Source organism: Thalia democratica, chromosome 8, assembly GCF_965202585.1.
Source record: "Thalia democratica chromosome 8, ktThaDemo2.hap1.1, whole genome shotgun sequence".
NCBI classification, from domain to species: domain Eukaryota; kingdom Metazoa; phylum Chordata; class Thaliacea; order Salpida; family Salpidae; genus Thalia; species Thalia democratica.
Genome location: NC_139172.1, coordinates 23,314,345 through 23,386,433, shown reverse-complemented (window position 1 = coordinate 23,386,433; position 72,089 = coordinate 23,314,345). Strand labels below are relative to the sequence as shown.

The 72,089-nt window shown below is 26.7% G+C and overlaps 4 protein-coding genes across 4 annotated transcripts; 3 read left to right on the top strand and 1 right to left on the bottom strand.

The window, feature by feature from the left end:
* The first annotated feature begins 14,467 nt into the window (after nt 1-14,467).
* On the top strand, nt 14,468-17,811 carry LOC145843036 (dehydrogenase/reductase SDR family member 11-like). Its single transcript, XM_082950506.1, has 5 exons — nt 14,468-14,599; nt 14,829-15,014; nt 16,027-16,161; nt 17,133-17,281; nt 17,658-17,811. The coding sequence occupies exons 1-5, from the start codon at nt 14,468-14,470 to the stop codon at nt 17,809-17,811; spliced, it is 756 nt and encodes a 251-aa protein (XP_082806632.1).
* Nucleotides 17,812-23,142: 5,331 nt separating this feature from the next.
* Nucleotides 23,143-24,099, top strand: LOC145843035 (kelch-like protein 26). Its single transcript, XM_082950505.1, has one exon. It carries the CDS (start codon nt 23,143-23,145, stop codon nt 24,097-24,099), a length of 957 nt encoding a protein of 318 aa, XP_082806631.1.
* A 6,131-nt stretch (nt 24,100-30,230) lies between these two features.
* LOC145843034 (uncharacterized) lies at nt 30,231-31,187 on the top strand. The gene has a single exon (XM_082950504.1). The coding sequence runs from the start codon at nt 30,231-30,233 to the stop codon at nt 31,185-31,187; it is 957 nt and encodes a 318-aa protein (XP_082806630.1).
* Nucleotides 31,188-38,921: 7,734 nt separating this feature from the next.
* Nucleotides 38,922-71,479, bottom strand: LOC145843033 (uncharacterized). Its single transcript, XM_082950502.1, has 16 exons — nt 71,454-71,479; nt 69,937-70,038; nt 66,301-66,423; nt 65,226-65,444; nt 64,639-64,764; nt 63,342-63,641; nt 63,044-63,152; nt 60,786-61,005; nt 54,659-54,747; nt 53,506-53,583; nt 52,707-52,823; nt 51,466-51,792; nt 49,369-49,513; nt 41,356-41,599; nt 39,830-41,018; nt 38,922-39,507 (listed from the first exon to the last, which is right to left on the bottom strand). Exons 1-16 carry the CDS (start codon nt 71,477-71,479, stop codon nt 39,049-39,051), a joined length of 3,873 nt encoding a protein of 1,290 aa, XP_082806628.1. The 3' UTR covers nt 38,922-39,048.
* Nucleotides 71,480-72,089: the final 610 nt, after the last annotated feature.

Here is a 72,089-nt window from a genome sequence, read left to right as displayed (position 1 = left end):
TATTAAAATAACAAACAACATAAGGCGCATTGTTTTAATTAAGTTTAGGCACGGAACTAATAAAAATGTCACATGTTTTGACAAGTTACGACAATCGTACTGAATCTAAGCCGCTTTTAATGAATTATCAAATAAAATTTTTTAGTAGTATTGTTCGTGATGCTTACAGACCACAATTTAATTTTTTGATAAAATTCCATTTATTTAAATACATCATTATGTACGCTAAAATAGCTTTAAATATTACTCAAAAAAATTGCAGCTATCTTAGTCTTGTCAATCTTAACCACGTTTTTTAAAAATACTTTTCATAACACTTGTAAGCTAAAAGTTAGAAATAATTTCAAAAGTAGTACAAAGCTACTTAGTCTTTAAAGTACTGTATGCTATATAGTGTGTTGTTAGTTTAATTTGAAATATTTTTTCGTATTAAAACTTGGTAGTGTTAAAAATGGTTTAAATTCTGAAATTGTAGACTATCTGTTTGTTATAATAAAGTATCTTTATATACCATCATTTAGGTTTATTTCAAAAAATTTGAAAGCTAAATGAAGTTTTATAAAATTTATCTAACATAAAAATTTACAATTACAAAAACGAAACAAAAAAATTGACTTTTGAACTCAAGAAAATAAAAATCTCTCGGTACTTTATTTTTATAGCTTTGATATTTACAAGTTCATTATACTTAGTTTTTCCTGAATCGTACCTTAACTTTAGTTATAGATACTTTATAAAATAAAATTTACATAATTTTATTATAAATTACGCATTAAATAATTTTTTAGTCTTAAAGAAGAGAGCTAGAAGTAACAGCTTATGTTGTAAAATAGGTTTTAGATGAAATACTTTTACAGAAAACAAGCACAACTGTAATTTAAGCTGATGAGTTTAGGTAATTACTTTGTAGATTTTTCCAGGCTTTTCTAAAAATCTTTGAAGTTTAAGTGCAGAATGCAAATCATCAGTAGTATTTTAAAATTTTGTGGTAGTTTAAATTACCCTTTCTTTAATTTCAGTATTTTGCTATTTATAAAGTCTTTTTGTAATGTTTCAAGTTTTTCAGTATTCATGTTTAATTCTGAAAGTATGTAATTTGTTTTACTAGTTTATTGAACGATGAAAAATACGCTCAAAGTATTTGGTCCTTGGACCTGGTGTACAAAGGAACCTTTCGGTTATCGAGTCGCACACTACTTGGATACCTTTTAACGTCTTGTCTAGGACACTTGTTTTATGGACTATGTTACTTAAAAAAGCTTAGTTTTTTGTTTTAAAAATAGTAACTTTAGTTTAGTACGAAAAAAAAACTTGATAAGTATTACTTAGTGGTTTTAATTATACTTATTAAAACTAATTAGAAACTTTAAACAGAAATATTTTGAAAATGAAACTTTTATTTAGCAAAAGGTAGTCAATAGTATCATAAATAGTAAGGAGAGCTATAAGTAACAGCTTAGATTGTAAAACTGATAAAGATACAAACAATTTTCTACAAACTTATCATACTTCTAGCTCCTAAACCATTGAAATTTTTATTTGTTAGTGTTTTGAACTATTTTTGGTTATTTATGAAACATTATCTATAACCAAAATTCAACCGTTTTAGTTTTGCAAAATATTATGCTAGTTTTATGACTCTTTTTACTATATTTTTTTGCTATAAATAAAGTTTTTTTGTTTATGCATTTTTAGTTTTCATTTTTTAACAGCAATTCACTTGTTTTGTGACATTTACTAAATTAATTTAAAACGTTTAGGCTGAGTCTGGCGGATTTTTATTTTTCAAATAAGAAACAACTTTGATTTAGTTTTATAAAAAGCATAAAAATACTACCTACTATCAAGTAGTTTTAGCAACTCATCAAATAAATCTGTTTTAAAGCTTTAGTAAGTAACATTTATGAACTAATCTATAATTGAGTTGTATATAAATGTTTCTTATTTTAAAATTTTTCAAAACACCACAATAAATTTTATCAACTTATTTAAAGTTACTGATTAAACAACGTTTTTCTTTGAAAAATCAATTTTTTTTGCAATCTGAACAAGTTAGATATTATAAGTTTTTCGATTTAATAACATAGTTTCAATTTTCGGCAAATAAATTTCATTAGTGTAAGAAGGGAGCCCTAAGGAAAAATTTTAGGTGTAAATCTCAAAAACTATGAATGTTTAATTAATAAAGTTCATTTAATGCTAGTTTGTAGGAACTTACACTAGCTAATAGTTTTATAATCCACAAAAAATTTCAATCAATAAAAGTTTTAGTTATTTTAAAGTTTATATACTAAAGTTTAGTATTATCTTTAAACAGAATTATAGTGTTTACAAAACAAGCTTTAATACTAAACTACTATCATAAAACAGATAAAAATTCTTATATATTTGTTGCTATTATAATTTAACTACTAATATTCTTAGTGCAGATTCTATAGTAATTAAGAACAGCTCACAGTGAAAACTCAAGTAAAACATCATACAAAACAGCTACCCGTAGTGGAAATACAACCAATTTGGATTGTATAAAAAGAATCCTAGACATTCACGTACCGACCGAGAGGCTGTAACGTATGAAAAACTTTTGATAATAAAAACACTCAATAAAATTGTCTTTCTAAGAAAAATAAACTCGTTGAAAATTTTTACGCCACTGAGTACTTTGAAAATCCTAGACGCTCACGTAACACTAAAGAAGCTGCATTTGAAAAAAAAAGTTGATATTGTCAAAAGCATTGAAACTTTTCTTGAAAATAGATACGATGAAATTTATAACGCAAGTAGATACTTTGAAAAAAAAATCCTAGATATTCACGTAATTACAAAAAAAGCGGATCAAGCACCAGAAAAAAAATTAATATTCTAAATAGTCTTTTTTGTGAAAAAAGTTACGATAAAATTCTAATGCAATCGAGTACTATGAAAATCCTAGACGTCCACGTAAAAACAAAGAAACTGTAAGAGGATTTGAGAAAAAGTCTGATAATGTCAAAAGTAAAGATGAAGTTATTAAACTAGCTGTTTTCGATAATTCCGACTATAATTGTATAGTATGTAGTGTTGAAGTACAGCAGTATGCTATCTCTAAATGCAATCACACAATGAAGCTCAATGAAGCTCAATGTTATTTCTAAAAATTATATTCAACCGACATGTAGAGCAAAGTTCGATCGAGTTATGATATCTGGAGAACCGCTATCTTTTTCTTGCTTCAAGTTTTCCCATCTGTATTTACAGACCTATAACAAAAAAGTGGAAGAAACAAACCAACACATGAAAGAATATCACAACTTACATTACTGTGACTTGTGTCTGACCCATGATCACAAGTTCTTAAGCGAGTTCAGTTACTAGATGAAATAGTTAAATATACTCGAATGCGTGGGCGAAGGTAAAAAAAAATGTTTCACAATGGACACCCTCATAACTCGCTTTGTACGCAACATTTTTACAACAGAGACCATCTGTACACGCACATGCGCAAAGATCACTTGTTTTGTCACTTCTGCGACAGACGCGCTGAAGTTGAAGCTGCCAAAAGGAGCAGATATTATTTCAGATGCTACAAGACGCTACGTAGACACTTTAAAGACAACCATTTTGTGAGCCAACGAGATAGTTGTTGGGGTGACAAGTTCACTGATGATTTTGCGACACGAATTGGCTTGCAAGCTCAAAACTTGAAGCACCATAATAAAAGTATGAGTAAAGAGGAGAAGTGGGAAGCAAGACCAGTTCGAACTCAACAATAGCCTCTCAGATGACGCAATACGAGATATGAACAACCAGAACGTGATGTCACCGAAACACTTCCTGAAATTGTTAGTTAAAAATTTTTCCTGGTTTAAGTAAAGAAGCACTAACTCCTGAGCCGTTAATGATTAACACATGGATGGTAAAAAAATCAATCCCTAAACCTTGTCCTTAAAAAAACCAAATCATTTTACAGCTTTTCCAGGCACAAAACCTTTATTTAGTAACCAGTTTGGTCAAAAAAATAAAATACTAGCTTCTAATATACAATAGAAGTAGCAGCTTTTAAGGTCTATCAAATAAAACTAGTTACAGAACCTAAGTATCCAGCAATAGAAGCAGAACCTTTGTACAAAATCCCTTATATAAATGTGGTAAAATGATAATTCCTAAACGGAGAAGGCCGCAAACCGGAATATCAAAAACTTCCGATTCTACAAACTTAATACTTCAATGTCACTACCCAGGGCTAAAAATACTTATTTTAAAAAAATAAAAGAGTTGTATTTATACCACAATGCAAGGTTGCTAGAATTTTAGAAAGAAAAAGTTCTGAGTATCGTATAAAAATTTGTTGTTATTTTAACAAAAATATCTTTCTCGAACTATTGTGTAGCTATTTTCTCTTAAAAATTTGGTAACTCTGCCATAATATTACGATTTACTCGTTAGTTGCTCACTACAAAAAATATATTCTGTACTTTAAGTAACACACAAAGTCCTTGTAGCCAAACAAACTAGCAAAGTAGGAGGCGAAAGATTTGAAGACAACCGCTAGAAGAAAACCAAGTATTAGAGTTTTGTTCGGTTAATGTTTAGCGCCAAGCCTGACGTTGACGTCATACAGGTCCTCGAGCAGCGGACAATTGGAAAACCAGGCAAGAAGTATTTCCGTGCTTTGAAATTGTTACAAGATCAACAGATTTATTTTTTTGTTAAATGTATGTTTATAATTAGTTTATTATGTTAAATCTAACTTTTTTTTATTTGAGTGATTAAAGTTAAATTAGAGTTATTAAAGTATTTTGTTTTGTTAGCGATTTTTTTTGTTGTAAAATAGTTTACTTATAATGTCGCTCAGACTTAGACTCAAATTTAAAGTTTTAATTTATCCACGCTATTTTTAAAAACTTAATAAACTGTTTTCAACAAACTAAAGATCTAAAGTAAAACAGATTATGCTATTATCCATATATGACAAACCACAAAATTTTACTAATACTTGTGTTTATAATTTTGATTTAAACAGGGGAAAGAACGTCATTTGCAACCGTCGCGGTTATTTATATAGAAGCGGTAGGACTTTTTATGGGTAGTTTTAAATATTGGGTACTTTTAATTGCAGCAATTTTGCAAAAAAAGTACCCAATATTTTGATGACGTCATTAACTTTACTTTGGGTAGTTTTGAAGCTTAAACTTTGTAAACAAAGCAAAATTGCTGTCCAGGCCTATGACAAATTCACATTGTTTATTTTTTTAAATATGAAAATGCATAAATATGAATAAAAACAATTAAATAGTACAAATTATTTCCCTTTGTTATTAAAGTTATAGAAATATAATTTCTAACTCTGATATTTTTTGTGTAAGTTACAATTTCAAACTAAAAACAAATAAAGCTATTATTTTTTTAATTTTTCCTTTATAGTTTATTATTGATGAATTTAAGTCATTAAAAATTTGAACAAGTTATACATAAGTTTTGTAGTTCAATAAAACCTAGCTTTTTTTAGTTTGAAATAAAGCTAAAGTGATGGTCATCAAACCTAGATGTTTATTTGAATCTTGGAATGTTGTATAAAATCCTAGAATAACTTAAAATTCTGATCTTTTTTTTTTATAGATAAATAAATAAGACTTGTAATTAAAAAAGTATGTTAAATTTGGAAAAAATTGAACAAAATTTCAATAAAAAACTTAGTGTAGTTACAGGAAGGGTGTAGATCAGCTTTATTACAACTTGATGTTATTTTACAGATTTTTAAGTAAACCACAAGTAGCCTTATACAGATTTTTAATACTAAAACAAATTTTTAAGATAAAAAATTATATTAGTGAGTACAATAGGTTTTTGTTGTCATCTTTTATTTTGTTTTCTTTCTTTTTATAAATATTCAAAGATATATTTCCTTAAGATTTGACAGGGTTGCCAAAACACCTGGAATCCAGGAACTTGACAGTTTAAACAAAAACTGAAAACACCTTGAGTCTGTGGAATAAAAAAAAAAAAAATTTGGTATTTCAATCAAAAATCACCAAAAAATATATGATTTTTAAACTATTTCTGCATGTAAAATAATAAAGTTTTAATTAGATATAATAAGTCTATCATGTATATGAGTTTTTATTTCTATCAATAAAATTATTTAACTATAAACACATTTTAAGTATTTTTACAATATCACTTTAGTGTTGTTATACTATTTAAGATAGTTATTTACCTTAAATTTATTAGTTTATGCTATAGATAGATCAATATACTTGTTGCCTTAAAAACTTAGAAGAAACTCTAAAAACATGAAGAAAGTTTAAAAAAAATCTGTTTATGGTATTGATCTCAAAAACGTAGGAGTAGAAAGATTTTTAGTAGTAGTTAACCCCTATCATAAGCAACCTATTGTATTCTCCAACTTAAACAGGCTATTTCTCACAAAACTATTTTAATAAAAAAATTCTGTAAAAAGTAACTCAAAGCTTAGTTAAAATTCAACAAAGTAAGATCAAGTTATACAAAAAAGACTAACCCCACCCTCCCCAAGCCCTAAGTATTTTTTTTTATTAAACTAAATTTAATGTTTTACTAACAGGTATATTTGTAGTGTTAAGTTACTAAAATGGCAAAAGAAGCATTTAATTTCATTCGAAAGTGGAAACACTTAGGTGAAAAAGATTTTACAGAGATTTTTTTGAAAGAACTTCCTAAGTTTGGTTTAGGGCCACTTGACCCATATCGAGAAAATGTACACTTTGAACCACCTCAAAAGGTTGATGATGTTGCAGTCAAACTACAATTAGGGTTACCCACAGACTGCATACCAATCCAAAACTCAGGGGCTGGGGATTGTTTGTTTGAAGCTATTTCCCAGTCCCTGTATGGTATTGAAGACCATCATAAAGAAATTAGGTTAAAAGTATTTATTTGGATGGTTAAAAATAAAGATGCAGTTGTACAAATAAGAGAAAAGTACAAACACTTTACATTTGACTCTGTATTTTCTTTAACAATGCAAGTGAGAACACCACAAACGTGGATGGGAGTTGCCCACATTGCATGCAGTGCAATGGCACTTAATATACATATAAATACATTCTACCCATATGTAAATGGTCTAGAAAATACTATAGCCAAATTGCTTAACACAATTTTTAATTGTAAAGTTTATGGAAATGAAGTAAGTATAATAATTCAATGGTCTTCCATAATTTTTGATACTAGTAAACATTGGCAGCCAAACCATTTTGTTAGTTTGGTAAGTAAAGTTAAGCAAAACAGTAAATTTAAAATAAGTAAAAGAAGAATTATAATTGTTGACAGCGATGATAAAGACAGTGATGATTTTTCAAATGCTAGTGTTAATGTTGATTCAAGTTTAAGTGAGAATTTGTTTAAAACAGTTAAAAACAATAAACAAAATGAGCCTCAAAAAACTTATTCCAGTGATAGTTCAGATGATTTTGTAGATAACTTTAATGCTAAAAACAGAACTATTATTTCTGAAAGTTACTTTTTTGTTTTTGAAAGTAATAGCTGTCAAGAAATATGTACCCAGATTAAAAGTTCTGTCTACACTTAAAACTGAACCTAGTTGAGCATAACCTGTGACCATGTCAACAAACTGATCCTCTGTGAAAAGAATCAATGAAGGTAAGTTTTTATGGACGTTAGTAAGTATAGGATTATTAAGAATTTTAGTAGATTGAATGAATCACCTATTTTCTTCAAACTATTCTCTAGATCGTTTGCAATATTTTTATCCTTATGCTTGGTGTTAATTCTATACTTCACATTTTTAATTGACTTGGTATTTAAATTTGGATCATCAATTATACTCTGATTTTTTTTTACTTTTAAGAGTATTAACTTTTACTTTTATGGTGGATTTTCTTACAAAACATTGGTTGGGTACCTTTGTACTGAAACAGAAATCTTTTAAATTCTTTAGATAAAACAACATTGACCACCCTGATAAAGTTTTTATCTAAAGAATGTTTTATTGTATACCAAACTATTTTAATCGAATCATATTCTTTGAGTTGTTTAAATAAGTTTTATAGTAACTCAACAGAACATGTTTTTGAAAAATAATCTTTTTTTTCCAAATACAGCTTTTTGATAAAAAGTTACCTTATACAACAAAATAACAAAATAATTTGGCTGCCAATATTTGTTAGTATCAAAAGTTTTGAAGAACATTGAATTGTTATACTTACTTCGTTTCCAAGAGCTTTAAAATTAAAAACTGTGTTTAGAAATTTGGCTGTAATTTCTTCTAGACCATTTACATGTGGATAGAATGTATTAATATATATATATCAATTGTCAAATTTAGTGTCAACTGCGTGCATTGTGGTCTACTCCCATCCACATTTGTGGTGCTCACACTTACATTGTTTTAGAAAGTACTGAGTCTATTGTAAAGTATATGTATCTTTTATTTTACAACTGCATCTTTGTTCTTGACAATCCAAGCAAATACTTTTAGACAATTCATTTAGTTTAAGATTGGAATACTATCTATGGGTGATCCCAATTGTAATTTGACTGCAACTCTATCCACCTCATATGTGTCAAAGTGTACACTTTGTCAAGTGTTAAGTGGCCCTAAACAAACTTATGAACTTCACTTAGATAAACTTCTTTGAACTCTTTTTCACATACTTTTATTGTGATTGAACTAAAGTACTATATTTGCCTCTATAAATTATTAGTGCACAAGTAGTTACCTAGGACTAATGATACTTCATTTTTTTGTTATACTAAAAATTGTATGTTTTAGTATTTCTTTTTAGTTTCTTTATTTGTTAGATTTAACTTTGTTTTTGTTAAGTGCTGTTTTAGTTCAATTGTAAAAATAAATTTTTATCTGAGTTAGTCTGTTTCAATTTTTGACCATGTAATTAAAAGTAAATCATGGTTACATACTTAACTGTTTATTTTATAAAATCAGAATTGTTGTTTTCAATGATCTATAACTGTCAGTAAACATTTAAACTAGATTTTTGTTGTGTTAATTTTCTGTAGTATTAATATTAATAACCGAAAATTGCTTATTTTAAACAATATTACCTAGGACTAATGATATTTCATTTTTTGTTATACTAAAGATTGTATGTTTTAGATTTATATACCTGTTTTTAATTTTTCAACACATTTAGTTTTAGTATTAAAGATAGATGTTTTGTTTTCTGCTTTTAAAAAACAATTTTTTCAAAATATGTTTGGATTATTTTGAATACTTAAGATAAGTGAATTTTTTATTGTGTTCTATAATAAAATATGAATCTTATACATTTAGATAAATATAACGTTTTTTTTAAGTTGTTGTGTGTGTGAAAAAATTAATATAGTTTAAAATAATAAATTTTTAACAAATGCGAAAATGTTTCATTTCTTTATTTATTAATTAAAATTACAGATGATACTTATTTTTGTATACAACTAAAGTTAACTTTGAATTCGATTTAAAGTTTATAGTATAATAAAATGTTATAGTTATAATTGAATAATTTTACAGTTTTAACTTAAGCTTTAACTAGAAATAAGAGCAAGTAATAAAATTTGTTAAAAATAAATTTTAGAACCCTTATGGCTTGTTTAAAGAATTATTTAAATAATTATGATAAACAGCTTACAATAAATTAAAACTTTACTAGGTTTTTGTTTCTAAACAAAATTAGAGTAGTCTCTTTAGATTTAATTAAAACTAAATTGGTTATTTATGCCTTATTTTAGTTTATCTATACACATCACATTACCGGCTTTAATCATTATATTAACTGGTCAAGTATGTGTTTTACGAAAATCATAACATAGAAGAAGTCTTATTGTATCATGTTAAATAAGTTTCAAATGTATAATTTCAAAATTACTAGTAATTACAGTTTAATTAATGTTCTTCTGTAGTTATAACTTAGTAAATAAGTTTAAAAATTACACATGACTCAAAGAAAATTACACATAAATTAAAAACAACCCACTTTATAATTGTCATTACATTTCATTTAAACTTAGTAAATAATTAAAATAGTTTTTTTATTTTATTTCTATAGACGTGGTTGAATTTGTTTACAATTAAAATTTACATAGAAAGCGTATTTTTTATAAACAGAGACGCTTGTTCTTGTGTTTACAAAAATAAAGCTCCAAAAACTAGCAGTACGGCTTTTAATGAAGCCATTTATATAGAATTTTTAAATGTAAAATTGTTCAATTTACTTTTCAGCGCGACGTATTTTTACAACTTTTTTGTATAATTTTAAAATCAAAACTACCCAAAATATGCTATGACGTCATGAAAATATTGGAGCCTTTTTTGCAAAATTGCTGAAATTATACTCATGAAAAGTACCCAATATTGCTCGAAAAAAAACTACCCATAAAAAGTCCTACCCATATAGAAGTGGTGTTACGATCTTCGTCACAATCAGATACGACGCTATGACCTTCATAAAACTGGCTCAAATTTCAAAAAGGGAAAAAAAAACTCAAAATAACTGGCAACCGGTCTAGCAAACGCGTTTCTATGGTGGTAAGCTTTTTTAGTTAAATATTTAAATTAGTAATAATATAACTTTTTTTTACTACATATATTAAACAGAAGTTTAAGTCATGATTCATTCAAAAACATTTTTATTTAGCAAACAAATAAAATCGATTTCAGCTAACACTTACCAATTACTTTTGTTAGCAACTAATTTTAAAACTAAAACTTGAGTAAGTAAACAGTTAGAGGTTTCATCAAAAAACATTAACTATTATTAATTAGCGTAACTAACCAAAATTAGTTAGAGATAGATTAACAGTTTATAATTACGTATCTATAAATAAATGAATCATAATTTAATTAAGATAAGCGAACATATAAATAAATAAATGAATAAAACAAACAATAGTAAAAAATATCGACAAACAACATTTATAAGAACTTATAAATATTTGATTGATAAACGTACTGTTGCTTGCATAAATTAGGTTTAAACGTCTTTATAAAAAAGATTCTAAAGCATTTAGATGATAATCATTGCGTATGAACTAATACTTGCTTTTTGTGTTAAAATAACTAGATTAAGCAGAAGTTAATTGAAAATTTTGTACTTAAGTTTACTTCTTGATTTAAAAGTACAGAGCTCAACTAGTTTATTTACTTTGAAAAGTAAAACAAAAAGTATAAAAATTTACATGATGGTCTGCTTATATAAAAATTAAAAACACCATCTGAACAGCTCAAAAAAGTTTTTCAGTAGTGGATATGTTTACTTTGTTATCTTAATCAAACTTGCTTTTAATAGAAAAATAAAGTTAAATATCCCCTTAAAACTATATATGATAATAAGCTAAAGATAACTGTTTTTAGAATATCTTGCTTAAAATTTCTAAGTTTATCTATCGTTGGATTTGAATGTAAATTTTTTAATTAAAACTAAAAAAAACAGAATTTTTTTTTGTATATGTATTAGTAATGATGTATGACCTCCAGAATAATCTGAATTGTATTAATTGAACTGTTGAAGTTGTCTATATAAATCAAAATATTTTCTGTTGTTTATACAATTTTTATGTACTGTATACACTTCTTCTGAGATGAACTCAGAGAAAAACAATGCTCCCAATCAAAGAGAAAATAAATAATTTTATGTTATTCATTGTTTTTTTAATTAAGAAATCGGCGAAAGTCTACAGAGCCTACGCCCGAACTTTTGTATGCTGTGAGACAAGCTCAAGTTAACATAAAAGCTTGATCATACCATCGATTATTATACTACAAGCTTTCGGTAGACTGAGACCTTGGTTTCGTTCTTATTGAAACTCGTCAGTCAGCCGCAGCCGAAAAAAACCAACAATCTTAGAAAGAACTTCATGGCAAAACATGATAAGTTGTTTGTAGATTGAAGATTGCAGATTTTTTCGGTTGAGACTGACGAATTTCAATAAAATGAAACCAGTCTACTGAGACCTGGGGTATTAGAAATTGTACAAAGTAAATCTTAAATTTAGAAATCGTGGCGACATATGGCTTTTTTCACATTGCTAATCATAAATACTTGTTTCTGTAACAGTTTATTGAATAACATTTTATGTAATAAAATAAAAAAAGTTTACATAATATAACGAAGCTTTCTCAAAACTGGGTTTTGCTTTTTCAAATGAAAACTTAAATCATGAATCAGCGAAATCTGCGCTTATGGTGTACTTCTAATCTAAAAACGTACTAAAAACAGTTTTTGATTTGTACTTCAAAAACTAGTAATCACTGTGCTAGTGCATATTTTATCCTAAAAATGGACATAAATGATATTATTTTATTCATCATTACAACTGTATCAAATAAATGCGGCACGCAAAAGACTTTTTCTATGTGGATGGCGAGACAATTGATTCAAAAAAAAGTAGCCCTTTTCTTACAAAAGACTGCCGATGCCTAACCAAAATCGTTTACAGATTTTTTATTACAACTTAGCTTTGTAAAAATTTTCCACTCATAAAAATTCAAATGAGTTTTAAATAACGAGTAAACATAGTTGGTATAAGCCTTTTTATAGTTTTATTAAATTTTAATTCTAAATACTAAACTAAATGTTTTCTGTTTATTACAATTTGTTTATGTTTTAAACTTTCTTATACAATAATGTTTGGATGTTTATGCTTTTTTATTTGTAGATTAGTTTTAATGTACAAATAAAGGTTTTTACTGCTCTAGTACTGTTATTAAACCTGTTGTGTTTTTTTAGTTTTTTGTATAAAAACACTTTGTTTGATTACTATAACATTAAAATATTTTTTACAATATTTTTTTAACTACTTTGCTTTCTTTTAGTTTTGAATTAAGTTTTATAGTTAATGATTATGTATAAAGTTTCAGTATAAATCTTTATTTACATAAGGGACAAATTTATTTATACTTAATGTTTTATGTTTATTGCAAACAAATATTTTTATAGATATAGGGAACAAATAACACTTGTAAACAAATAAGTAAAGACATTTTACGTTATATAAGCACAGCCACACGTAGAGAAAATTTATTCAAAGTTTTTTTTAAATCTTATAAAGAGGCTTTATTAAATGGTTAGTTTTAATATTTAGACAACATACTATACAGAAGTTACATTTTGTTTCAAAATACCAACTATTTCCTTTAAGTTTATACTTTATATAAACTAAAAAAAAAAAAACAATAAGAATTTTTTTGTGTAATCTCAAAATTTTATGCACTCCTAAATGACTTTTGTGTACCCTAAAAGTTTCGTGTACCCCAAAAAAAAATTTTGTTTCAAAATTTCTTGTACACTAGTGTGCACCAGTATCACCTTGAAGACCACTGCTTTATAGGACTGTTGTGTAAAAATGAGTTATAGATTTAGTGTATCAAGATTTAACAAAACAATTTAAAAAAAAAAAACTGTTCTGAACAAAACATTACAATAAAAATTAACGACATTGATAGGTGGATTGAGTTTATTTATTTTGCTACACAAACTTAGTTAAATAATCAGCCTTGATTAAAGCAAAAATTCATCACATTCTAGCGCAAAGTACAAGTTTACAAAGGCAAACAAAGTTAAGTATAAAACCTCATCTGACTTAAAGTAAACAACTGTTAGTTTAAAGAGCCTGGTGGTGTGATGTTTAAATTAAACTCTCCTAGAACGCGTAAAGAAGCGTTCTGTCAAATCATAAATAATGCTTTGGTTGTAAAATAAAATATTTACTCTTCTTTTTTAGTAAAAACTAGAACGAAGGGCAATAAAACAATGTTGTAAATTTAAAATTTTAAATGCGAGTGTTGCTTATTATTAATAATTGAAGCCTATCTTTTAGTTTTAAGCCTTTTATTAAACTGTAAAAGTTTAGTAGTATTAAGTTTAAATTATTAAACAGGATATTTTAAACTAACTCAATTAATTAACAATTTTTACTAACTAGATTAGACTTTTCAGTGTATTTTTCAGCCTTGTTGCGATTATTGAAGAAATTTATTTATTTTTTAGAAAAACTTTCTAAAAATTTAAACTTTTTTAAATTTGAAAAAAAATATTAAAACTAAGTTTAAAATAAGATTTGGACTTATAACCCTTTTTATTTCACAATCAAAAAAATTGAAAAATACTAAATTTAAGTAATAATATATAGATAACGTTGGTTTCAAAGACCAGTATAAAGAATTGTATGACAAACTGTATAACTATTTAGTTTGACTTTTGATATCAGAAACTATAAAAAATATTTAGTGGTACACTCTCAATCTAAAAAAACATCGACGAAACTCGATAGAAATAATCATATATAAAACTTCAAGTTTTTTTCTTACAGTGCTTTGTTTTTAAATAAAGCATTTTCAAAGAAATATAAATAATAAAAAGTTGCAGATGACTAAAACTTAGTAAAACTTTTAAAATTTAAAAAAATAAAATTCTTAGTGTTGTTTTATACTTAAATGTAAACAAAAAACAGAGCACAATAAAACTTTAAATGTTACAAAAATTCATCAAACATGACCGACTTGAAAGGCAAAATAGCTGTAGTGACGGGTGCGAACAGCGGTCTTGGCGAAGAAATTGCAAAACAACTCGTCGAAGCCGGAATGAAGGTGGTAGGGTGCGCAAGAAATGAAGAAAAATTAAAAGTTTTTAAATTGTTTTTTATTTACTTCTACTCTAAAATAAATTATAAAGTTAGTCTAAGGTGTGTTTCTGCTTTTGAACTTTTTCTTAAACTAATTTTTTAGGCAAAGAAAAACTAACGAAAATTAAAAGTTTTAAGTATTTTTTTTCATTTATATTATGATTATTTATTATACTATTCTTTTAGTCTACGTTTTTCTAATTTTTTGCTAAAAACAATTAACTACTCAGGCGGTCGCGGAGAGGCTGAACAAGAAGGAGCCGGGCAGGATGTTCGCGAGGCAGTGTGACGTCAGCAACGAGGATGACGTCAAGAAGCTGTTCCAGTTTGTCAAGGACAAGTTCACCACTATGCACGTCATGGTCAACAACGCGGGTTTGGCGCACAACGCCTCGTTGCTCACCGGTGACGTAAAGGTAAGTAGTTATTGTTGTAACAATAAAGATTTTATAGTTAAATAAATATATGTATATATATATATATATATACTATATGTTTTGGTTTTTAATTTAATTTAATTGTTTAAATGCTGTTTTCCATGACTGTTACATATCTTTTTAGATATATTTAGGCACTGACGAGGTCTTTGACCAAAACTTAGTTTGTAAAATTAATTCTTGAAAAAATAAATTCATTAAATATATATATGTTATTGTTTAAACGAAAATAAAGTATTTCTGAAATCGAGCTAAATCCGATGACGTCAAGGTTCGTGGATTACTGCAGTTGAAAAATATTCAGTATACGTTGTGTTTACAAAAAATTTAAAGTTGAACATTATTGTGTTTAATTAAAGTAAAGTAAAAACGTTGTTTTAAGAATTATTTGATTTGCTGCAATAAACACAAATATATCTAGACTATAGCTAAAGCAGTTTTTCTCAGAGTAGGTTTTTACAAACACTAAACTAATAAAGAGTTAAGAGTTCGACTTTTATCAAACAATTCGTATTTCTAACATTATGTTTGGTACTTTAAAAGATATATTAAAAAGGATTTAAGTTGAAACACAGTATTTACAGAGTTACCAAAAAAAAACTTCAAACATCATTAAGATGAGACACTTTATTACTTTATTAAATTATCTTAAAATTTTTGAAACGTTTTAGATAAATCATTGTTAAAAAAATTATAATGTTTTAAACCTTTGTTTTTTTAACTTGTACAATGCTAAAAAATTTTTGAATGACAATAAACAATAAGTTTATTAGATAAAATTAAAAGTTTTATAGTCTATTTAAATTTATTATCATACTTATAACAAATATAGATACTTTTTATGCAGTTTTGCATATCCCTTAAAATGTTACAAAATTTATTTATGTCATTTAACTTGGTCTTGTACAGATTTATGATACTCATCAAAAATAAACTGTAGTTGATAAAACCTAAATAAGTTAGACCATAAAAATTAGCCAACTTATTTAAGGATTGGAGGAACATGTACGAGGTGAACGTGTTGGGATTGTGCATGTGCACACAACAAGCCTGTCAACTCATGAAATCAGCCAATAAGAAGGACGCTGGTCACATCGTCATGATTAACAGTGTTGCCGGTCATGAGGTAGGTATTGTTTATTTTTAATGTAAAAATGTATGAAGGCTACGTTTGATTTTTTTTGTAATTATAAGGTCAAGCAAATGGTATAGCTAAAACTGTCAACGTCAACAAGTTAAAAGCTGAGATAATTAATAAAGGAATTGAAAAATAGTATTTGTGCTTTTGTTAATTTTTTTTAAACGCTAAGCGTTATTTTAAAGCTAAAACGGCAAATCAATAAGTTTTATTAGCAACTTGCATAAAACTTATAATATAAATTTTTATAATTGTTTAGTTTTTTTGAGTTTTTATACAAAACGTTACTGAAAGTTAACAAAACCTGAAATAGATAAATATTACTATAAATATGTTTGTTGCATATGACGATTTGGTGGATATATAGCAAAGTTGGACTTGTAAAAAAATTCCATTTAAAATGTAATTAACATTAAAAAATGAACTATACCACACGACTATCAACAACAGTATCCGAGACAACCTACGACCGGTTTCGTCGTGATTAGGACTCATGAGGCAGGCATCGTCGCGAGACACAGCTGTTGAGATCTTACCAAGCCGGCTCAAGTACAAAGTACTAAAGCAACTGTTTGTTTGTAAAGTTGAAACAGTTCATTATTTATTGTTGACGGCACGAACATCTCAATTTTGTTGATGATGGCCGAAATAAATATTGGGTAAACACTTAATATAAACAGAGCTTATATGTCTTGGAAAAGACATTGTACTGTATCTATAGTGTATGACTCGATAACCAAAAATTTTTTTCTTAGACCAAGTTAATTGAGCGCTTTTCTTTTAAAGTTCAATAGACAATACACCAATGTTGTAAGTTAAATAACCTAAAAACATATAAGTATATGTACAACGAAAAATATATTTATAGGTGATCCACAATCGAATATTTAATTTAAAAGTATTTTACATAATACTTGAGCTCTTTTGTAGTAAAGTAATTACACTCAGTTTTTGATCAGATTCAATGCGCAGCAGTATTGTACTCATCGACAAAGTTCGCAGTCACCGCTCTCACAGAAGGTTTGAGACAGGAGCTTCGAGCGGAGAAGAACAGAATTCGGGTCACTTCAATCTCGCCTGGAGTCATCAAAACACCTTTCATTCCGAAGTTAGTTAAATAAAGTTCAAACTTTCAGCATTTCTAGAAGCTTTTATGTAGTTTTTGTGAAAGCAGTATTTAAACAAAAATTTCTAAAACTTAGTATAAATAATAAAATAAGGGAACACTGTTTATTATAATAGATAATATTCCACCAAAGGTCTTGTAAGTTTTTTATGTCGCTTGTTGGGCAAATTTTTATTAACATTTGAAAGGTTTACAGTAGTTATATTAGGAGTTTTTTTTTATAAACTAGATTATTTTTAAATGATCAAAAAGTATTTTTGTCAAAATTGTAAGTATGTAATCTAAATAATCTTTCACGAAAAACGAGCAACCAAGTTTTTCTCAAAATTTCTTCAAACTTACGTGTAAAATACTTTAGGTTTCTTAAGGGTGACGACAAGACAGCTGATGAAAGTTTTTATCAGACGATGGGATGGCTGAAGTCGGAAGACGTGGCTGCTTCGGTCGTGTACGCTCTCAAGACTCCGCTGCAGATGGATGTGCATGACATTAACATTAAGCCTAATAATTAAAAAAATGTCTATATTACGGCTGTTATTCTTAATTTTTGTTTTTTTACTCAAAACTGTTTTTTTGTTGTTGGTCTACCTATGTATTGGCAATCGTAAAAATAAAATGTTTCTATTGTAACCTTGCATAAAAACAGTACTAGTGTTAATTCCAATAAGAGCTAACTCAATTTTTTTTTTCATTGAAATTGAATTTGTTTTGTTTCCAACACCTTCTGATCCGTGGACGGTCCGTGGATATCTACGATTTTTTTTTAAAGTCCCCAATTTCATAGAATTATCACCGTATTCTATTTTACTGGTTGTATTTCCACTACGGGAAGCTGTTTTGTCTGATGCTTTTCTTGATTTTTTTTGTGATCCATTTTAATTACCATATAATCTGCACGTGGACTGTTATAGTTAATAGTCATTATATAACACAATTAAAAGATTTTCAAGTTTAATAAGATTTAAATGTTTTAAATAAGTTTAAATAAGATTGAAAAAATTTTTGCTTAACTGTTACAATTGATCACATTTGTTGAGTCGATCCCTATTTTTTTAAATGTAACAATCATCAACTATTTTTAGTATAAATATTTGAACAAGGTTTAGAATCTTTAATTTATATATGGAAGTAATTTTTAATGTCTTATATTCTCTACACCAGTGCTTCTGAACCTTTTTCTAGTGGCGGAACCCTTTTCCAAAGTTCAACTTTTCCGCGGAACCCCTAATTTTAATTTTACATAAAATGTAAACAATTTTTACATCAATTTTAAAATTTCGAAACGCTTCGTGGAACCTCTGAGAGGCGTCGCGGAACCCTGAGTTCTGCGGAACCCCATTTCAGAAGCACTGCTCTACACTATAACTTTACATAATTGTAATACAGTAACTTAATGTAAACTATGTTTGCTAAAAATAAATACAAAATTTAATATTTGAATTTTTTTGGATTACAAAACTTTTAGTTAGTGTGCATTTTTACAAACTAGCATTTATTCTATCTGCTAAATAGAAAAATTCTTAATTTTTGGTATTCAAATCTAAAGTTTTTTACTTTAGGCTCCTTAGATAAACTTATGAAATGTTAACGTCGAAAACCAAGACTACTTAATTAAATTATAAAAACTTCTAGTTAAAAAAATTATCAAGATTGAAGCAGTTTTTAAATTTTTTTAAAGGCCTCAATTGTTGTTAATTGTGTCTTTATGTGTTTATTGCCAAACTTATTTGTCAACACAACAGGGGCTTACTTCAATTAGTTGCTGTTAAATTAAGCATGAAAACTGAAAAAGCATAAACAAAAAAATTGATTTATTTATAGCAAAAAAACAAGTTGAAGAAAAAGTTATTAAAACTAGCACCGGATTTAGACTTTGAACTTGAATAAATGCTTCATAAATAGCTTGTAACAGTTCGTAATATTAAAAAAAAAGCGTCAACATATTTAAGACCTAGAAGTATGATATTTTTGTATACAATTTCTTTTATTTCAATTCTGTTTTACGTCCTAATCTGTAACACTTATAGCCATAACTGATATTATTGACAGTTATTTGATAAACTAAAATTTAATTTTAAACTGAAAGTATTACTATAACAAAATAATAAAAACATTGCAAAAATATTTAAATTAAAGAAAAAGTCATTTAAATTAACACAAGACTTTAAAAACACTAAATATGCCTTGTATTTAAATAATGCTTAACCTTGCTTAACCTTCAAATATTCTATATAACTTAAATAAATCTAATAGTTATTTTAACTCATCAACTTATTTCGAAACTACAGCTATACTTGATTTATGTGAAGATAACTTTATCTTAAACCTAGTTTACATCCAAAACTGTTACTCGTAGTTCTCTAAGCTAAAAATGATTTTTTTGAATGTGTTCTGCTAAAAAACAGCTTAATTTCAAAAATTCCTAGTTTATGAATAATTTAAACCACTAATAATATTTTGTACTTAAGTTTTTTTCGTACTACAAAATTACCATTATTTGAAATAAAAAAGTGTGCCCGACTTAGCCTAAGACTTTTTAAATGACGTAATAAATTCCACAAGATGAAAAAAATACTGTTGAAAACAAGCTTTAATAATAAAACCTCGTTAAAAAAAAAAAAAGAATTTATGTTTGGCAAAAAATATAAATTGAACATAAATTAAAGAATAAACAATAGCTTTTACTTGGCATTTAATATATCTTTAAAAATATTATAAAAAAATCATAACATCAATACCTAGATTCATCAGAACAACTTTTTTAGAAACTAGAACTACACTTAATTGTATGGAAATTCTTGATCCTGAATAAGTTTTACATCCTAAGCTGTTACTTCTTGCTTCTATAAGCTACTACTAATTTATTAAATGCTGTCTATTAAACTACAGTTTCATTTTCAAAACATTTCATTTTCTAATTAGAAGCGGCTGATAGTTATTTAAAACCATTTAAGTGTACTTTAAAGTTTTTTTTATTCTTCATAAAATTTGCGGATATTTCTAAAAAAAAGTCAGCCCGACTTGTCAGCTAAAGGTTTTTTTTAATTGATGTAGTAATTGTCACAAAACGAGTAAAATACTGTTAAAATAAAACATAAATACTGAAAAAACATAAAGAAAGCAAAAAAAAAAGCTTATACGTGGGAAAAATTAAAGTTTAAGAAAAAATAACAAAAACAAGCACAAGACTTAGAAAATATTTAGTAACGTTTGCATTTTTTCACTTAAATGAAAGCTTTTAAGTCTTGTCTTGTCCTAGACAAGACGTTAAAAGGTATCCAAAAAGTGTGAGACTCGATAACCGAAAGGTTTTTTTGTGCACTAAGTCCAGAAACAAAATATTTTGAGCGCTTTTTGTTGTCGTTTAATAAGAAATAAATTTTAAACCGGCCTGAAAAACTTTATAACATTAATACCTAAAATGTTTAGAAAAAATTATTAAAAATGGACCACAACTGTTTTAAAAAGTTAATATGTGAATTAAAAAGTATCTAATCATTTATTTACTAAACATTCCTTGAAAACTTTTACAAACTATGTATTCCTTTTTTTTTTGTCTTGTTTGAGTAGTTTTAATTTACTATTTTTAAATAGGGATAGGTAACGTACATCCAGTCAACAAAAACCTATAGCCTTTGACGAGTTTTTATAGCTAGCAAACAACTTGTGCAAAACAAACTAAACTGACTTTCTTAACAACTAATACTTTAAAATACTCTTATTTTTATTTTAGTAAACATTTTTGCTTCTCAATGAATTTTCTTTTTTGTAAACTAAACCCCGGGCCTTGGGTTTTCTCTTACGGGCATACTTGGCCTGCGGGTTCAGAAACAAAAAGAATTACGTACCATAAAAAAATTACGGTATTTAGGCTTGTATGCAATGTAAAACATATATACTTTTTTAGAAATGAAAATTAAGGTATTATATATTTTTTTAACATATCACTCCTACTAATAAAATAGTATATGCTGACTACTCTTCATCAGATTTATTTTAAAAACTTACTAGAATTATTATATTATTGTAATTTCTTAAGCAGCACTTTTACATAGTAATGAAGTTTTTAAGTATTTCTGATAACTTTTTACTATTAAAGTGTTAACTAGATTGTTATAAAGCAAGGGTAAGCAGTATCTATACAAACCTCTGCATTAAACACCTCATAAATAAAGTTATCATACTAAAATGTTCACTTGTATACAATGTGTTCTAAATATACTTTTTACAACAACTAAAATTAAGAGGGATTCTTTTAAACAAAAAATTCAAGAGTTTTTTTTTATAACAATAACTTTTTGAGTGTAAAACAAAAATTATTTTAGTTTTTGTAGTTTTATAAAAAACACTTTTTAGCAATATTATGACTTAACGTAAAAAATATGAACTTTAATTTTATAAGAAAAACCAAGTTATACATTTACAGCAGATGACGGAAAACTGCAGGCCAAATGCGGCCCGCGGTGTACTTTTTAGCCAAAAATATACTTTTTTGAAATAAAGTTTTGTGGTGAAACCTTTAACTTAGGCTCCTAGTTTAATAAAAAGTGACTAGTAGTGCTTTATTTATGTTCTTTTTTATTAAAATTATGGTTAAAAATATTATTATATTACTGATTAGTGCACTTTTTTAGACAGATTTTTGTATAAAGTATAACTGCAATTGATTTTTTTTATTAAAAATGCTCGCCACTTAAAAATATGCCAACTACACTTCTTACAACTAGAAATTTACTCGTTGTAGCTGTTTGCTTGTGCTTTTTTTATTTAGTTTTTCTAACCAAAACCTTGTAACTTAGTCCTCTCCAAAAAGGTTAGGATGAAATGTCAAAACGAAATGATTATGGAAGTTCTGCTGCCGACCCCTGTTTAAATATAGAAACGATCTTATTTAATAAATATAACAGTTTTTTTAATACTTCAACAAGAAAACTTTATAGTTTTTTGTTTTTGTCATCAAAGTAGTTATTTGATTTTAAAAAGCTGCTAGTAATAAATTTGGAAATACTAAAAAGTCCTTTAAAAATACACAAAAATCTATAACTCATATCAATTTTGTCTTACATTAAGGATTAAGTTACATTCACATTAACTTTAACGTTAATATAAAACTAACGTAAAAAATTGTTGATATCTTTCTATAATATCAAATTATCTCAAAATACATGATCTAACTCGTTTAATCTAAAGTAACTTGGAACTCTTTTCACCTATAAAAGTATTAAGAAAATAGTAGTTCTTTCTAAATAGAGATATGAATACAATTAAAATTATAGATCAAAGTTTTTTTTTTATTCATTATAAGGAAAAACCATAATTTAGTTTTCTTTATAATTTATTATTTTGTTATGTGTAAATTGTAAGTCTGCAGTAAACATACTTAAATTTAATAACTACTACTTTTAACTGCAATAAATGTTGTTTTTACTACAAAACAATTTACAATAATTCTACTAAAGTACATTTAAATAATGTTACTCATTTATCTTCCTGACAGTTAAATTAGTTTAAAATTCAAAAAGAAATAATTGAATTTTTATTAGAAAATACATCTTGTCATTAAAACTCAAATTAATTTATTTTCATATTTCTTGTTTACTTATTAAAACTTTTCGGCATAACAGTTTCCTAAATTTAAAATTAATAACACTTTGTTAGATCTCAAATACTTAAAAAAGTTTATTATTTTAAAGGATAAAAACAATTAAGAAATATTTATACCGTTTCATTTTTAAATTTTAAATTTTTTTAGCTGTGAACATGTTTCAAAAAATAAAAAATCTAATAATTAATCGTGAACTTAATTCTACAGAGCATCAGTTTAATTATTTTACTTGATAAAAATGACTGATCGTAATAAGGTTTCAAACTTCATTTTTAGACGTTCTTCAGTTTTGTACAAAAATAGGTACTGCAGTCAGAAAGAGCACGACATTGTATTTTTAAAAAGTCCCGTGAAAAGCAATCCGAACGAAGTAGTTAAGTTTGTAGGACCTGATTATACAAAAGTTCAAAAGCTTTCTTCAATGTTGAGAGCGCAAACTAACATTCTAAGAGCGGTTGTTGGCACGGACATTTATGTAACTAATGAAGATGGACTTGTACCACATCGGTTGGAAAATTGTATTAGGACGTGTGAAGTTTATTCTCAGAAACGCAACAGATGGACCAAACTTGCCGGTTTTGAAGAAAGGATTGGCAGCGTGAATATTTGTTCTTTTATGCAGCAAGTCATTTTTATTGGTAAAATTCCTGTCGGTCACTCCAATTTTGAAAGCAAATGTGTTAAGTATGACTCGAAGCACGGCGAATGGAGTTTGATAGGTCAAACGAACAGATGCAGGCGGTCCGCTTCTTGTGCAGTCTTTGAAGGTAAAGTGGTTATTTCTGGAGGTATTGAGGATAACGATCATGATTTTTATCAAAGTATGAAATCAGTGGAAGCATACGACTACCATGAAAACAAGTGGACTTATTTACCTGACATGATTAAAGATAGGTGTAACCATGCGACGGTCTGTGTGGAAAACAGAATGTTTATGATTGGAGGCTGGAGTACAGGCAGCTGTGAAGTTTTTGACAGTGTTTCAAGAAAGTTTGCAATAGTTCAAAAACTACCAAGATATATCGGTTCAACAGATTTTACTAAGAGGACGATTTGTGTAGAAAACAAAATACTAGTTTTTCTTGGCGCTTGTTTTGAACCAATTTTGTTTGCGTATGACATTGAAACGGGTAAATGGGTATACAAAACAATCGACTTGCTTTCTCATGCTTGTGTTAAAGTGCCTTCTGTTTAAAATCTTTGTATAACTTCTTATTTAATTGTGAATAATTTTACGGTGTAAATTTTTTTATTATTGTTTTTGAGTATTTGTTTTCAGTTATCTTTATTAATTACGTTGAATAAAATCTTTGTTCACAGTTTTAGACTACTTTTGCACAAACAGAAAAAAAATTACCTGATACGTAGTTTTTAGTTATAGTTTACAGCGTAATAAACTATGTATTTTAAAAAACGTAAAACTATGCCTTTCCTTTTCAATTTAAGAGTTTCACATTTGTTAGTTGGGAAAAAAGGTTTATTATTAAATATAAAAGAACATTAGTCTTGACTATCATGTGCCGTGAGACAAGGTTCAAGTCCACAATAAGACTTTAACATACAACTCTGAACATTAGACCGAAAACTTTTGGTCTGAGGGTTTTAATGGTACGACCAAGATTTTAATTCTCAAAACTTGATATTATTAGTAAAATCTGGTAGGCAACTTCTAAAACTTAAACAAATGATTAAAAAAGAATTCAGGCAATCGTTATGTATAACAATTAAACAATGCATTAAATAATTTAGCCGTTCAATAACAAAACTCAATTTATTTATTTTTTTGTAACTTTTAATATTTTAGCTTAACTTCTTGTTTTGTAAAACTTTTACTCAAATCTCTAGCATATCAGGGTAGTAAAATGTGGACTATTATGTCAAATAGCTTAAAGGTCATTTTGTAAAGTACCAAGTCAATCTAAAATACTTTTCACTAAAAGAACAGTTGAATGGCTGAAGTATAGATATGCTACAATAATGCTACTATCATAAATTTTATGATTATACCGATAACTACTACACCTAGGAATAGTCATTGCTAAGCATACTGATAGGGTTTTGAATTCATTGATCCAGACTAGACTGTATCACGTGCTACTAATCTTATAAATTCAATAGTACTTGTTTTATATAGGTACATTTATAAAGTCTTTGATAAAATTTCTTAAAAATTCTTAGATAACTGAATTACTAATATAGCTGTTGTAAAAAAAAAAAGGATTCTTAAGATTATATTCTAGTAGACAATTTAAGTTTATTATTTTGCATTTTTAAGTAGCTTATCTTGTAGTCTTATATAAATAGGCATGTGTTCATAATTGCAGTTCCATAAACTTAAGTTGTGTTCAAAGAAACATTTAATCTATAACTAAAATACCATTTATATGTTTTTATTTTAAATGATGGTTAGCTATTCTGAGTAAAACTGCTTATCGTGTTTAGTTTTTTTTAACATGTTTTATGTTCTTGTTTTATATTTTATTTGTATAAAATAATAAGTTCTTAATGCCAAAAACTTAAATGTTTTTTTGTAGTAAGAAAAATATGATAATTATTTGGTGTGTGGCTTGGTTTACTATCATTTCTAACTCGCTATCATTTCTAACCTGATCATTTCTAACCCGATCACTTCTGACTTGATCACTTCTAACCCGATCACTTCTAACCCGATTACATTTAACCCGATCACTTCTAACCCGATCATTTCTAACCCGATCACTTCTAACCCGATCACTTCTAACCCGATCACTTCTAACCCGATCGTTTCTAACCCGATCACTTCTAACCCGATCATTTCTAACCCGATAATTTCTAACCCGATCACTTCTAACTCAATCACTTCTAACACGATCATTTCTAACCCTATCAATTCTAACCCGATCACTTCTAACTCGATCACTTCTAACCCGATCACTTCTAACCCGTTCATTTCTAACAAGATCATTTCTAACCCAATCACTTCTAACCCAATTAAACCCGATCATTTCTAACCCGATCATATCTAACCCGATAATTTCTAACCCGATAGTTTCTAACCCGATCATATCTAACCCGATATTTATTTAGCCGATCTGTGTTAATATATTAATTTATTATTTATTTAAGATAAGGATTTGTTTTAAAAACAAAATTATCTCAACAAAATTGTTTTATTTAGATGTTTAGTTTATTTTGTTTAAAATAAAACCTAATGTTCTAGTTATACGAATAAAAGTGAAACAAGTTGTATGGATAAAAGTTAAACCAGTTACTCAAATGAAGGCTGAACCAGTTGTTGAGATAATGTGAAGCCAGTTGTTCGAATGAAAGTGAAACCGGTTTTGGAGTAAAACCATTTGTTCGGGTGAAGTAGGATATTGTTGTTATTTTTTCAGAAGCACCGGAATTATAAATTTTGTGTTATAATTTTTGTGTTTTTATGTTAATTTTTAAACTTTAATTAGTTAAACTCAGTTTTTTTCATTTTTAATGTAGAATTTTGGTTTATTTTTGTATTTTTGTTGTACTTCTTTCTGTATAAGTGGCCTAGGTTTTGATGCCTGGGTCCTTCGTATGACAATAAACTTACAATAATAATGTTTAGATAGCTTTTGTTTAAAATTTAATTGTTGATATTAATTGGTTCGTTTATTGTTTTGACACTAAGGCTTAAAATTGGATTATAATTAAGTGTAGTTAATTATTTAAAAAGCATTAGGAAAAGTATAAGTATTTTGTATTCTAAAGATTAAATATTAAGTTTTGATAGTCGTCAATGTAAGGAATATATTGAGTATCGCAGCTGTTAAAGTCTATTCTGTACTTTCTTTTGAAATGATTCTATATGGTTAATATATATTTTTAAGTGTAGAAACCAGATTGTCAATTTGCCTTTAAATTCAGGGAGAATTTATACGAAATACAACTTTTTTAAAATATTAATATCAGCGTTTATGAAACTTTGAATAATAAAGTTAATCAAATTTAGTAATTGTAATGGTGGTTTTATTTAAAATTAATATCATTAAATTCTAAGTTTTTTAAACGAAAGTGTATACTGTTTAATACAAAGCCAAAAGTAGAGGTAGAAGGTTTTTTAAATACTTAGAACTTGTCATTAACTCGAACTTTAATTTAATTCTAATTCTTAAATCAACTGGTAAACTGTATATAAAAATTAACTGTAATTAAGTTTAATTAATTATAATAAACTTGACTATGAAAGTTTAGTGTCGAAAACTTATTATTACGCATTTTTTATTTTTCTTTTGAAATAAAACTTATGTAGGGCAAAATAAATTTACATTTTTCATAAAAAGTTAAAATTGCAAAAACACGATTATTCTCACGGTTAATAATAGATATTTCTAAAATAGTTTTCTTGATATCTTTTAAAAGTTATTGTTTTACAGTTTTTCAAAAACACAAAAACTTATTGATTACAAAGCGATCATTAAATATGAAATGTAAATATTAATTATTAGATTAAACTATATAACTTAAAAACTTATAACAAAATAATAAAACCAGTTTGTATTGTGAAACCTATTATATAGGTTTAAACTTTTAATAAAGAAAAAACTCATCATATCTATATAAATTTAGAGGTGCAAAAAACCACCGAGAATAGACTGCTAGCTGGCTTTACTGTAATGAATAAAAAAAAATATGCTTTGTGTAATAATCGTCTGGAAAAATATTTGATTAAAAGAAACAAAGAACTTAACGGAGTTTTTATAAATTTATGCTCCTAATTATACTTAATTTAACTATAATTAATTTATTGTTTTATTAAAAATTTTTTTTTTAATGCTTATTTTGTTTTTACTTACGTTATTTCAACTGCTCATAATAAAGTAATTTTAAGGAAATGTTTGTCAATTAAAGTACTAATTTAAGTCGCAATTAAAACATAGGCGAGATTTAATTACCCTCGAACTTGTTATAAAAATAAACTTGTCTGTTTAACTATTAGTGTTAAGCATTTTTTTTGTTCTAAAACAAAGTAGGAATTTATTAATAAATTGAAATCAAGACGGTCAATCGACATAACAACTTTTGCGGTTTAGTTATATAACATAAGTGTTTTAATAGCTAGTTTCTACTAAAAACCATGCTTTTCCACTTAATATAACAAAAGTTTTTAACTTCTCCTAATGTTTGTTTGAATTCCATTATCTTAATAGGCCTATGCAAGTTGCATAACAATTTGTATAAGTTATTAAAATGAAACTTAAAACTACCCTACTATAAAAGGTTAATACATTAATAAGCAATAATATAAATTTTACGTCAGACTTTCAATGTAGTTTTTAAACCGTAATATAAAAGTTTTTGTATCTGGATATTACAATTGTAAGAGTTTACTTTTTAAAATTTGCTTATGTTAAAACTATTGTAGTCACGTTAATTACAATAAGATCCAACTAAAATATAATTATCACTGCTTTTTTTAAAATCCTACAAAGAAGAGTTCAAAATACTTTGAAGTAAACAATTTATTAAATTGTATATGATTAACGAAAAACGTCTCTTAAAGTGTATTAAAAAATAATAATAATAATAGAAAAAAACTAAAATTATGTATAGGATAAAAAATCAAAAAATGAGGAAATAAAGATATATTAAGATTATGTTAAGTTAATACTAAAATTAAAATCTACATTTAAAATAATTTTATGTTACACAGCAAAATCATTATGTTTTAAAGTAACTAAAATGTTCACTTGTATACAATGTGTTCTAAATATAGTTTTTACAACTACTCAAATTAAGAGAGATTCTTTTAAACAAAAATTTCAAGAGTTTTTTTTTATAACAATAACTTTTTGAGTGTAAAACAAAAATTATTTTAGTTTTTGTAGTTTTATAAAAAACACTTTTTAGCAATATTATGACTTAACGTAAAAAATATGAACTTTAATTTTATAAGAAAAACCAAGTTATACATTTACAGCAGATGACGGAAAACTGCAGGCCAAATGCGGCCCGCGGTGTACTTTTCAGCCAAAAATATACTTTTTTGAAATAAAGTTTTGTGGTGAAACCTTTAACTTAGGCTCCTAGTTTAATAAAAAGTGACTAGTAGTGCTTTATTTATGTTCTTTTTTATTAAAATTATGGTTAAAAACATTATTATGCTACTGATCAGTGCACTTTTTTAGACAGGTTTTTGTATAAAGTATAACTGCAATTAATTTTTTTATTAAAATTGCTCGCCACTTAAAAATATGCCAACTACACTTTTTACAATTAGAAACTTACTCGTTGTAGCTGTTTGCTCGTGCTTTTTTTATTTAGTTTTTCTTATCAAAACCTTGTAACTTAGTCCTCTCCAAAAAGGTTAGGATGAAATGTCAAAACGAAATGATTTTGGCAGTTCTGCTGCCGACCCCTGTTTTAATATAGAAACGATCTTATTTAATAAATATAACAGTTTTTTTAATACTTCAACAAGAAAATGTTTATAGTTTTTCGTTTTTGTCATCAAAGTAGTTATTTTATTTTACAAAGCTGTTAGTAATAAATTTAGAAATACTAAAAAATCATTAAAAAATATACAAAATCTATAACTAATATCAACTTTGTCTTACATTAAGGAGAAAGTTACACTCACATTTACTTTAATGTTAATAAAAAACTAACGTAAAAAACTGTTGATATCTTTCTATAATACTAAATTATATAAAAATGCATGATCGAACTCGTTTAATCTTAAGTAATTTGGAACTCTTTACACCTCTAATTAAACAAGTAGTTATTTCTAATCAGAGATATAAATCTAATAAAAATTTTAGACCTAAGATTTTTTTGATTTAATTTTGAGGAAAAACCATAATTTTGTTTTCTTTATTATTTATAATTTTGTTATGTGTAAATTATAAGTCTGTAGTAAACATACTTTAATTTATTAAATTGTGTTTTTACTTCAAACTACATAACAAATCACAATAATTCTACTAAAGTACATTTAGCATTTAAAGAATATTATTCAGTTATCTTTCTGACAGTTAATTAAGTTTAAAAATCAAAAAGCATAAATTGAATTAAAAAAAAAAAACATCTTGTCATTAAAACTCAAATTAACTTGTTTTTATGCTTGTTTACTTTTTTTTTACTTTACGTAAATTTCATAATTTAAAAATTAATAACATTTTTTTAAGTCTCAAATACTTTTAAAAGTTTATTCTTTAAACGGTTTTAAAAAATCAATAAATATTTAAACCGTTTGATTTATAAATTATAAATTTTTTACTGTGAACTTGTTTCAAAAACATTGAAAATTTAATAATTAATAATAAGTTTTAATTCTACAGAGCAAAAGTTTAATTATTTTATTTGGTAAAAATGACTGATCGTAATAAGGTTTCAAACTTCATTTTTAGATGTTCTTCAGTTTTGTACAAAAATAGGTACTGCAGTCAGAAAGAGCACGACATTGTATTTTTAATAAGTCCCGTGAAAAGCAATCCGAACGAAGTAGTTAAGTTTGTAGGACCTGATTATACAAAAGTTCAAAAGCTTTCTTCAATGTTGAGAGCGCAAACTAACATTCTAAGAGCGGTTGTTGGCACGGACATCTATGTAACTAATGAAGATGGACTTGTACCACATCGGTTGGAAAATTGTATTAGGACGTGTGAAGTTTATTCTCAGAAACGCAACAGATGGACCAAACTTGCCGGTTTTGAAGAAAGGATTGGCAGCGTGAATATTTGTTCTTTTATGCAGCAAGTCATTTTTGTTGGTAAAGTTCCTGTCGGTCACTCCAATTTTGAAAGCAAGTGTGTTAAGTATGACTCGAAGCACGGCGAATGGAGTTTAATAGGTCAAACGAACAGATGCAGGCGGTCCGCTTCTTGTGCAGTCTTTGAAGGTAAAGTGGTTATTTCTGGAGGTATTGAGGATAACGATCATGATTTTTATCAAAGTATGAAATCAGTGGAAGCATACGACTACCATGAAAACAAGTGGACTTATTTACCTGACATGATTAAAGATAGGTGTAACCATGCGACAGTCTGTGTGGAAAACAGAATGTTTATGATTGGAGGCTGGAGTACAGGCAGCTGTGAAGTTTTTGACAGTGTTTCAGGAAAGTTTGCAATAGTTCAAAAACTACCAAAAAATATCAGTTCAACAGATTTTACTAAGAAGACGATTTGTGTAGGAAACAAAATACTAGTTTTTCTTGGCGCTTGTTTTGAATCAATTTTGTTTGCGTATGACATTGAAACGGGTAAATGGGAATACAAAAAAATCGACTTGCTTTCTCATGCTTGTGTTAAAGTGCCTTCGGTTTGAAATCTTTGTATAACTTCTTATTTAATTGTGAAGAATTTTACGGTGTAAATTTTTTTATTATTGTTTTTGAGTATTTGTTTTCAGTTATCTTTATTAATTACGTTGAATAAAATCTTTGTTCACAGTTTTAGACTACTTTTGCACAAACAGAAAAAAAAAAACCCGATACGTAGTTTATATAGTTTACCGATATATAGTTTTTTACAGCGTAATAAATTATGTATTTTAAAAAACGTAAAATTATGCCTTTCCATTTCAATTTAAGAGTTTCACATCTGTTAGTTGGGAAAAATAGTTTATAATTAAATATAAAAGAACATTAGTCTTGACTATCATGTGCCGTGAGACAAGCTTCAAGTCCACAATAAGACTTTAACATACAACTCTGAACATTAGACCGAAAACTTTTGGTCTGAAGGTTTTAATGGTACGACCGAGATTTTAATTTCTCAAAGCTTGATATTATTAGTAAAATCTGGTAGGCAATTTCTAAAACTTGAACAAATGATTAAAAAAGTATTCAGGCAATCGTTATGTATAACAATTAAACAATGGATTAAATAATTTAGCCGTACAACAACAAAACTCAATTTATTTATATTTTTGTAACTTTAAATATTTTAGTTTAACTTCTTGTTTTGTAACACTTTTACTCTAATCTCTAGCATATCAGGGTAGTAAAATGTGGACTATTATGTCAAATAGCTATAAGGTCATTTTGTAAGGTACCTAGTCGATCTGAAATACTATTTACTATAAGAACAGTTGAATGGCTGAAGTATTGATATCTTATAATGACGTCACTATCATAAATTTTTGATTATACCGATAACTACTACACCTAGGAATAGTCATTGCTAAGCATACTGATAGGGTTTTGAATTCTTGGACCCAGACTACTAGACTGTATCACGTGCTAGAATCTTATAAATTCAATAGTACTTGTTTTATATAGGTACATTTATAAAGTATTTGATAAAATTTCTAAAATATTCTTAGATAGTTGAATTACTAATTAAACTGTCGTATAATAAGGATTTTTAAGGTTTTATTCTAGTACACAAATCATGTGTATTATTTTTCATTTTTACGTTGCTTATCTTGTCATAGTCTTATATATATATATAGGCATGTGTTTATAATTACAGTTCCATAAACTTAAGTTGTGTTCAAAGAAACATTTAATCTATAACTAAAATACCATTTATATATTTTTATTTTAAATGATAGTTAGCTATTCTGAGTAAAACTGCTTATTGTGTTTAGTTTTATTGACATGTTTTATGTTCTTCTTTTATATTCTATTTGTACAAAATGATAAATTCTTAATGTTAAAAATTGTAATCTTTTTTGTTTTATACTAAGAAAAATATAATAAATATTTGGTGTGTAGCTTGATGACAAAAAGATCTTTCTATACACTAATATTTGAGCTTTAATTTGTTTTTGTTTTTGGTAAACTACAATAATTAAAAAAAAATGTTGTAAGTTAGGTTTTAGCAGATATTTCTGAGTAAATTTCTAGAATTACTAGAAAAAAATATTTTACAGGCTGTATTTGTTAAAAAATATTTTCGTCGACTTTGTAGTTATAAATAAAGTGCTAAAAATAAGAAAAGTTTTAGTCATTAATTATTATCACTGTTTACCTATGAAAAAGCTTAAACCATAATTGTTTATATTTTTTATATTTTTGCTAAAAAAGTGATTCTGGAAAATTACGTTTTTATTTAAGTTATACTAACTTTTTTCTCGATACAAAAGTTATTGTACACCTTTAAAGTAGAATAAAATGAACGTAATATACTAAGTCTACTGGCTTTGTTTGCTTTTTATTGTTGTTAACAAGTACTAACTAAAGGAAGAGTGTGTTAAATCACACTTTACAGCAACATTTTAGTTAGATGATAACTTAAAGTGTTTTTTTAGAGTTAGGTAGAATTGATAAACGTCTAGCTAAACCTTATTTTATGTCCTAGTTTAACAGTAGAAATTTTACTTATTTCATAAAGATTATAAACATTACGTTTTAAATAAATAAGTGTTTTTTAAAATCACTAAAAAAGATCGTAAATTTAAAATGATTGGAAATTTTAATTTATTGTGCTTTCAGTATCTGAATAAAAAGATAAAGAGTTAGTTCAATAAGTAAATAAAAATTATAGAGATTTTCTTAGTACAATTATTTGTATAAAACATGACTATTACTTTAAGAGTTTTTAGTAACTGTTTCTTTTATGTTAGTTTTATTACAACCCATACTTGTTCATATTTTAAAAAGAAAAGTTTGTTAAAACAAGTTTTTAGTTTAATTCGAACTATACTAAACTTATTTTTTCTTCAATAGTTTTAGTTTGAAATACACTAATGATACAAGCTTATTAAAAACAATACTTTAAACTCAGAGGTTATTTTTTGTAAGAAGGAAACATCACTAATTAATAATATAAACTATAGTAATTTTTCTAAGTTTTTATGTTATTGATTCAAGCTACTTAAACTATACTTTATTTAAGTAATTGTTAGTTATTCAAAAAATAAGATTCACTTAACTAAAAAACTATGTGAGTTCAAGTTAGAAACATTAACCTAACTTACAAAAGTACATTTATTTTTAAGCGATAGATAAATGAACAACAGCTTACTTTCGTTGTTGTAGTTCAAATTTGATGCTCTAAGAATGAACATATTTCAAAGTCAGGCTTAGAAAAACAAAACTGTAGTATTGTTAGATCTAATCATGATTAGAAAAAGTTTTATTACACATAATTAGATGCCAGTATGAGTATAGTAATTATATTTTGTTTATTTTTGTAAAACTTTATGTCACTAACTGTGGTTCTGTTTGTTAATTACAATTTGTTAAAGAAAAAATTGTAGTTTAAAAAAGTTTCATGCCTGGAACAACACAAATTTCGCTTTAAACTAGTCACTTTCAAAAGCATCAAAGTATAAGAAAGTCAAAAAAGTTATTCAAATGAAAATTTAGTATAATTAGAAAGAAAACTGCATGTTAATTAGAAGTCTGTTCAAAGGAAGCCATCTACCTCCACACTTAAACTGGTGCTTGCCTATCCATCAAACTTCCTGTTATTTCTAGTTGAATTGAACAATTTTAGTGTTTTAAAATTGGAAGCAGTTTTTGTTTTACCAACTTGCTTAAAAATACTTTCAAAGTGTGCTAGCATCACACTGAAGCAGTCAAGTTTCAATATAAATAAGGTTTACATGACAACTAGAATTCTTTGAAAAAATTCATGTGCCACATTTAAAAAAGTAATAAATGTTTGAAAAAAAACTCATGTAGATCCGATAAATAAGATTATGGTAGTAAAAAGAAAAGTTTAAAATTTCTATAAAAATATATATTTCAAAGTTACTAGAAATTACTTTAATTTAAAACTTATTTTAGCCATACTTAAAAAAACATTTTTAGTTTTACAAAAAAAGCTTTTGTAGGTCTAATTAATAAGTTTACAATAAAGTTATATATATTTAAATAATTATAAATGACCAGAAGTCATATAATTTTTCGAATTTGAATACTCGTGAACCCGTAAATAAGTAATAATGGGTGTTAGCACTTTTATTTTTCGATACTGAAACAACTTTAAAAGCCCCTATCAACTCGTCAGAATGGTTAAAATGAATCTAATGGTGATATAGTTTGCCAAGGAAAATTAAACAATAAAATAATTTTAGAATAAATTATGCACTGATAACGTATTCAAAGCATCTCACATCTAAAAAACGTACCACGTGTTTTAAAATAGCTAAAAATTGAACTAATTTAAAAATCATTAGTTAATTAAGATTATGAAATATATTTATTACTTCAACTTGATAAAATAAATATTCTCTGTATAACAAAACTAAAATGTTATAGTGTAGGTAATAATAAAAAACTAAACAGTACTCTTTTTTTATTAAACTAACACATGTTTCTGTGTTATAAAAGTTTAATACACTTCAACGGAGCTCTAAAAAATACTAAAAGGAAAGAATAGAAACTAAAGTAGGTGTGTATATGTGTTTATTGAAAATAAGAAAAACAGATTATTGTAGATTAATGGTTAATTATAGGTACAATATTTAATGTTAAATCCGATCATTATAAAACTATTTATTATTTGTAGTTATAAAATCTAAGTTGTGATAAAGTAAATTTAAACACAAAATAAAATAACAAGTAAAAAAATATAAAACATTCACAGTTATAGTAATATTTTAATTTTATCATAATTAAAAGTGTTTTTATTTTTGTCGTACGGATGAAATTTATAAAGTTATCCTTTTTTAAATTTAATTTCTTAAAATTTTAGTTCTAAAATAGTTTTAAGATTAAAAACGTTCAAAGTGTCACTTAATTCATTATTAAACAGACATTTTTAATTTCATAAATGCAGTCTTTGTTAAAATAAAGAATAATTAAAAATTGTTTAAACACAAACTGACTTATACGGAAGATTTAACAAACAGAAAAAGAAACAGACCAAGAAAAATAATTTATTTTAATCCCACATTTTGCGAATCAGTAAAGACAAATGAAGAAACATATTTTTAGAATTAATAAACAAGTGTTTTAAACAAAACAAAGTCTAAACAGTTTAATAAATAAAAACAATTGCAAGCTGTCATACAGTTGCATGAGTATTATAAAGATGTTAGTTTAAGGACACAATGAAAAAAAAACTGTATCATAGAAAAAACTGAAAGTACTAACACAGAAGAGTAATTTTGCAGAAACAAAAACATATGCCCACTCAAAAACAAACGCCTCACCAAAAACGTAGTTTACAACGGTTACCACAAAAAAATGAAATAAAGCTATGCGTAAGAAGCAAAAGGTGATATGGCCGTTGGCCATATCGAAGATTTTAAAGTCCACAAGGAAAACGGCTCCAAACTGTCGAAATACATTTAGAAATTGAAAAAACAATAATACTAATTACAATATTAACTGGAACATTTTACATCACATTGGAGAAATAAGGAATCCGCAGAGAATCTGCATGACCTGTATTTATGAGAAGATGGAAATAGCGAACGCTGACGGGGGAACTTCGTTAAATAAAAGAAACGAGTTAATATGTTCATTTTAAAATTTAAGAAAATTTGATAATTACAACACTATTTTAACTTGTACAAGTAAATATTAAATCGAACAAAAGTAACTAACTTAAAACTTTTAAATTTATAGCGCTATTAGATTTTATATTCCTAACTTATAGCTACGTCACGATACGATAGTTAAATTTTTTTTAACATTAAAAGCAGTTATTCAGTCTAGTTCTTTAGTTGCAAGAGATGTTTTTTTGTTGTTCACAAATTTTAAAAGCCTGCTAATTCTAAGTATATTAATTTGTTTAAGGTTTAAAATATTATTAAGTAGCTTACACTTTCCTAACCAAAACATAAACTAACCTGGTAACATTATTATTTTCCTAAATTGATAACTTAAAACTATAAGCTTTATTCTTTTTACACATAAATTCCAGTTTTATTTCAAGCTTAGCCTACTGTCTTGCATGTTTATAAACAATTTTTTTTTTACAGATTTTATTCAACTGATGACCTCGTTTGATTTAATTCAAATGAATGAAACATTGTTTTGTTAACAAGATTAGAAAATTTTATTGAAAATAAAAAAAAATAGTCAAATAACTTTTCTTTTCAGATGATACAATGTCAGTACTAGGTAGAAGTACTTTATGGATTTTTTTAACACAATAAAAATATTTGTTTTTAAGAAATAGTGCGTTATAAATAATTACACGAAAGCTGGCAAAGCGTAGTTTCTTGTGGGTTAAATTAGTAAAGAATGTTACAAAGAAACTATGCGTTAAGAAGAAGCCTAGTTCCATAAAATTTATCTATCTCCGCAATTAACGTTTAAACTCTAATTTTATTCTTTAATGAAAAAAAACAGTTACTTATTTTGAACTCTAGTTTATCTTCTAAATAAATCAAGTTGATAGAAATATATGAAGTTGACCAATAACGCTAGCTTATACTAAAAAAATATTTTGAATAGATTAAAACTTAGTATGGAACTATTATTAGTAACTAATTAGTTTAAAGTTATTAATAACTTTTTGGGGATATGTTGTTTTTAAATAGTGAATAAGCCACACAAATTTGTTACTTAAAAAGAAATGAATTATTAACCTAACAATTTATAAACCCTTGATTTCTTGGGTCTTTTAAGGAGATTTTTTAAACTAAAATGAACTTTTTTTTTTGATTTTATTAACAAATGTAAGTGTACAATGTACATTATTGCATAATACTTTTTATTAAGTGTAAAAATAATTTAAAACCAATTATAAATAAAGGATAGTACTATATTGAAAACTTTTTTAAACTTTGTTTTTATGACACTTATAACAATATTTTAAATCAAAAAGTTAAGTAGCTATTTTAAACTAAATGATCGATTAACATTCTATTGCGAACAGAAAATTTCTTTCAGCGGTCTATTTTTTAAAGTTGCTTCAGATGATAGAAAAAACTTTTCAAATGATGTAGTTATTGATATATTTTATTAAAGATAGACACATTTATGATTAACCTTTAGAAAATATGCGGTATTTTCAGAATTTTTTCTAAATAAAGAAATAAAATTAAGCCATGTCAAAGAATGAAATAAACACTTACTCTTTACAAATAAAATATCTTGTTACTTATGAATAACTAAAACTTAGAAAAAAAAACAAAAAAAAACACAACAATTTCTATGATTGAGTCTTTTAATTTAAAATACGTCTCAATACTAAAGAAAACACCAAATAAATTTACTAATAATAGTAATACAGGTATGGAAACAATATGAAAATTTTAAACAAACAAAATTCCTAGAAATTAGCCTATCCTAGAAGAGTGCAACTTAAAATTTAAACTGAAAACATTTTCAATTTATCTATAGCAATAAACTTTACAATTAGGATTGATAATAGTCTACTGCAAACCAATAAGGGTATATTAAATTTTTTGTATACTAATGTAAAAAAAAAATTTACGGTATTTATTTTTTAATTAAATGCTAACTACTGTCAACTTAGTTTTATGTTAAGTAAAAACAAAACCATTGTATTATAATAAATAGTAGTAATTTTGATTAAATTTATGATAAAAAGAACTGAATGGAGAATACTAAAATATACTTCTAAAAATTAAAAAATATATTAATGATGTGTGAAACTATTTTTCATTCAAAAGTATTTGAATAAAAAAATCTAACATATAAGAATATAAACGTTCCATATTTCCTAAAAGTCAAATGAAAAACTAAAACGTACGCAATAAAAACTGATTTGTACGCAAATAAAAGAAAAGGTGAGCAAAAGTAGTTCATAACTAAGTGCCTTGTAAAATTCCATTAGTGGTTTTTTGGTCGCCGTAATAAGTTTGAAGTAAGAAATAATACAAAAGTAGATTTGAAATTAAGTCAGCACTTTGAATTTGTAGACAGCATCAGACTATACAGAAGTATTGTTTCGAAACTAAAATCTCTTAGTTTTCAACTAATAATCAGAGCTCTAATATAGAAAAACTAAAATAAAACAAAGCTATTAAAAATAAAGCATTGTGAGAGGCATAAAAAAAAACACGAAAAAAACTATACATATGTTATGCTGAGATCCACGCTCATACGAATTACAGCAGATTAAGTATATATATAAGTATAAAGAACAAATGAAACAAAATAACCCCACTAGAACGTGAGTTACTACTTCGAAACGATTGATTGATTTTTGGCGTCAACATTCATATTTTGATTTCTGAGCTGTTTGAAACTGACAGGGATTTTGTAGAAGTAGAGGAGAAACAAACAAAAGTTTTCGAAAGAGAGGAGAAAGTTTCAGTGTCGCGCAGCTTTGGCTGCGGGAGGCCCGCCGATGGAGGAGCTGTTGCCTCCGGAGGAGGAGGAGGGATTGAATGCGGTCGGGGAGAAATTCCCCGGAGCCGGAACTTGCTGCAAGTTCTTGTTGTGATTCTCGCTGAGCTGGCGGAGTCGCATCGCCGAGTTTATCACCGCCTGATTGGTCGCCTCGATGCGGTGCTTCTCGACCTCCGACAGCTGATTGGCCCGCTGCCGCACCTGGAACGTGTTGGGGAAGTTCCCTTGCACGCAGCCGCTGTAGGGCCGCTTCTGCTGCATTCTGGCGAGCAACTCGGCGGATTGGTGCTGGTTGCCGGTGTACAGTTTTCTCAGCTGCTCCTCCGTGGTGGCCTGCTGGTAGCAATTGATCTGCTGGCTGCCCGTCGAAACTTGCTGAGGCCTCGGCTGGTGACTGCCGCTCGATTTCATCTGACTCTGCTGTGTTTGGAAGAGAAAAAAATGTTGATTTTTTGGTGATAATTTTTGAAAATTAAACAAAAGATATTTATTGCATGTTTACTGTATTTATCTTTCAAATGTTTTTATTATCTAAATATTAATAAAATAATTACAAAACTATAAATAAACGAATTATTTTGGTGCTATGTTTACAATTTATCTACGTTTAAACGTGAAAAGCCATTGTAACACAAAAAATAAACTAATTAGTTTTACTACAACATCAAAAAAATTTAACAACTACGTCTCAACTTATAACAAACTTAATCAAAACAAATAATCTAAACACAAATTTACTGACTGGAACGTGCACGATGTTGTGGACCCTTCTCGCCCGCTTTCCCGCGTTCGGCACCGAGTTCATCCGCGCGATGTCGTCCTTGCTCACTCCTCTCAACCTGGCCAGCAGCTCGCTCACCGGCTGCATCTTCCTGCACCCCTGCCTCGTTCCCGCCACGTGCGAGTTCGACCTCGCCTTGTTCACCGGCTTTGGGTGCCTGTACAGCTGGTTGGCGCTTACGGACTGCTTCATACTCGACTTCTTCATCAGGTTTCCCGCCATTTTCGGGTCTTTTCCCGCCTTTTTGGAAACTTCGAATTGGAGGGCGGCGGCGTTTCTAAGATGCTCTATGGCGGCTTGCGTGTACGGAGGCGGGTTCTGTGAACTCGTCTGATCCAGAGACTGCTTCGAAGAGTTCTGCTGCTGGTACAGCATCTGGTGCCGCTGGTGCAGCTGTAGGAGCTGCTGCTGCTGCATCTGCAGCTGGATGCCTTGCTGCAAGCTGGCGAACTTCTTTTCAAACTGCTTGGGGTAGACCTTCTTAAACTGATTCAGCTGCTTGCCAGCCGGGGAAACACCAGAATCGAGGTACCGCGATGCGGTCGGCTGCGCGATTTCAGTTGCTGCTTTCAAAAGTTTACAGCTGTTGAGCGGAGACAACGAAGCTAGAGAAGCGGGCGACTTTTGCTGAAAGCTGACATCTCTCGGTTCAACGTGCATCGGCGAGCTGGAGCAGGAAAGCGACCTTCTGGTCACCAGATTGATGGGCGCGTCCGGAGTGATCGGAGATTGGGCTTGAGGCTCATGCTCCGCGCTCTTGTTGCTCTTCGCCACGTTTTTAGCTGGCGATTTCAAAAGCCTGCTGGCGATCGACCCGGGCAAAAGGGCCATTTTGAACGCCTTGGCCAGTAAGTACTTTTCAACGCTGTTGTCTTTCTTTTTCGCTATTGAGTCACGTTTCTCGCTTGAAACGTCTTTTTCAGATTTCAACGCAGCAGGAACAGAGGGCGTCAAGTCAGAGCAGTACAGCTGCAGAGGTCGCTTGGTAGGAACCTGGTAGTTGTTCTTTTCCTTGCAACTTTCGCTCGGCAGGTCTTTCATGGACATGACTCCGATGAGTTTCGAGGTGTTCGAGTCTGGATCGCTCGTTTTGATCGAAGAAGCGTCCGACGGGCTTTGCTTCGGTTCACTGCGCATTGCTGACGCGTACCTACGTTTTACGTTTGTTTGAGCAATGTGTGTACTGCAGTTTTTTAGATATAGCAATCATAAAAAATTTATCACATGCTAAATAGTATTTATTATTCTATAAATTTAAATAATTCTTTTAAACTTTAAACTTAATTTTTTTAGAACATAACTACCACACATAATTAGTTTTTAGTATTACGCAGCTATTTCAAGCTAAATTTAGAAAAAGTTGGTAAAGTATACTTTAAAATGTATAAAAACACATAAACTTTTTATCATGCTAAAAACAACTCCAACAACTAAAACAGCATATTACAAAAATGACCTTAAACAAGTAAAACGCGCGTTTAAACAACCTAGAAGGTTTTTGGAATGAAAACAAAGACATCACTGTCGAAGTGGGCGGCGGGCTGCTTTCCTCCTGAACCTCGACCTTGCTTTTAATGAACCTCCTGCTGGTCATTTTCGGCGACGCCACCAAGCGGTTGTACTCGTTGACCATCTTCTTGTCGCACCTGAAGTTGGCGGGCGTTTTCGTGCTCACCGGCGATTTCGTGCTGTCCGGCGTGTTGGGAGCGCTCCTCGATTGTTGCAGAACACCTGCTGATGTTACATGCTATGCGTACTTGAAAAAATCGCTTACATCTAAATAGAAGCTGCTTGTTTTACAATGGCATTGTAGCTGGGGAACTTGAATGTTATGCGTGCACAGTTTTTATTATACAACTCAGTAAGTCATTATGAGCCTCAACAATATTTTTCTTTATGAGTTACTTAGTTAAGCCTATCAATTCGTCGTAATTATTTGTTAACTTTTGTTTAAAAGTAAGAATTTCAAATGTTTGAAAGTTATAATTTGAAATTAAGTTATAATTTTAAAAGATATTTAATGAGGTTAATTAAAACAAAAAGGATTTGTTTTCATGTTAAGGTAATAAAAGGATAAACCACTTTCTTAAAAGTTTGTGGAGTTTTTAACAACAATAACTTAGATACTAGCTGTTTTTCAACAAACTTAGATATATGAAATATAAAAACCTAAGTACAAAACTTTGAAAGGTTTTTTATGGAAGGCAAAAATAAAAAAGGGAAAAATAACTTTTGCACTAAAAACTAATATCCTCTTACAGTTTTTTCGCAATCGTTTTAAAACATCCTCAATTTAATGTTTAACACAAAAATTAAAAAAACCAATCGATTTTTTTAATCTTAGTCATAATTTTTGCTAAATATTTTTTTAAAATTCGCTTCTTACTAGTTATTTTTAATACTGAAAGAACTTTTTCTAGGATTTTGAGGCAAATTGCTTAAAAAGTAGATGGATATCGATTTTTATAAGTATTTTAAAATTCCAAGACAATGACTATGGTAATTTATTTTCCATATGTTTGTATCAAAAAATTTTTACAAATTTAATTAAATCTCAGAAACTAATTAATTTATTTCAGTTTTACAACGGTTACTGGTAATACATACTTAAACCTTACCAATAAGAGCCAATGATAATATTTAAAAAAAAGTATGTATCCCCTAATTGCCTTAATCCAAAACTTTATTTATTTCAAACTTTTGAAAAATAAATCTCGTTTCTAACTAATGTTTATTGGCATAATTTAAATTTCGCACGACTAACTAATATATTTAAAAAAAATAACCTTATTTTTACAACCTTGAAAGATTAAACTTGGTTTAACTGAAAATTAAGCTTATTTCGTTAAGTTTTTATACAACACCCTACTAGACAAACATTAATTTGTTAAAAATTAATTTTTTTACTCAATATAATGTCACGTTTAAGATAATGACAATTTTTAAGCACATAAACAAATAAACCCAATTTACTCTCAAGCATATTGCATGTTTCTTATGCCTACAATTTTTACCCATAGAACAATTTCAGAAGTGTCCAGAATTTTTATAAAACATTACTTACTCATAGCTTGAACTAATATTTGCACAGCAAAGCTCGTGATGTTAAAGCATGGACAATGTGGAACAACCGATTTCAACAGCACGCGTAAAATTTAATAAATTATAAACTGAAAAGCTATAAAAACTGAGGTTTCACACTATTTTTTTGTATAAGGACTACTCATTTTACAGCTGAAAAGCCAGCGTTTAACTACATCAAGACTACGATTTTAAAGTTAGGTAATTCGATGTCGGGAAAATTTGTTAGAAAGAAGTTATTTAAATGACATGTTGCAATTATTAAAAAGGTCTAAAAAAATAAGGCATTTTGTATGAAGTCTAATCTTCTCCAGGGTTGCTAAATGTTTATGGAAAATTTTCTCTAGGTTTTTAAAAATACACATTTAAAGGGCTATTTTTAAGTTTAAAGTTAAGTTTAAGGTATAAAACTGTATTAAATAGTAAAAAAACATTGAAGGATGCTGTAAAGCTACTTTAAATGTGTTTAAAATAAAATTTGATGATGAAAAATAATTTTTATCTATATGATAGAGTCTTTGTGTCAAATCGAAATTTTACTACTTAATATGTAAAAATTGTTTAAAATTTCAGGTTTTTTTTTTCAAAACTTCTCAAATTCCAGGTTGTTTGGCAACCCTGCTTCTTTCATTATCTAGATTAATAATAATTGACAAAAATTAAATTTTTATTAAGTGTTTTATTTAAAAGCTATAAGTTTTTATGGAGTTTACAATAAACTAGTGATTGCGCCTAGCCTTTTTTACTTTTATAGAGCGTAAATAGTATACTTTATATGTCTTCAAACGCCGATAGTTTTTACGAAAAAAAAATGTTTACGGACTAATTATTGGCAATTTTGTTTGACAGTACACCTTAGCAAAGATATAAAAGCTTGAATTTACTATATATGTGCTGAAGCTCCTGATACTTGAACAACCAAGATCTTTGACGTCTTAAGCCCAAGACTTGGAGTATCCATGTTTTTATCCAACTTTTATATAATATACAATTAGCTGGCAATCGGTCATTAACTTTTCTGCTCTAGGTATTTAAAAGTTAGTTAATTTGAGCTACGGCCGTTTTTTGGATTTTTTTGAAATTGAAAAAAATATCAAAATATTGTATAACTTTACATTTATTAAAAAAAAATATTTATCCACACAAACTTACCTAAAATTCCTAATGAATTGATATTTTTAAACCACTTTTCTTTGATATGTATTTCATATATTCATATAGTGTATGTATATACTAATAAGGAGACTAAAAATAATTTTACATAAAATTCTGTTTTAAAGAATAAAGTTTTTTGAGGACTTTGCAAGCAATATTATGAAGCCTATTTACTTTTTTTTTTCTTTTAAACTACATTAAACTTTTTTTTTGTTAACAACCTATCTTATTTTACAAAAAAACACTAATTCAAATTTTCAAAAAGGGTAAAAATAATAGCTACAAATAATGTTTTAGGTTTTTTTTCTTTGTAGGTTTTACAACCATAATTTTTGACGAAAATTATGAAGAATTTTAAGTAACTTATGAACATAAAAGTTGAAGCAAAATAAAAGTTTAAAAAATAGTAAATAGATTCATTTAAACTAGGTAAAATACTTGTTAAGGTTTTAAATGTATCAAAAAAGTCAATGGACGCTTGGCCCACTTTAAACCTATAATGTAGAAGCCATACTCAGGGTTGCCACAGATCAAGCTGAGAAAAATTTTTGACTTTTCCTGACTTTTTACTAAAATTTTCCTGACTTTTCTTAATCAAACTCTCAATTTAAACTTATTCTAAAATACATAATCAAACACTTTTTTGTATATATTACAGTTTCACTATAAAAATGTGTCCTTGCCACAGATCATCATCAATACTAAAAAGCATAAAAAACTGCTTGTTTAAGTAGGGTAGTTGTTCAACATGTTAATAGAAAAATTTTGTAGTTTTATGAAGGATATTTTATTAATTTTTACCAGATGAAGGCATTGAAAATTAAGTAATTTTGTAAATTTAAAGGAAAATTTTGCAATTTTAGTCTGACAAAAGAACTTTTAATTGATTTTTACCATCTGAAGGCTTTGGAAAATAAGGAATTAAGTAAAATTGAATTGAAAATATCTGACGTTCTAAAATTTTGTCAAATTTCCTAATTTTTCTTGACACTTTTTCAAAAACCCTTATTATTTCTTGACGATTGTCTTTTTTTTTTGTAGTTTATCCTGACTTTTCTGATTTCTGACCTTGTGGCAACCCTGCATACTGCTTTAAAAAAGATTTTTATCATATTCTTTTAAAGTCTAGCTTGACAGAACTATTTAATACACTTTCAATATATATTTTTAATTAATTTATGATGGAAAATATTTTTTTCACCGTGTAGCTTTGTAACCGACTTACAACAAAAAAATGTCTTCGGAGCTTTATCAAAAAAAAATAAATAAGATTACTCGCGACAATTTGTAAAACAATAATTCGAAGTAAATAAGTAATTTTACAACTTGGGTTTTATATATTAAAACATAAACTTCAAAACTCTCTAAATTCAAATCTCTTCATTCTATACGCAGTAAAAACTGTCAATAACTAAGGTTACTTTCTCCATTTAACTATAAAGATAAAAAATAAATAAAAATCAATTTATCTTTTTAAAAGATAACAACATTAACTATTTATGGGTCATCTATTATTGACTAAAAGACAGAACTCTAAAAATCTTACTTAATAATACTCTAGCTGGTCACAAACTAAAAAATATCCTTAAAAACTGACGTTAAGAAACTAAAAACCGTAAAAATAGGCCAACTTACTATGCAAATTAGCTAACAGTCAATGGGAGTTCATTTGCATACAAGTTTTCACTGTCGGTTTGCTAGACCACGTGCTTTTTAAAATGATAGAAAAAAACTTGGATCACGCAGACTATTGGTAGTCGGCGTTTTGTGCAATAATTTACATATTACCTCCTTTTACTTTATCTTGATTGTTTTTTTGACTATAATTTTTTTAACATATCCTTAGGACAAAAATATGTTATTTTAGTTTTACTGTTTGCCTAGCTCCAGTATTATTGAAAAAAATTAAAACTGAAAAAAAAAACACAAGTGTAATAGCTTAGTGTTGAAATAAAGACGATATCAAATTAATCATTGTATATCTTAATATAACACTAATAGTTGAAGTCTTTGAAAATAGAGAGTTAAGATATAGGTTATAAAAAGTTTTTGACAATTGAACATTTGTTTTTCAATCCGAACTAAATAACTAATTTTAAGATAAAAAACATGATGTTACCAAAAAAACTTAGGTACAAAGCCGCAAGGAGGTTTTGAAACAGTAGTATTTACTATTTTAGGATGATAATATTTATAGAGTTGAAATTATTTTTAAAAAGATAATACTCTTTCAGATGCTTGATATATGTATTCTCAAGCTAATTCAGTATTTTATTACCATCCAACAGATTTAAAGTATTTAGGCAATCTTTATTTAAACTTATGATTTTAAACTTTTATTAAGAATTTTTTATTAACATGTTGTTAAATGTTTTTCAAATCTTAGAATGTAGAGGTCTTACGACAGTTATTTTTTATTGATAAAAAACCCTAAAGCCTAAAATACAAAAAATGACGTATTAAAGAATATATAAGAAAATATATAATCTTAAAAACGCATTTTCTAAAATTAATTGATCAATTGAGATTACTGCCAATCAAAAGAAACAAACTAGTTCATAGAAGAACGTAAAACTAGGTAAAATGTACATGATTACACGGTATGCCGACTACCTATAGTCTTTTTTTTTAAAGCACGTGGTCTAGCAAATCGAAAACTGAAAGAGAAAACTTATATGCAAATGAACGCCCATTGACTGCGATCTAATTTGAATTGTAAACACACTGTATTTTTTAAGTTTTTTGAGTTCCTTACCAGTTTTTAACAATTCCATGACATAAACTTAAATCAACAGAACTATGTAGTTATGAGGAAAATAATAATAAAGCTACAAAGCTACAACAGATTTTTACAAGATAGTAAACAAAAAACTGGCTGTTAGGGAGAAAAAATTAACTATAGTCGAATACTGTACATTATTGGGTCACTTATTTCAGATTATACGTAAAAAGTCGTAATTTAAAGACACTGAAAATTTTGCTAAATAGTTTTTAAACGTATGATTTTTTTTGTTGAGCACTCTTAAGAAATTGTTAATATAATGCTGTAAGAGATCAAAATTAATTTAAATCTGAATCTATTTAAGTATATAATATGTTTTGTTTAGTTGTACAAAAACTAAAGGTAATTTGTTAATTTTTTTCCAGAATTTTGTGTGATTACTACTTTGAATTACATATTTTATTTCGTAAAAAAATGATAATGACACTTTTTTTTTAATGTGCACCTTGTTTGAATAATTTTACGACACAAAATGTTGGTCATATGACAATCAAGCTGTTAAATAAAATAAAGGGGCCACATCTCAAAAAACATTTTAAATAAAAAAAAACCTTGATGTTTATTTTCAAAAGACAGAATGTTAAAAAATTGAGATAAATACTTATAAAAAAATCTAATCGATAATTATAAAACTTCTTATAGTCATACCTCAAAAAAATATTTAGATTTCCAAAATTAAAAAGTGTTCCTGCAGGTATAACTAACAAGATTATGCCGGTAAGAAAAAAAAATCAAATACAGATTTACTAAACAAATAATTCACAATAGCCTAGAACTATTAGAGTTAAGACTGTAGGAGTATGATTTATCGAGCACCCAAAATCGAGTAAATACTAGTTTCGAATAGAAAGTGTGAAAAGGTAGACGAAATTAAACCGATTTTTATGAACCACTTTTTTTTAACTTCGAGTTTTGTATAAAAAGACTAACGGTAAAATCACATTTAGGTTGAAATAACGTGCTTATTGGAAAATTAGAAAACATTAATAATTTACATGCTGTTTGAGCACGAAAAGCAGTTTATCATTTTACTAACAAATATAACCACATAAATCTATATTCAAAGATCTATAAGCAGCAATCGAATTAATTTCATTTATGTTTGTTACACATACAATTTCTTAAATACTAATTATTTAAAGCTCGTATAAAAGTTTACTTGAATAAAAGTTTTGTTAATTTACAACAAAGAAACAAAATGTTGTTTAGATTTTTGTCTGACAAAAGGTTTAGCTATACGCTCAGTTTTAAATAAATCAGTTTTGAAAAATTTATTTGAAAAATCAGTTTTATTTACGTTCTTGAAGCAAAGAATCTTATTATACATATGATAGAAAGCTGAAGTTTTAGTGAATTAAACGGGTAAAGTACTAACGAAAATCAATATAAAAATTTAGCAACATTTATTATTAATGTTAAAATAACAATTATGAATAGATAACCACTTTTTTATTTTATTGTTACTATTATATTTTTGTTCGTGTTTGCAAGAGAAGCTAAGTTTTTTTTGAAATAAACACTTCCATAATTGTTTTATATAGTAACTCTTCGGTAAACTTAAATTGTTTTTATTTTGTCTAAAAGAAGAGAAACTATTTTTATAACTTCTAAGATTATAAAGTCTAGAAGAAATGTTTTGCATATAAAATCTGCAACTTAGCTTAAATAATAATATTAAATTCGCTTATAAGTAAAACATTTTGTTTAAAATTAGTCATTTTAATGTTTACCAAACGTTGATAAGTCTTATCGGACAGTAATATCTAGCAGAAATAAAATGCGTAACCTAATTATTTCCTTTTAGGTTCAAAAATATTGATTTCTTTTATAACAAATTACAACATATACAAGAAAAATGACAAAATTAAAAATAGATAATCAATAGCTTTTACTGAGAGCATGGTTCGCCAATCTTTAAAACAAAACAAGTAGCCTGAGTTTATGAGCAAAACCAAAAAAATTACACGCCTTTAGCGATAATTATAATTCGGACCTGTCAATTTACATACTTCACAGATGCGCTACTAAGTTCAAGGCTAAAACTACGCGGCTGTATTTTGAAGCTATGAGAAAACATAACTTTATTTGAATGTAAAAACTGTGACAAGCTCAATTTCTAAAAATTATTCAACTGTTGGGTGTGTGAGTAAAATCTTATTTTCGCTATTTGATAAAATAACTTAAAAATTCCAAGTTAATTGGGCTATAACTGTTAATCACTTGTTGCACATAGTAACAACTCGTGTTGTTTGGGTTAACCGCGGAACTTACTTTAGACCTTTTCAATCAAAATGCCGAAAACACATTATTTAATTAATGTAGTCACAACTTGAAACGCTTTATAAATAAATAAGTTTGTTACTATTATACGATTGATAAGATAAAAAAAACGAGAGAAAATTTACTCAGAACCACAAGCAGCAACAAACAAGTGGCAACCCTAAAATTTAACCTAAAGTTAAAAACGTAAAAACAAACTAACATTCGTTTTGCAAGGTGAACGAATACAGCATGTTGTGCTCGTTGGACAGCAAATTGCCGGAATTTCTCAGCGCTTCGGCGTGCTGGGGCGGCAAGCACGCGCTGTAGTTACGGACGCCGTCGACGGTTGATCTCCTCGCTGATGCCTGGTGAAAACAAGCAAAGTTATTCGTACTGGAACGAAGACAGTTTTTAATTAGACGTTTGTTCACGTATGAAGCACTGAGCAGAACATTAACTACAATTTAGTCAGCAATAAAACTTAAATTATTTCTAATAGCTTTAGAAATAATCGTTCAAAGTATAACATTGCGTAAAAAAACATTTGGTTATAAAATACAATAAGCTTTGTGTTACTATTTCACTACCACTAAATCAGATTGAAAGAAAAATATTGAGATGAAAGATAGGCATGTAATAGCTTTTACTTACATAACAAGGTTTGCCAATATTTGAAGCAAAATAACTAGCCTGAGTTCAAGGGTAAAACCAAAAAGAGTATTTCAGTTCAAATCAGTTGTTTCGATACATTACAAACAACAAAACGCATTAGTGAACTATCTTGACATCTTATGAAAATGTAAGAATTTTTCAAATCATTATTTTCAAACATGATAAGAATTAAGCACAAAATTAGTTTTGCTTTATTTCTATTTTTTTTAACTTAACATTTTCAATATTAACTTAAGAACTATCTATTTGGCGACATATATATCCAAGCTTATAAAGTTTAAAGATTTTCCAGAGATATGTTATTAAGATTACTTAATTGGGTACTGTACTTATTTAAATTTAAGCTAAAATATGTAAACAAACTAAGTATTTGTCTCACAAAATATTTTTCAAACATTTTTATTAATTCAAATATTGTATCTAATTAAGATATTTTACTTCATTTATTTAAAAAAACTAAACTTTGTCTCAAAAAACTCAATGAAATTTTAATATTTAATAATAGTTCAGTGTGCTGTTATTAAAAATTAAAATCACATTTGAGTTTTCTGAGACAAAGTTTAGTTTTGTTAAAAAAAAGTAAGATGTTTTAACTAGTTATAATATTTTAATTAATAAAAACTATGCGAAAAATATTTTTTCCGACTTTGATTTTAACTATTGACCAACAATAGAATAGATTACAGTTTTGTGTTATTTTTGTAGTTTATTTTGTTTAAGACTTATAAATAGTTGCATAAACCTATCAATGACATACTTAAAGTATTTTGTTGTAGTTTTTTTCTTATTTTGAAGGTATATAGGGTTAATCTAAAAATTATTCTTTACAATAATACTAAATATTTTATGCACGCTTATTTTTCTGTTTATAAGTACTTTTGAGTTATAATCAACAAGTTAACTTAAGGACTTAGTAGAGTACTGCAATAAAATTAGTTGAAGCTAAAATAAGCTATTTTGATAAAAACCTTTTTTTAATAATATGACATTCCAAGTAGTTTTTCTTCAATGTTGTAAAAAAACCATTTATTAAAAGAATATACTATTTTAGAAACAAGGAGAATGTTGTGAGTATAAAACAAAGTGAGCAAAAACATAAATCTCATTGTTAAGTTGTAAAATTGTTCAAAGTTTGTCGTTAAAAAAAATTCCAAAACTATATTTTCACTTTTTTAAGTTCTTTACATACTCCTAACAAAGTAGTGCAAAAGGAAGATTTCAAACATTGATGATAAAAATTTCTAGAGCTGTAAAAAACACGTGTCACGTTTACAGAGTCTTCTCAGAATTGCACAACAAAACACGTCTGACTTGAATATATGACGTGGGTGAACTTTTTTTTCAAAAACGCAACCTTTATCATAGGCATTGCGCGTTTTTCACTTATAAAAAACCACCTATTTCTGTTGCTTTTACAACAACTTTGACATTCAGAAAATTTAAGTGATTACTTTCACGTTCAAATATTTGCTCTAGTTTATTCAAAAACATGTTTTTCGAAATGTGCCTAATATGACTCAATGAATTTTCAAACAGATGTTTTATAATAAAAGACAAATTTTTGAAAACAAAAATCATTTGCATGGCAACTAATCAAACTAGTTCACTTATTTCAACTTTTTATGCAAAAGCATGCTTTTCGAACCTGGTCATTGAAGCCGCTGTTGGCAGCACCGAAATTCGAAGCAACGTCGCTTTCATCGCGCCTGGCACCGACGCCCTTCATCACCGCCGCCAGGTCCCTCGCCAGGTGGGTCGCTTCTTCGCCCCTCATGTTCGCCAGTTGGCGCGACGAGAAGAGAGAAATCAAATTCGCTCTCTCGTCGCTTTTGTGCCGGAGGTCCATCACCTGGGAGGAGGTTTGCGGATCAGACGAATGCGCTTTGTGGACTTGTTGGTGTTTCGGCTTGCAGCTCAAGTCGTACGCTGATTCGCTGATTTGACTCGTTTGGTAATAAGTGTCGTTGTTCACCTTAAAGTATAGCTTTTGTTGTGTATAGTGTAAAATTTCTATGTAAGAAAATTCGTCTAGCTTAAATTTTATTGGTTATGTGAGTGATGTTTAAAAAATAATATTAATTTTCTTTTTAACCAACTGTTTAAATTAAATAGATAAGCGACTTTATTTCACTGAAAGATATTATTGATAACTTTGTCAGGGTTAGAATAAAAAACAAGCAGTAAAAATGAAACTAACTAATATTTTTTTAACTATTTAACAAAACTAAGTCTATAAAACATTATTAATTATTTAAAAATGTTCTAGGATTCCAAAAAATATATAAGAATATAAAAACATTGTTCTTAGCCAGATGATATTTTTTTGTAGATTCTAACTTTAGCTACTTAGATTCTTGACACAGCTTAAACAATTCAAACTAAATTTTAGATAAGGAATAGAAAAATAAAATTTCAGCAAATTACTTTGTAAAAAAGCAAACTAAAAAAGAAAAAAAATTGTTCCTAACTTTTTTTTTAATTAAACATCAAAGTTTTAATTTAAATTTATTAAAATAACTAAAAAATTATTTATTTAAAGTTTATATATATCAGGAAACAAATGCCAAAACTTGAGGTTTTTAGATTTTAACAAAATATAAGGAAAATAACATTACTTATTAATCTCCCGAAAAAAAAATGTAGGTCTGGTGATAAAATATTCTACTTAAGGTTAAAAAAAAAATGGGAAACTTAGTATATTAAAAAAAATTACTTGCATTTATTGTAAGGAAAAAATATACATAAAAGTCATTGTAAGGTTTCCGTACAAAAGTGCTTAGATCTTCTCCGAGACGCATATAACATGTTTTAATATATTTAAACTAAAACTATATATTTAAATTGTATATTTAATTTACAACATTTTTATAACAAATCTCAACTAACAATATTATTAGGCATTTCTTCTATCGGAGATTTCGCGATTGAAGATAAGTTTTGTGGTTGGTTTGTGGAGCTTGACAAGTTAGATTTATCAGACATCAATTGGTTAGTCGAATCCAACTGTGAGCAGTTTTAAATAATAAAACAGTTTCTTTACAGTTTATTTACAGAAACCCAACAAGTTAAAAATAGTTATAGTGAAGGAAAAAAAAGCTAACTATGACAAATAATTATAAAGTATATTGGTTAGTAGCACTGAATAATCATTAATGCTGATTTCTATGAGCAATTTAAATAAAATATTTTGGTCTTTACTTACAAAAGGTAAAGGCAATTTTACAGCCTTCGTGATGCATGTTTGTTCATAATATATATTTATTTTTATTGACTTTTTAGATTATTATGTGTAGGCATTTTTGGCAATATAAGACAAAATTTTACATTTCAATACTATAAAGATTTAGTTTACAAAAATAATAATCTAAATTATAACTTACGAACTGTTACAACTTGCATGGAAATTTTATTGCAATATCAATATAGTATCTGATGAAAGATCAATTTAAAATATAGATATCAATTTAAAAAAAATAAACTTGTAAAAAAAAATTGTAAAACCAAGTACAACAACTTAAAACAAGAACCAAGCTTAAATTTAAAGTTATTGCTTTATTTAGCTTTTAAATAAACAAAAAATCAAGTTTATATATGTTTTTAATACACTGATCTGTACACCTCAATATTAAGAGATTGTAAAATATTATTATTTTATCAAACACCTTGAATCAACATACAAACTAACATTTTGAAGAGCTTTTAAAGCGCACAAATTGTGATACTTGTAAGCCAAAGAGTATGCAGTGTGTCCTGTGCGAGAGTCCTAAAGATCAAATTATAATTTCTACAATAACAATACACGAACAAAACAGTTGCAACAAAGTGTTAACTTAAAAATTATATTAAAAGTAATATTAAACATTTTAGTTTAAATATCAATGAGACAACTTTAAATTCAAAATTTATTATCTAACGCTGCGTTTCATGCGCTCATGCTGTAATGGAATACCAGTTACACTGCTGTTCCATTTAGTTGAATACTGAACTATGTAGAAGAAAGTTACAGTTAGGAGAAAATGAGTCTGATTAAATATTTCTTACGCTATGTTCAGATATATGTATACTGAGTTTTGGAAGTGACGTTCATTCTAGACCACCTTGTTGCTGCTAATATGAAGACATTTGTATTATTTGTACTTTTTTTTTTAATTTTATTTTCTAAATAATGTTATTTATTATAAGCAGTTTTTGTATTTAAATTTAAAGTAGTTAAATGTAACATTACTTTATACATTCTTAAAGTATACTCCTGCTCGATTTATTCTCGTGTAAAGGTTTTGACCATATTTAAAGTAATTTCTAAAGTTAATGTTTTTTTATATATTTTTTGCTGTTTGCAATTGTTCTAAAATATAAAATATGCTCATTCATGTCATTATTAGTTTTATACATAGTAGCACTAAGTATCATTAGTATAAGTATTATCTAGTTTAATATAATTATCTACTTATTATGGTTTATAATGTAAGTTTAAAGTACACTATAACAACAAAACTATCTTAAGTAACCCACTCAATACTGTTGGTTACAATGCAATGATCACAAATTAATATAAGTTTATTAATTTGTGATTATTGCATAAACGCATGAAACACAGTGTTAAATGATATACTCCGAGTTTAAAATAGTCTCATTGATATTTATTTACTCCTTTTAAGTTGAGCTATTTCCTGTTGAACAACAACTTATCGTTAAGTTTAATTTTTTAGTTTAATAATAGCCAGAATGGCTTTTAATCAGTAATATAACTAGTATAGAATTAACTATAAGAAACTAAACAGTTTGTATAACAAATTCTAAAATAACGTATTTAAAATCGATTCAGAAGCAAGACTAACTTTTTTATCGATTTTAGCACCATATGCAACCAAAACTAAAATGACACGATCCTTATTATACAGCGCTGCTAAGTGTATAGCTGCAAAACCTACAAAATAAATCAAGTTAAAAAAAATACCAGCTCAATATAAACAGTATGACACTGAACTGAGTTTTTTATTTTATATATAAAACCAATATATGTCAATTCTATTCGTCAAGTTTTCATGTTTGCTTCAACACAAACAATTAGTTTACTTGTTATTAATCTTCAGGAAAATTACTGAGGAATAGCGGTGAAATAGCTTCTAAAGCAAAATTATAAATTGAGTTACGTGTCATACTGTTAATACAGATTTGAAAAGACTAACTTAAGTGAGTTAATTAAAGAATATTTAGTATGTTTTGAAGATTATAAAGTTTTTAAAAACTATCTAAACAACTCAAAGAATAAGTTAATTTATAAGATACAATAAACTTCTAATTGTTTAAAAGCTAACAATAGTAAAACTTTAACAGTTTTTTTTATTTATTGTTTTTAAATTGATTCTCTAATATTTTACTTTTTAAGTATTAAATGCTTACTATAAATAACTTAAAACATAAAACCTCATAATTTTTTATAAAAATACATAAACAAACTTATGCTTTTTTTAATATAAAAGCTAAAAATTAGTAAAAAAACTTTTTATTTCATTTTTTTCTATAATAAGTTTAACAATAATTAAAAAACGAAACTCTTTTTTTTTTAAATATGATAAGTAAAGTACTAAACATAATTTTAAGTATAAGAAAAAAAAAAGACTTCGAAAAGTATATTTTAAAGCTTAGATTTAAATTTAAAGTTGTAAATACCAACTCTTTTACTTTTTATGATTTTTAAATAAACAAACAAACTTTATGCTGCGTTTTAATTTGAACTTAAACTAAAAATAAAGATCTAAAAATTCCTATTGGACTATATAATAAACAAAAACGAAACATATTAATCTCTGAATAACTAATACTAAAAACTTACATAAATAATTGAACAAAGATCTAATCGAAACTAAATCAGTAGAAAAAAAAGATATACTATCATGTTCTTTACTTTAGTTATAGAGACTTTAGTTTTACTTCCTTGGACACTAAACAAAACTGTCTATAAGTATTTTATTTACTAACTAATCAGTTATTTAAGTTTAAACCCCTACAAAATTTAAATTATGTACTGTTTAAAACAAAACATAGAAATTAACCTTAATTTAAATAATGTTTTTTTTTACATATTAAAAATTTAAACACCGCATATTAATGTTAAATCATTAAAAAAACAATAATCAATTTGTTAGCAGAGAAGTATAGAAATTTAGCTTAACAACAAGAAGACAACTTTCTTCCAAACTGGGTGTTTGCTGCATTTATAAGTAACCTTAAATATTCTCTAAAATATTTCAAAACTCGACTTGAAATTAACTACGCAAGTATATTTAAGATATAATAATTTAAAACTTAATTGAGTTAATAAAATTTTTAAGTGGCATAAAAATGATATAAAATTTTTAGAAACAGTTATAGATTTTTAATTTAGCATTAAAGGCTACAAAATTTAATATATGATTCAATAAAACTGATATTTAGTTTTAAAATCGTATGTTTTATAACAGTTTAAAAGTAGTAGAAACAGTAGTTAAAAAAAACATCCTTACTTTTTTTCAATCTCAATAAAGATATTTTGATATTAAACAGTTAGTAAATAATTTTTAGTAATACGAACAGTTTTAAAAACTTAATAGTGATACCAACCTGTTGTTACCTTAACAACTATTATTTACATGGAGACATTAGTAATGTTTTATTGAAAACTTGATAGTTTAAAAAAACATAAAAAAAAACTTTCAAAACTAAAAAATAACAACTGAAAAACCAGTCAAAATTTTCGTATTTCATTACAATAACGAATATACTTTTAATGCATTTGAATAAAGTAAAATATATTTGGTTTCAAAACGCAACATCATTATTAAACTTTATTTCAAATTACCTTAAACACAAAAAAAAATAGGGCTACAACTAACTATGAACAAAACTGTGTAACAAAAACTCAACGAAAACACATAGAAAAAGTAAAATTTCCCAAAGCAAAAGCCACTCACTTTGTGAGCGTTCGAGGCCGGATGAAATTAGAGGTGAATTTAAATAAGATATCACGCGTGCGTTTGAAAGTTGAAAGCAGCGTTGTGAATATTCTAATGCGAATTACAGCACGCTTCCTACTTGTTATACTGCTGGAGTGTATTTACATTCAAATCACGGCTTGACCACATTCAATGCGTTTGAGACGAAATAGAAATTACAAGTATGTAAATACGCGTACAATTATTTGTTCACGTACGATTATTTGTTTTTTTTCATTGTGAACTTTTAACACGGTTTCCGTACGGGTGTAAACAAACGCGTCAATTTTTGAATACAGTAATAAAACTTATAAGTAGCAAACAAACATGAGTTTAACTAATTTTGAAACATTTCTAATGCTAAACAAGCTTTATCAAATACGTATCGCATTATTAAGAAGAAATATAAAACTTACCTCAATTCTTATATGAACGCAATCATTTTACAACAACAGAAAAGTTTGAAGATAAACACAATTTTCTTTAATTATGAAATCCAAAAGCTTCACTTATATACTTACTTTAATTAAAAGTAGACTCTTAAGAAAAAGTACTTAATTTGACCATTTACAAATGTAAAATCTCTTATTTAAACGATTTTAGTTGTTTTTCTTTTGAATCACAGTAAAACTAATTATAATTTATTAAACTTTCAAAATGATTAAAGCTTCACTATCTTTCAGTAACTAGACAGAGCTTTAATCTACTTTCAGACTGGGTAATAAGTAAAACGTCTTAAATGCGATTTTAAATCAAACAAAAAGTAGTTTGTTTGATTTTATTATGTTAAGAAAGGATCATAAAACTTTTAATGAAACTTAATTGAAAACTTATTTTTTCACAACTATTTCAAGAACTAAACCTTTTAAGAGCCTGTAAAACGTGTTATACAGAAACAAAAACACTATTTTATACTACAAAACCAATAAATAAAAAGTACATAACAGATATTGTAATAATAAAAAAAGTAAAATATTTTTTTAAATAAAATTGTAAGTTTCAATAGTACTTTAAAGGCTTTATACATTAATTTTGAACACAAAATTTCAAAAAAAAGTATAATTGATTTCAATAATTTTTTTGTTAATAATATTATTTTATTATTTATCTTAAAGAAAAAAACAGCTTTGAAAAACAAATCTTCATGTATAATTACTTTAGTAAACTTAGAATATAATTATAATTTACAACTAGCAAATTATAAGTTTCAGAAGAATAAAATAACAAAAAAATAAGTGATAGTCTCTATAACCTAGGTACAATTTTTCAACATGAAATTATACTAAACAATATATGAGAAAATTGAAATATAAGTTGTTTAAATAATTTTTAACTGTTTATAATAATTTAAACATTTATTCTTTAAATGCACAGACTAACCAAAATATATTTTATTGCCAACTTATATGTGTAGTTAAGAAAAACTTTATTATCAGATTACATTGACATACTTTCATTTTCTCCTTCAAATTGATACAAACCGTTATCTTACTCATACATTTTAACCAAAAATACGAATAAGGTGAAAATTGTTGAGTAGGCAGCTTGTTCAAGTTAATTTAAACCTTGTTTTCACCCATCGCAAATGACTAACTGTTTAGTTATATCTATTGCAACACATTAAAAAAGGTATGTTATATTATAATCTAATACAGCACACTCAAAAGATTACAACTTTGCGTTTAACAAAAACAGTTTGTGCGTTATTCTTAAACCAGCGTGTCACGTACCTAGTTTTAATTTTAAATATTTTATTTAAAACACTTATTACAAAAAATCAGTGAAAACGTGTACTTAATTTTGAATTATGCTGATATTTTTGGTAAAATAAATGCTAATCCATTAGTAATATTTAAAAATTTTGTACGACAACAAAAAGACGATTAGAAACTTAATTAAATTATGTCTTTTAAAATAATTCTTTTGCAAACCGTTCTGCAATATTTTTACTACTTTTGCTAAATCAATAATTCAACTAAAATTAAATGTTTTCCAACAATTATTTACAAAAAAATCAATTTAAACTAAATTTTCTAATTAAAGAACTATGATAGTTTTTTTTTTGTAATTTGGTGTGTGTTTAGCTTGCAATTTATTAATTGATTTGATGTTAATATAACAGTGAGAAGCAAATATTAACATATATTAGATGGAGTAGTATTTTAAAACTAACAATTTTTATATGATGGTGGTTGCTTTCTAAAATTTTACAGAAGTATATCGTATTAACTAGTCACTTGTCTAAATTTTCTAGAATGCCTCTAGGCGAAATTGAGTAAATAAGAACTAATTTATAGTAAGTGACCTATCTTAAACAGTAAAACTAATCATGGTTATAAAATAAACCACAAAAAATACGTTTTACCTTTTTTACACACAATAATACAATTTACAACTAAAAGTAAAATGTAAACTTTATAGAGTTTAAATAACTTTTCAAGCATTTTTGATTATTAAAAAAAAAGAACTGATAAAAGAACTTTTTTTTAAGAATTAAAACTGAAATTTGAATAAAAATCAAAAGAAAAAATTGTTTCTTCAACACTAAAAAACATGCTTTTACGTCCAATACAGCAAACAACCATATATATTAATAAATATATCTTGTTTACCTTTTCAGATATTTCAGATAAAAAATTTCTACTTGTATTAATGAAATTAAAACAAACTTTTTTTAGGTAAAATAAATAACTTTCATAAAATTAAAAGTCTTTAAGATCGTGTATAAAACAGCATAGCATCGTTTTATAATCACTTAAAGAAAAAAATTTAAACAAATAACTCTTTATTTTACCACAAATAAATTTGTAGATCCTGAAAATAGACTATGTTTTAAAGTAATATCTGCAAGCAGAAATTTGTTAAAATAATTTAATCTTTAAAAAATTTTCTAGAACTGAAATGTTTAGAACTGAAACTAAGATAGCTTTGTATTAAATTAAAAATTAAATATATTTATTCTTTCAAAAATTTATTTTACAAACTAAGTTTCGGTCAAAGACCTCTTCAGTGCTTAAATAAATCTTAATCAAAAGAACTCTTTTCTATTCTATTAAGATTCTATTTGAATAAGATTTATTTAAGCACTGAAGAGGTCTTTGACCGAAACTTAGTTTGTAAAATAAATTTTTGAAAGAATAAATATATTAATTCTCCTCCAGCAGTTGAGATCTCTCTATTTGTTTTCTTAAAACCAAAACATATTATAAAAATTAAATAAATAACTTTTAAAACAAAACAAGTTTAAGTTTTAAATTAACTTATACTAAAACATAAAAACCTTAAATTAAATTTTCAAATCAAACAAACTAAATAAATATTTTATTATATTTAAAACAACAAAGTTCAAAACTGCTAGAAGAAAACATATTGCATTAAACTTCATTGCAGAGCAACAATGACTACTGAGACTAAACTACAACAAAGGTATTATTATGACATACACTTAAATCAAATAAATTTTCAAAGTTAAATAAATAAGTATGTTGTGAGTTTATTAGTTAAACATTAGTCATTGTTTACATCAAATTTATGTATTAAATATAAAGCGTTTATAGTTTTTAAATTGTCTACCAGTTTGAAAAACTGATAAAGTAACCAACTATTTCAAACAATGAAAATATTTAATCTCTAAGATTGCTTTAAGTTAAATTGACTAAAATATTTATATGACTTTCATTCTTAAGTTAAAGATTAAATGTTAAGTAAAAATACTACTTTTCTAACCTAATGTGAATGTACAATATTTAAAAAAATAAAACATAAAGTATTTTATGCTAAAATCTAAATAGTATTTACAATCGTTATAAGAAGTTCTGAGCACAGCATCTTTTTTTCAAACACACTAACACATGAAACACATACTGTTTTTATTTTCTTTACGACTTACAAAACTGCGCTCAATCAACTGGTGTCAGAAAGATCTGAACCACACAAACAAGTGTGCAAATATTTATTATTTCCACACTATCATACACGCAACAAAAACAACCTTCGAAGTTGACCGCGTCTATCGCGAGCTGCTCCCGCGCCGCCTCGGCCACCAACTTCACCAGCTTCAGCTCGCGGTCGTCGCTCTTCGCGCCGCACACCGCCAAGTGGAGGCAGTTCTCCCCGGTCAGCTGCCGGTCGGTCACCGCCGACTGCTGGTGCCTGATGATCAGCTCGGAAGCCACCTCGTTGTTGCTCGTCACCGCCATGTGCAGAGGCGTCTGTTGGGAATTTCAACAGTAGGGTTAGCGGGGTGGGAACGGCGGCAGCCGTCAAACTTTTACAAGTAAGGGTGGCACAAGCAATACTAAATAAATGAGAGCAGTAATGAGTACTAGAAATGATTCGATTGCATGTTTGGTGTTATTGATATTTTTTTATTGGGAATTTGAACACTAGTTAATAGAGTGGGAACAACGGCAGCCGTCAAACTGAATTTTTTTTACTATGTTTATAAAATTTAACTCCAATCAACAAAGCATCTGTTGTCAACTCGCTATTGTTGCTTGAAGTGCTTTGAAAACTGTCGTCAGTTATATATATTCATTAAAATAATGATTGTTTTTTAATTATATCTAAAAAAAATCTTAATAAACAATCAAAATTTTAATTGTGGACCTTAATCAATTATGAGGTATAAAAAAGTATTAAAACAAAACAACTCATAATTTTGATATGAAAACTGATATAAGACATAAAAATCAAAAAAAGAAAAAAAAATAATTCTTTAAAATTTAATTTGAATTGTTTTTTAAATTAAATATTTATAGTTATTTCAAAGTAATTACGTTTTAGCAACCACATTTACTTAAACAAACAGAAATGTTATAAAACAAATATTTTACAATAAAAATATAACAATGTAAAATATTAACAAAATGTAAATTTTGTTTAAAAACAAACATAACTATTTCATAAAAGTCACCTTGTCTTACTCAAAAGTAAACAAGTAAGTTTATATAACCTTGTGTAACATTGGATTAACGATACTAATACAAACAACAAAGATAAATAAAGAGATTATTCTGCAATAACATGCTGTGCTAAAATTCTTAATACTTTTTTAATAATAATAAAAAATATTAAAATAAGAACTACACCAACAAATCATCCGAGAGTTTTAAATTAAAAAAGCAGTCTTCTGTAGTCTTTAATAGTGGTTCTTAAAGCAGTGGTCTTTACAGTGTGCGCAAAATTTATTTTTGGATGCACAAATCTCATGTAGGGTTGCACAAAATTCATTAGCAAACTTACTTTGGACATTTTGCAGTTTATGTTAAGGCCATTGGGGAGAAACGTTTAATTTTTTTTTACAAAAATTAACAATGGCTCTTATATGAAAGCTTGTAGTATAAACTACGAGTCAGTTTTTATAGAACTTGAAATTTTGTCTAACTTTGTTTGTAAAAAGTTTCCGATACAAACGTATGGACCGCAAATTTTTCATTGTTAATTGTCTAGAAAATTTAAAAATTCACTTACAATTTATATTTCTCTTTATTTTTCCAGCTAGAGACCACAAAATTTAAAAGAAATATTTTATTCACTGTTTAAAATATTTTGAATGTTTAGATTTTTAAAATATTAAAAATTTTAAATTTTATAAAAAAAAATGCTGTTTTTTCACTTTTGGTGATTTTTGAGACTGCTGGGTGCACATATTTTTTTTAATATAAGTTTAGTGGGCACAGGTTTCAGTCACTGCCAAGGTCAATATCTTAAAGTATGCACCTGCGCATATAAATTTCTATTAGTAGTAAAAATATTTGAAAAGCAACTGAATAGATACCTTAACCTTTTTCAAATGCTAATTTTTGATGTTTTTAATAGGTTTTCATATATTATTTACAAACAAAATAATTAAAATATAATAAGAATAGTTATAATACTAAGAAAGTATACAATAAATTTTCTTATAAATACAGACATTTTCTTAAGTAAATTACTGATTAGAGTTTTTTTTTAATTTTAGAACCAACATTCTATACCATTCTATTTTGATAGCAATAGATCAAGAGTTGTTATAGGAGATAACTTTTAGTTTTTTTATCCACTTCACTTTAAGGTATACCTTAAATACTTGTACTAAAGCTAAATAAGATATAAAGCAAGCTTGAATTTTTATACACGCAAAACTAGACAATAAAATAAGTTATAATGCAATTAATAAAAAACTTTAAATAAAAAAACTAAATAATCTAAAAATAATTTGCTGCACTTATATTAACAGTACTCCACCTAACGGTTTTAAATATTTACCTGTAAGTTGTCATTGAATAAGCTCAAACTAATTTTGCTTTCCACAACTTTAGGAAGGACTTTTCTCAAAGCTTCATTGTCTTTGCACAAAACAAGAAGATGTAGAAATCTATTTAAAACAAACATTTGTTGTTCAAATTAAATCAAATTATATTTAACTTTTTTAAAAGTTACTTACTATGCACTACAATTTTTTTTTAAGATCAAGGTATTTGTAAAAATATTATTAATATAACAAATTAAGCCTTTTTATCTATTTTAATTCACAGCTAAACAATAGTTACACAAAAAAACTTACGTATTTCCGTCAGGGTCCTTTTTATTAAGTATGGATTCGCGCTGTTTTTGAATAATCAAAACGTTATTCTCATACAGATCATCAACGTTCATGAACGAACTGGTGAGCAGCATGATGTTCTCCTGCACTGACTTTGAAACCTCGTTCCAAACGTTTCCGCTGCTGACGGCATTTTTCAAGTTGCACTTGTAAGATTTTGCCAGCAGCTCGATGACCTCGTTTTCTTTCGATGCGTTGTCGGCACTCTTTGTTGGCGATTGTTTGAAGGAGTCTTCGTGCAACGCTGGTAAGGCCAAGCTCCTTGAAGGTTTAAATTGTAGCTAGGATATGCATTTACAAAAAAGGCTTATCTATTACAGCAGCGGTTCTTAACCTTTTTTTCATGTTCTACCCCTTTTTGGAAAGTAGTTTCCTAATTTACCCCCAATATCCAAAATAGTATATAATTTTGTGAAAAAAAAACACGATTCTTTTACCTTAAGCTTATTAGATATAAAAAATCGTAAAACTTAAAGAGTTTATTTAACTTGAAAAAATACTACAGTTAAATACTAACTTATATATAAAAAATACAATTAATAAACATTAATTTACAAGACTTGTAAAAAATAAAATTTACCCCCTAAAACAAGGGAATTTACCCCCAGGTTAAGAATCGCTATGTTATAGTCTATAAAATAGTTGCAAAAAATCTAAAATTAATATCAACCAATTATATAAAAAGTATAATCAGGGTTGCCAAATTTTTTTTGTAAATTTCTTCCATTTTTAAAAAAACTAGTTTTTTGATCCATTTTTGGTATAAAGTTTAACTTAAGTTGAAAAAACTGTTTTAAATAGTATAATTAGATTGAAAAGATACTGTAAATCTAGTTTAAACGAGTTTTATAAACAAAAAAAAATAATGATAATAAAAGAATATTATCTTCATGATAGATTTTTTCTATCTAATCAAAATTTCATTACTTTATATGTAAAAATTCTTTAAAATTCAAGGTTTATTAGTGATTTTTGTTCGAAATTCCAGCGTTTTTTTTTCAAAATTCCTCAAATTCCAGGTTTTTCCAGGATTCCAGGTTTTTTGGCATACTTGTAAATTATTTATAGAGCTACATGTACAAACTTTAAGTTTTTAAATCTTACTGCTTAATAAATAATGCTAATAAAATATAATATAAATATTTTATAGTATAAGTATAACATAATATAAACATCACATTTATATTTTTGTACACAAAAATTCATACTTTGCATTTTGTTCTTACTCTTTTAACCAAGCAAAATATTCCTAACTAACTTCCTTGTTGAATAATCAATTGAGATGTCTAATTGATCTGAAGCGCTAACACTAGACGAAGAACAGTATGCAGATGTTGTACATACCAAACCCCCAGTTTTTGAAGAAGTGACCACCAGTTCAGCACTAGATCATTATATGGTACTTTAAGGGTTATTGCCAATAATGAATTAAGTAGTTACTAGTCGAAAGTTGTCTCGACAACTTAAGATTACTTATTTTAGAAGTTTTATTTTTTAATGCTTCCTTAAGCTGTTCATCTTAATTTGTCAACTTTGGAACCAAAATAATACGCATTAGTAAACTTAACATATATGACTAATTAAATGAGATAAAAACATAATACATACCATACCTTAAAAGATTAAAAAGTTTTATTTTTGATTTTTATAGAGCTAAAGTACTTTAGGTCAACACTTTTAAAATTACTTATTTAAATTTTACATAAAGAATGATTAAAAAACTAACTTAAGTAAGATAAGAATTATCATAAAATTTGAAGTATAAGTTTATTTAGTAGTAAAACTGTTATTATGTTTTCTTTAACTTTTACAACAATTTTTTTTTGTAGTAAATTTAATGCTTACTTTTTTGAACAATCTAATAAATTTCCATGAGTTGCTTTATTAACACTTTTTTGGTCTTCTTTGTACGTTTTCTCTGAATTTAATTTTTTAAAGTTTGTTTCATGATCACAATTTATTATAATTTTTGTTTTAACTTTGTTTTCTTCGTTAAGTAACTTTTTGCCAGCTTTATGTTCTCCAACGGAAACTTTGATATCAAATGACAGTAATCGTGGATCTCTATAACAGATCAAGTTAGAGTTGAAATTAGATTTTATAATTAAAACACACCAAAAAATAGTTAATTTTTTAAGAAATCACTGAGCAAAACTGGATAGGATAAGTTTTATATATAAATTTCTACTATAACAAACTTATTTAACATTTTTCGACACTTAATCTTTTTAGTTATGATGTTTAAACTTTCTGTTATTTATATACAAATTCAATTTTATTTGCGTCTTAAAAAAAACTTTTTTTAGTACTGTTCACTTATAATTTCAGTATAAATTCAAATTATATTTAACTTAGAAATTTATATTAAAATAAGAATCTATCTATAAGATACACCTATATTGTGAGATAAAAATTAGTATAAGTAAAACAGTAGATCTAATAAAAAAATATATTAAGTTACATATATACAGTTTGTAGTCATATTTTAAATTGGTTAAAATATAAAATTAAAAAAAAAACATTATTTTGGTTCAAAAATTTAAAAACATATACAGAGTTTTTTAATTGTGATCATTGCGTTTGCATGAAACACTGTGTAGAATAAAGACTCTCATTTTGAAATTGTCTAATTAATATTTTTAACTAATTTATGTTTTACAACCTTATTTTACGAAATACAAACTATGAAAGTGTATTCAAAAACTTAAGAAGGGTGTATAAAATTAAATTATTGCTAATTGTTATTTAAAAAGAACAGCAACTTATAAACTGTATACTTTTTAGTGCAAACAAACTTATTTTTAGTACAGTATTTATTTAGTGAAAATACTGAATTTTTTAAGCAAATACAACTACACTGATATTCTTAAACATTATTATTTTAAAACACTTGTTATAAAACTTGAACAGATAAACTTACACAAAGCTGGAAAAATGGGAAACTGATTTAGCGCAGACTTTATCTTCATCCTTGTTTTGAACATTGTTACTATGGTTTTCAGATGGCGGGAAAGGTGAAATACTTTTAGTATATTCAGTTGATCTAACAAGTAACAACATTTTGAGAATAAAATGTTGTATTTACAATTAATACTAAATTATTTTAAAACAATCAGATCACAGAGATATAACTTGCTAAATATATTTTAAATTTAAAGTACACATAGGCTTATGCGAATTGAAATATTTTTATTTATAAATACGTTTTTAAACATATACATCATGGTTTATTGCAGAAATAAACAGCAATTTTCAGGGCCAAAGGGGTTCTAAACTGTTCATAACAAGTTGGTAATATTTGGTAGTCTTAGCTACCACAAACATTTCACAGCCTAACATAAAACAAACAAGCGTTTGAAAAGTTACAAATAATCAGAAGAAGAGAGTTCAGTTTCCCCACAAAACTTGCAAACTAAATATTTTAAATCAAACATTTTATAAATTAGCTTATTTTAACCTTTTTTTCAATGTTTTTGTTTAAATTATGAATTTTGCCTTTTAAGAAAATTTCTCTGAAAATCTGAAGCTCTTAGCTTAATATAAATTAGATTTTAACTTTTAATAATAACAAATTATACAGTTTCCTTCTTTTATTACACTAACACATGTTTCTGTGTGTTAACAATTAACACCTTTTAACGGAGCTCTTTAAAGAAATAAATACTGTAAGGAAAGGTTAGAAGCTAAAGTAGGAATATACATGAGTCCATTAAAAATAAAAATAATGGCTATAGATTTTTATAGGTTAATGGTTAACAATATATAAAACACTTAATGTTAAATCCGATTTTTATAAAATTTTATAGTATTTGTCATTATTAAGTCTAAATTAAATAAATTTAAGTAAAAATATATAACAAAATAACAAATCATAATATGAACTACTTATATGAAAACGAAGGAAGTACTAATTCTAAATATTTACTGGTTACTAATCATTGAAAAAACATATCTAATAATTACGTCACAATATATGAACAATAAGATTACTTAATTTATACTACAAAGTTAGATAATTTATTCTTTATGTTTAGAAAAAGTAGTAGATCGCTTTAATTCAAAAAAGTAATATGTAATCTATTGTGAAAAAAAGTGAACAACTAACATTAGTTATTGAATTTATAAATTAAGCAATAGTAAAGGCAATAAAAGCCACAGAAACTTGGTATAATTTATATTTTTTTTTATTGAATGTTTATAATGGTTAAATCTAAATTATAACAAAATTAAAGTTAAATACAATTAGAGAGAAAATTGAATTAAAATTATTTTTTTTTTTTAATTTATAAACAAAGCAGAAAAATCAAACTTGTTATTAAGCTTTCAAAGCTCTAACCAATGATTAAGTTACAGCGCCATACATAAAACCACCATGACTAAAACTACATTTATGCTATATAATAAGTAAAATAATTAATAATTGTTCTAGAAAGGAGCAGTCGGGTATCTAAATTAAAGATCTTATACAGACGTTTCAAATATTTAATAACTAAACTATGTTATAAATTACAGGTTTGTGTTCAATATGAAAGTTAAAATGTAAAACATAAAACAACAAGGTGGTTAAATGCTAAGTAAAAACCTGCAGTAAAAAGACCTCTAGCCGTTCTATTGGGCGTAGTAGGTAAAAAAGCACGGTTTAACTGTGATTTGAATACAGGTTTCCAACTAAACACAAACCCGTAATTTTTTTTTCTAAGAAAACTTATAGTTAAATTTTTTTTGTCTATAATATAACAAATAAAATTTCTATAAAACTTTTTAAAACACAAGCTATGTCTCAATAATGCAGAATTTTACATTATATAAAAGTTGTATTAAATATCAGTAATAATCTTTTATATAATAGCAAATATTATTTGATGTATGAAAAATCATTTAGCCAAATATGGCCTTAATTATAGGTAAAACACAAATGCTGTTCAACAGTTGAGCCCTTATATAGTTAACGACTACAATTTGTTAACTGAAATCAATTTTATTAAAGTGAGTCAACGTTTGAGTTAAATTTTATAGGACGTGAGCTTAATACAAAAAAACAGAATATGTTTTTAATTAGAACTCAAGGTTCTTACTTAACTTTTTAAAATAAAATTGAGGAAAATTTTCATCTTTTTAAGTGATGTAAAAAGATTAAAATTAATCTAAGAACAAAAGTTTTAAAATAACCAATAAATCTGTTGCAATCTGTTGTACTGGACATAAACAAAGTACAATAAAAAGTCATTAAAACAAATAAACAACAAATATTCTTAAAAAAATACTTTTTTCTGTTTGGAAATGCATCACTTGACAAAAATTACTCAAGTTAAAGTAAGCTACCATCTCTTCCAAAAAAAAAAATAATACAATTTAAATTTAAGAAACTACTTAAAAAATAACATAACATTTTACCACTGTTTTGATCTAAATATTTTTTGCTTTCATTCATTTGAATAAAATTAAATAAATACTTATAAAAAAGAAACAACTATAAAAATGATCAAGTTTAAATAGACTGTTTGAATTTCTATTCAAACCTATTCTTTAAATTTACTCAAGTTTAAAACTATCAGTTTTGATTATTCACCTTTTATCTTTAAAATTTATATACTTTATTACAAATTAAAAAAAACTATCGAAACAATTGTATACACAGTAAAAAATAGTTCCAAAAATTAGGCAAAAAAAAAAAAAACTGAAGAAAAAATCAACAGATTTTAAAAAGATTTATAATTTCTATCAGGGAAGACAAAAAGTTTTTATGCAATAATTGCAATTGTGAAAATCAAAGTAAGTCAGAACTCTGTACACAGGGTTGCCAAATATTTTTGGCAAATTTTTTCCAGGTTTTCAAAATTTCCTCCAGGTTTTTAAAAGTACACATTTGTGTGTCTATTTTTAGTTTAAAGTTAAGTTTAAGGTAAGAAACTGTGTTAAATAGTATAAAAACATTGAAAAGATACTCTAAAGCTATTTTAAATGAGTTTTTTAATATAAAAGAAATTCCTGATGACAAAAGTTTTTATCTATTTGATAGATTTTTAGAGTCAAATCGAAATTTTACTACTTTACATGCTAAAATTGTTTAAATTCCAGGTTTTTGTCAAAATTTCTCAAATTCCAGGTTTATCCAGGTTTTTTAGCCTAAACTATAAAATTAAAGGTTTTTCCAGGCTTCAAGGTTTTTTTGCAACCCTGTGTACAACTAAAAACTACATTAAATTTTAATCATTTAAATATATTATTAGAAACTTGAACTACAATCAACCTTAAATTAAATTGAAATAAAAAAGGTTTAATTTGGTTGTATTTATTTTAAACAAGTAATTTCTTAGAAAAATTGAAAAATACTTCAGGTAATAATATATAACATTTTTATCTTAAAAGAAATTTATTGTCTTTAACTAAAGTAAACTTTTATATAAGTGAAGCATCTGTCTTAAAAAATAAAAACATTTTTTTGTAACTTAATTTGAAAATTTGTAGATCATTTTTTCTTATTAGCTAATAATAAAAAAAAATGGTATGTTTTCAAAATATGTTTTTTAAATCAATAACACAGATTAAAACAAACTTTTCAATTTCTGCTGCTGGTTCATTTACATTTTTTGGATTTTCTTTTATTACTCTTTCAAGCAACCTTTTTTTCCATCCAGCACCTTTAGCAGGATCGCCACTAAATATTATAGAGGTAAAAGTATAAAAAACTTATTAAACAAAGCAATTTCTATTAGAACAAGCTGCTACTGAAAATTTTTAACAAAAACTACATCTTGTGATGAAAATATGTTTGTGTTCATTGTTAAATTCAAAAAATAAATGCAGAAAAAATAAAGAACAGTATTAGTCTTTTTTTTTGAAACAATTTCTTTGATTAAAAACATGCTGAAAGCAAATTTTACTTAGTGGTTAGTGTTTGATTTAATAAATATTATTGTTGACAATTTAGTATAAGTTATTAACCAGTTGGTACTCTGTAAGCAGAAAAAAGCTTGATTTTAAATGTCCACCTATATTATAATTACTTTTATAGATTTAGTTGTTGCATTTTGTTACTTAAATGAAGTATTTTATCAGAAGCAGGGTTACTACTCTTTGAGACAAAATGTGTAACTTTTTATTACACATTAAATTTTGATAAATCTACTTTAACCTTAATTGTTAAATGAATTTGACAGATTAATTTATATGTTAAGTATCTTAAGTTATTAGTTTGTAAATTCAACATTATTCCACAATACTAATAATACATAAAAATGTAGAAGGAACACCAAAAACGTAATTTTATAACTAAAATGCAAAAATTAATATACATAAAATGTTGAAGAAAAACATAAACTATAATAGTTTTTTTTTATGAAAAAATTCAAATTCTACCCCTTGTAACAACAAACTGTTTGGAAAAAAATAATGTGTCACATAATGATTAATTTTACTTAACCCATTAATATTTAACTTTTAATTAACCAATAAAAAATTAAAAACTATCTTTTTCAAACAAGAAACCCTAGGTGACTTTCCATTTGGAGAACATTCACAAGGCTAAAATACTAGCAATCAAAATCACAAAGTGAGGGAAAATCATGAAGCTCAAATCCCCAAGCAAGTGTTCAACAGGGCTATAACAAAAATAAAAACAACAATCCAACCATGTGATCACTCCACCAGAAAGAAACAGAGTTGAACAAAAAATAATTAATCCAAAAAGATTTGTTTTTTAATTTTTTAAATGTGCTACACTATCCTAAAATGACAGCATCTTTGCTTGAGCTATACAGAGTCTTAATTTTTTGTAATTTATCATTATGAAAACTGCACGCCATTAATGGATGAAATTTTAAAATAACTAAATTACTTATTTATTTTGTATATGTGTCAACCATTTGGTTTAAATATTGCAAAGCAGAGTTTTTAAAGTTGTCATTAGGACCCCAACACAATCAGGTCACAAAATTTTTAAAAACTAACTATATTGTATGGTGTTCTGAAATTTTACACTTATTTTAGGAAATTAAAACTCAATAGTTTAAAATAATTTTAGAAGCTATAAGTTATAGGACCAAGTGGATTTAATTATATTTTTAAACAAACCTGTTGACTGCTGGAGATTTGCTCATCACAAACAACAATTACATTCAACACAGCAGCTACCATTAAGTTTAATAAACAATCAAACTTAAATATTTCAGTTATTGTAACCTGCAACATTGTTATAAAGTATTAACTTTCAAAATTGTTAAAAAATCAAAAAGATTGAAACAGTTTAAGAAAACATATTTATATACTAAAATGAGCTGGTGCATTTATCAATTGCAATTTTTTTTAAATTTTTGCATAGTTGTAAGTCTTCATCAAAAGTTTTGCAACTTGGAATGTTTAACAAGCTGAGCAAAGATCTTAAAAACTTCTGCTGCTGCTATTGACTTATGCTTCATTAACAAATTTACCGGGGTTTATTAATCTAGAAAAACAATCGAAATTAGTGTACATAAAAATCATAATTATTTTTTTAATATTATAACTTTTTTTTTTGCAACCAGTTGCTTTTTATCTACTTCAATTTTGTTTCATAGAATTATTTTATACATAACATACAATAAAATCAAAATGAGTACAGTTTTTGACTTAAATTCTTGAAATTTATTTTTAATTCTACTTAAATCAAGTATATCACTGAATTTAGTTTTATAATGTTTAACTTAATCAGGAAACCTTTTTAATAAGTAA

Excerpts from the sequence above, each read along its gene's own strand:
- LOC145843036 (XM_082950506.1), top strand. The coding sequence starts at position 14,468 with ATGACCGACTTGAAAGGCAAAATAGCTGTAGTGACGGGTGCGAACAGC. Across the intron at positions 14,600-14,828 it reads GAAATGAAGAAAAATTAAAA|GCGGTCGCGGAGAGGCTGAA; the intron begins GTTTTTAAATTG and ends TTAACTACTCAG. Across the intron at positions 16,162-17,132 it reads ACAGTGTTGCCGGTCATGAG|ATTCAATGCGCAGCAGTATT; the intron begins GTAGGTATTGTT and ends GTTTTTGATCAG.
- LOC145843035 (XM_082950505.1), top strand. The coding sequence starts at position 23,143 with ATGACTGATCGTAATAAGGTTTCAAACTTCATTTTTAGACGTTCTTCA.
- LOC145843034 (XM_082950504.1), top strand. The coding sequence starts at position 30,231 with ATGACTGATCGTAATAAGGTTTCAAACTTCATTTTTAGATGTTCTTCA.
- LOC145843033 (XM_082950502.1), bottom strand. The coding sequence starts at position 71,479 with ATGAGCAAATCTCCAGCAGTCAACAG. Across the intron at positions 64,765-65,225 it reads TTATTAGATTGTTCAAAAAA|TGCTGAACTGGTGGTCACTT; the intron begins GTAAGCATTAAA and ends ATAATGATCTAG. Across the intron at positions 54,748-60,785 it reads AGACGCGGTCAACTTCGAAG|GTTTTGCAGCTATACACTTA; the intron begins GTTGTTTTTGTT and ends TTTATTTTGTAG.